Here is a 72,089-nt window from a genome sequence, read left to right as displayed (position 1 = left end):
CACTAGTGTTGATCTACAAAATGGAGGAAGGAAAACAAATTAGTGACCATCCTATATAAAAAGAGATTTAGGTATTATTCATTTATTATTTTCTTTCTTTGAGACATCTGGCAGTATCCTATACAAGTTTGACCATTCAGGATTTGACCTTTATTTTTTATTTGGGGGCCTTAAGCCACAATGTGATAAGGACCAAACAATGCCAATAGCAAGAACAATAATACTTCTGTGTTGTTGTAGAGGAATGGGACCTTGTTATTCTAGATACTATATAAAAAACGTGGGGGTTTTTGTTTTTCATATAAGTTCCTAAATCTAAGAAAACTTGTAAATTTGCTTGCACTGATTTTAGTTATCCTGTATATTTTCATCATATGTAGTGAAAAATGGCAGCAGTAGGACATTTCTGGTCTAGGGTAAGAACAGGATTACAAGAAACAATTCAGTTAGCTGCAGCTGAGACGTCCAGTGCAGAAAATGGGAACACAGAAAAGAGGGAGGCAGGATTGTTTCCCCTGGGTAGGAAGAAAGGAATTTACTTTGAGACCTTGGCATGCATTAACCATAATAATAATAATACAGGTGGTGCTGTATTACTTATGGTACATTTTTATGCTTGTCTTTTAATTTTTCATAATGTGTTAACCTATTTTATTTCAAAATGGAAACTGGGAAGTATAGACAACATCTGCCATGGTACAAAGAACGAATTCCTGGAGAAGCTCAGAATTTGGGAAATGTAGCAGCCAGGGTTCATAAGTGTGAGCAGCTGGAGTGCATGCAGGCAGAATTTTCGAGCATGTATGTGTGCCCAAGATACAGCTATACAAACCAGTTAGACATGGCTTAAATGCACAGTGCTTTTCCTGATGCTTTCATAGGGACTGATGTGCTTCTTTGTCAGTGAATCTATGTTATACATGGTGGATGTATAAAATGCCTTGATAATGAAACAAGAGCAAAGACAGAGCAGCCATTCTTCAAGACTAAGTTTAAATGCTTTCCATTTTTCTCTTGGAGTAACATACAATAAAAGTCCTCAGGATTACTTCTTTCAAAGGGTTTGTTTTTCAGAAAGCACAAGAGGAACATAAGCGGTTGGTTAAAGGAGGGCCTTTCAAGTTAAATCTATATCCCCAGGAGTATTTTGATACAAATCCCTATTTTAGTGACAAACCTTTACCACCTGTGAAGAAACCACCTCCAAGGAAGCCAATTGCACCACCTTTCAGACCAAGTTCTCCTGCTAAAAAGGTTAGTTTGTCTTACAGCTACTGGAGACAAAAGATAAATATTCAGGTATTTCCTGTTAAAAGCTTTCCTTACCGTGCATAAGACAGAAGTAAATGTTTGGTTTTGCTATTAAATTCTTATCTTTCTTAGAAGAGATATTATTCCATTTACTGTTTTCAGTTTACAAAGCAATAAAATCTAGTTTGACCCAGCAACAACTGCTAACCGGTTTCAAGTAACCGAAAAAGTGCTTCTCTTTAAAATCTGCATAGTGCTATAGTTTATACTATATTTATACTATAATTATACTGCATACAGCATAATTGACTGCATACAGCACAAAAAGGTACAAAGCAGAAGGTTATGCAGTAAATGACAGTAAGACTAGATTACTGTAGCAAAATGAAATGCTCTCCAATTTTGACTATATGAGTCAGTCACTCACAGTTTTTGAGCCTGCTAATTAGTCTCGGTCTAGACAATCAGCTGAAAGATATTTCCTGGAAGTCTCATGAGAATGGAGAGCTGGAAGGAGCAGAAAAACTCAGTTTAATCCCTCTGCTCAGGGAAAGGTTATAGAATAAACTCAGGAGTTACCTGTTGCTTGTTTATCAGCAGACAGAAATTTGGAATCTACTTTAGAATTTGCCAACTGAGCAGTAGTTGGGTGAAAAGGATGGCGATAAATAGATGTGAAAGATATTAGAGTGCATAGGAAATAAAGTCTGGAGTTAGTATGAAGGATATATAGGAACATAGTTCATTAGGTTCAGTTGCTTACTGTCATTATTTCTTAGAAGCTAAATGGGTATTTTTCCATTCCATCTTGATGTATTTTTTTGATATCAGATACTAAATTTATGCCATTCAATTCAGGCTAAACCTTAACTTTGAGGTGGGTTTAAGATGCATAAATCTCTCTCTCTTAAATGACTCCAGATACCTAATACAGTAACACCCCTTTGTCGCTTTTCAGCTCTTCATTTTGGAGTTCTATTATCAGTCATTTAATACTGTGCTCTCCTAACCACTGCTTTCCTATTATTATGTCCTTCACCTTTGAATTATTTGACAGACCTTGATTCATCTGAAGAAGATGATGATACCAAGGAAAACATAATCATTCTGAAGGAGAGAGCAAAAATGCTTATAGATAAACAATTGCATTGGGTGTTTGGTCTCATAGATGAAGCAGCTGAGATCTTTCAGAATGGAGATCTGTTCAACGTTAGCTGCTAAGAAAGTCAGCACTTCATCTAGCTGGCAGTGCTGGTGATCCTGCCCCAGGCTCCCCATCCTTCACACCATATATGCTTTCTCTCTATATATTACTTATGTGTACTTCCCTTTCTCTGCTGTATGAGCTCTTAGAGGAAAATTGCTTTGTTGTGGTTTGAATCACTTAGTGCTGCAGTTTTCAGAATGCAGCCTCAGCAGACTGTGAGGTTTAGCTGTACTAGGGGATTGCAGAGGAATAATTGTGTCTCTGTCCTTTAAATAATATTTGCCACTCTTGTAGTACTAGTGGACATGATGCTTCAGGAAAAGTCAGTGCTGTGTATCAGTGCCTGTGTTCAGCCCATATCCAGGGCTAAACTACATCAGTAGCTTTGTTACCCAGTGACCCCTCCCAGGCTGGGACGGGGCATTGGGAAAAGGAGAGGACACTCACAGACTGAAGTGAAAACAGATTTCATGAAAAGTCAAAACTAATACTACTTCTAATACCATTATAAAGCATACAAAATTATACTTACCCCAGTGAATGTACAGTGGTCACAATAAAAAGGACATCGGCCTGTGGGAGCAGAATGATGAACAAACCCTTCCAGAAATGGGGAAAAAAACCCATCCTTAGCAAAACTTACCCCTTTATAATGAGTTTGATGTTTATGGCATGGGATACACTTGTAGCTGACTCCTGTCAGCTGCCCTGGCTGACTCCAAACTGCTAATAGCCTGCAGGCTACTGCTGGGCTAGGATTCTGTCCCAGTGTAAGTAGGACAGTCAAAGCATAGTGATAATAGTGGCCAAGCCCTGCTGTACATAACAATCATTCCCTGCACAAGTACTGGACATGGAGGTGTACTAGTAAACTAATAATAACATAGGAATTTTTTTTTTTTTTTTTTTTTTCCCCACAATGTAGTTCATTTTAATGAGTTTTTGCTTTTTCTATAACATTTTTAAGACCCTTTCCTCAAAATTCAGACATAGGAAAGAACATTTAAAACTAAGAATTCATCAAAATAATTACTAAAATTTTCCTTAAAGTTTGCCTTTTTTTTTTTTAAATAATATGAAACAGTCTGCTATTTGATATTCTTACTTGCTTTTTTTGCATATAACATGCTAATTAAACCAATTACATTGTAGACTGGCACTTCAAAAGGTTCTTTTCTCTGTCAGGCAGGGGGCATGAAAGGAGGCACATTCGATCCTTACCCAAGCCATTCTGCTGACCCCTATGTAGTTAAAAAATCTAAGGCTGTCACAACTACTAAAGAACGACAGATTTTTCATCCTCCTCCTGGACCAAAAAGCAGACCTGTTACAAGCATAATAACTTTAAATGTCACAAGGTAAGGCTCTATAATCTGAGTTCACACTTCATGTATGCCGTCTACCAAAGTCATTAGCACAGCTGTTTATTACTGTCTAAAATAATTAAAGGAATAAGTTATTAATAAAATGATAGGAAATGTATAAGGAACTTGGCTTTCAAAATTTATTCCTACTCTCTTCTATAAATTCAGGTTATTTTATAAGGCTATATGTATCACAGAGACCTTCAAAATCATGCTATGCAGATGTGACTGGAAAATTAGTAATTTTTATTCTTTTCTGACTTGATAAATGTAAGAAGTCTGGGAGTGTTCCTGTTAACATCTGTTTTTAATTTTCCCGTATGTTTATGGAATAAAATTGGCTCCCTCTGCTGGCAAACAGAATATTAGGTAATGTAAGCCCATGAAGCTTTTAAAACAATGACACACAAACTGGATTCCTAACTACAAACATGTCACTGTGCAGAGTTAGAAGAGTTTTATGGTACACAGCATATGTATATATGTAGATATGCAAATAATTCTTGACACTTTATCTTACTAAGCTATAACCCTTATATTTAAACAAACTTATTTTCCAGTTTTGGCTCTGTTGTAATTCAAGCAGAAAATCAAGACTGATTTTTTTAGAGTTATTTAGAGAAATCACTTTCAAATACAGACTTCTAAGATCACATGCAGAACAGTTAAGCGTATTATTTTGCACACCCAATGAGTAACATGAAATATTTTAGAAATACTTGATTAAAATTTGAAAATCTGACTTTAAGGAAGTCTGCTTCATGTTTGTGATTTGTCTTTTACAAATCATATGTGAAGTCTGAGAAGTACATCTGCCCTACTCACCCATTGCTGTTCTGTTTATTTCATTGTGTTTTGGCATTTGAATAATTACTTTTTAGCTTGCAGGGGTAGTTTGAAGTTTTCATTTACACTGACAAGGCAAAAACAGAAGCTACATTTGCTAATGGACACTAATTGAAAGTAACTTTTTGGTACATGAAAAAGCATGGTAACTACAAACACTGATGTAGGAAAGTACAACCTTCCAAGAGGGGGAAAAGAATGTTACATTGGTTTGAGTAGCTGCCTTATTAGTGTGGTTGTTTGTATTACTGTTTTATTAACAGAATAAAATTCATGTTCCCAAACAAAATGTTTTTATTGGAAAAAAAGACCCTAGCTGTATGTGAAATAGGTTTCCAAACTGAAAAGAGAAGGCTGATTGTGAAAGTATTTGGACTGTAGCCCTATAGCTGGATTTCCTGGTGTAGATTCTTGCTCTCACACAGAGCTCTATTGAAATAAATTTGACTTCACAAGGATCCAAGTCTTTAAATCTAACTACAGGACTGAGTTACCAGTTTTTAATTTTTACAAAATCTCTTGTCATTTGTACAGTGATATTCTACAAGGATCTAAGTTTCTCTTCATTTGTATTTCAGATCATTAAATGTAAAGAACTACAAGACTGCATGACTGACATCTTACTAGGTATAAAAGGTGAAATGAATGGTACGCTTTTTAGGCTCTGGAAGGAGTTAACAAAGCAAATAAAAATGTGAAAAGTGGTGATTTTTGGTTTTGATAACATTCTCAAAATGATCAATATCAAGCATTGTTCAAACCCAGACCACAAGCAGTCTGTTAGGCTTCATCTCTATTTACCAGCATCTACTTACCTCTTCCTCAGTTTCTGGACAACCACAACTGCTGCCATATTCTCCAAGAGCAGCTTAATTTCACTTTGGGAAGGTTCCTAACAAATCGGATCTGTTTTGCAAACTAGCTTCTTAGATGGAAGGAACTGTGATCCTAAATGTGCACCTTACCTCCATCTTAATATTTCTTGTAAGGTTTTTATATGTGGTCCAAGAAATTTGTTCATGAAAATCAAAGGTAATTTATTTTAAAAATTTAAAAAACACTCATCATTTATTTATCCAGATTATTACATGGATACAAAATTTCATTATTAATTTTTATTAAAGATTTATTGTACCACAGTACAATATTCATGAAGTGGTATCCTTGGTGTTATTCACAGGATAGTATTTTTTAAAAGAAATTCCAGACTGGATCTCGTATTTCCTGACATCAAAGAAATGAAAATAAACCAACAAAGTGTTGGTCATGTCTTCCAGTACGTGTTGAAGATCAACAGGACCCGACAATATTTTAAAGTATTTATTCATACAAGAATTTTGATGTTTTCTCTATCGAAAGACCTTTAACAGAATTCCTTCTTTCTTTGTTCATGCCTTGTATTAGATAATGCTACTGCTGCCAGCCTTACATACCTTAGTGCCTTCTTTGTGCAGAGTGTGAGGAGCGTTTGCTGTGGTGTTCATTTGTGAAGTCTGCAGACCCAGCCTCTCTAGGTAGATGGCACTGTACTCCACTTCCTCCTAACTGCTGTTCTGATGTAGTACAGTTCATGAAGTTTTCTATCAAGTTTTTTTTAGGTCCTCCTGTCTCTTTTTGGAATTCTTTCTCTTCTGTACTCTTCTGTATTTCAAAAATATTTTCCTTCACCGACAAGATGGAAATACTGAAAGCTGATTAAAACCTAAGGAGCTTAATTAAGAAAAAAAAAATCAGTCCATCTTGTTTGAGAAGATGTTAGCATATGTGGACTAGCCTCATGGGGTCATCGTGGGAGCCAGTAACTTCTGATAAGTCCTCACGAGAAAATGTGTGGTCCCAAGGAGGGGACACTCAATTCTAGCTAAAGCCTCAGTATGCTGTTCTAGTACAAGTGATAATTGTGTCCCTTGGCTTCCTGGCAGTACCTTTGACTGTGATGGTGGAATCCAGAACTTAAATTTTGTTACCCAGTTATCTAAGGTAAAGAGGACGTTAGACATGACTTACTTTGTTTTCAGAACAGCTTCCATAAATCCTTACAGTATAGATATAGCCAGTCACCTTCATAAATGAATTTGACCACAATTTAATAGTTACAATTTGAAGCAACTTCATGTTTATGCAGGCCTTAAATACAATTAAACACCTATCTAGTCAATAGCCCAAGTATTTACCATGCTAATGTCCTTATTGACTTGGGGTGTGCAGTGCAGAATTGTGGCATAATACATTTTTACTCCAGGAAAAATCTACTCTATGATTCAGTCCTGATTAAAAAAAAATGCTCTATTACATTTATGGTCTTGTATTACAAACCAGATAAAGACTGATTGCTGCAAATTAACAATTATTTATGAATTATTGGAGAAACAGGAAGAAAATGGTTACTTTTATGTCTCTGAAGAGATCATGCCTTTTATTGGCCAGGAGCTTGTACACCTAATGTTGTACTAATAGGAAAGTGAAGATACATAATTTCCTCCAAGGCTGTTCTAGAAACACCAATAACTATTTTACATGGTTTCACTTTCATGGATTTATTTATTAATGAGTGAATAAAAAATGAAATTTCAAAAAAAATGGTCCTAATAGTGTTGTAGAGACACTGCATATAGGCAGCTTCAATTTCACAGAATATTATATGCAGTATTTCTGATAAATTCTTCATGGTCCCTTGGCTGAGAAAATCAGAGTATTTGTGCAGGGATTATATCCAAGGGGATAATTTTTGCACCTTTCATAGCTATGACCATGTTCTCCAAATATATTTAGACTGAAAATACTAAAATTCATGTTTTGAGTAATAAGCTTTCTAAGTGAGGATCTAGTATAAAGTGATAAAGGGTACTCTGTGTTGATTAAACGTAGACCAGAAATAAATGTAACCTAAAACATATGTAAGCCTAGGTTAAACATAATTTAGAACTTCTTGCAGAAACAGTAGTTAAAGTTTGTGGCAAGTACTAAACTGTTCAGTGAAAAGGTTAAGACTCCCTTCTGACTCTATAATCCTAGGGCCATAATTGTATCTTCTGTAAAATATCTCAGTTTCATTTCATGTCTTTCTACTACTTAAATTGTGTAAGGATCTGCTTTTGTGAACCTTTGAAATTCAGCCAAGTATCAAAAAAACCCAGACAGTTCTTTTTAGAACATAACCAAAACATGGAAATTACTGAACATCAGAATTGTAAAAGTTTTACAAAATATAAGAGTTTATTACAATTTATTTGAAGCATCAGATTCCTGTAGATTGTCAGGAATTGCCTAGAGAAGAAAACCAGCTAGTAAGATATTGCAGAGTAAAGCTCATACCTTGTGAATCGCATTCCATATTTCACTTGGCACAGAATTTTCTGTACAGGTTCTGGTGGAATATTCAGAGTAAAAGTTACATTGTGTGGTAGGAGCACCATGGTACCTGGTAACCAGGTTTCCTTTACCCACAGACTAGAGCTGTAGCTTGGCGTCAGAGATAAATATAATCCTTACGCAAATGGTGGAATGCAAACTGTAACATCTCTCTCTCCTTCTCAGTACTCCACAGATGCTTTTCTAACAGTGAAGTGTTCTTCAGTCAATTTTCCAATTGTACAAGTACAAGTCACTTTTGTACTTAGAAATGCCTTGTGTATATTCCAGTTCTTAAGTAACTGATTTTCCTCTGTGAGGTTTGTTACTGCCGTTGATAGCTTCTGGGACTCTGTTTGCACAGGTTAAGTTAGACTTTAAAAGATCAATATCTACTGTTGTATTTCTGAGTTCAGGTGTGAGTCTCTTTTCTTTATAAGCATTTTCTAATTGGAGTTTCTTAAAGTCCTTTTGTGGCTTCTGTTTAGTATCAGAATATTCCCACAGGGTCATTTTAAGGTTAAGATTTTTGGCTTCCAGTGTTTGCAATAACTGAAGATGAGTTTCCAGTTGAGATTTTGCTGTCATCTATTTTTCGTTGCATTTTATTCTGAGTTTTTTGATGCTCTTGCTCTGAGGAACTGTTTTCTTTGGTAAGTTGGGATATTTCCATCTTAAGTTTTCTATTTGTTTCTCTTAACTTGAGGCATTCCTTTTGCAAGAGCTTTAGGATTGTGTTGAGCCCCTTTCTTTCAGAGGCAATGGCAGCCATCTTCTGTTCTGCTTTATCTCATGGACTTTAGACTGTACCTGAAAAAGATTGAGGTTGTTTACAGAACACCTAAATGTAGAAATTTTTTGTTTTTAAAAAATATCCTATTACTCAAGAAGTTCTCTGTTAGGAGGGATGGACCATTTAGTGTGTTGTGAAACATGACAGTTTATAACAGTAGAAGAGGCTTTGCTGGCAGTGACATAATGTGGAATTAACTTCTTTGAAAACAACAGAGCTTCCTTGAGTTTTAACTCATAACTGTCATCAGGCTGTGCCCAGCACCTCCCCTGAGTGAGACATCTCTCAGGCACAAACTGTGTGGAGGGTCAGGACAAAGTTTGACTTCTCAAGACTCAGTTATTGTCTGTTGAGAATGCCAAATAATTGTGTTTACTCTAAACGTGAGAAGAGGGAAATTTTTACTATAGGCTATGCTGTCTTTCATCCACCTCTCTGCCTGTATATGTGTTTGAATATACACATCTGATTACATGAGTGTGGGTGTATATATATCCCACTGGATCCATGTAACTGTCTGTATGCTTGGTGGTTATAGCTATGCATATACGTGTATATATATATCTCTCTACACACTTTGATTTAGGATACCATGTAGTAAGCTATTGTGAATCTTCTCATTGTCAAATCTGAAAATCACTATTTTGTTTATAACACATTCTACTGAATCACCTTGTTAATTTTAAATTGGTTAATAATTAAGTGCTGCTACACTCCAACCTTTTAATCTACCTGTCACCATTACTAAATCTTGAATTGCTGCTAAATCATAACCATGTCTAACATTTCCCCTGTGACAGTATCCTGTTGTTTCCAAACAGATCTGACTTTTCAAACTCATCAGTGGCTATAGTTTTAAGTGAAACCCTGTGTAGAATATTTATATCACTGATGACATTTCCAGCATTGGATTTTGCTTCCTCATGCTCATCTGAACAGGGTTGTTGATCATTATGAGCTTTTCTCTTAGAAGGCAGTGATTCAGGATATTCCATAAAGCACCTCACGAAATTAAAAACATATAAGCAACTTTTGTTCTGGAAAAATTGTGAACATTGCAATACTGGAAGCATAAGACAATTAAATTGTTACTAAAGCTACTTAACAATCAAGACTCATCCCATTTATCTCTGCCAATGCCATTTGCCCAGTAGAAGAATGTAAGAAATTATTGTAGGCCCATTTCATTCAGTGTTGGGCTATGGAGCAGGCACAAAATACCAAGTTTCCTAAATGGACTAAGTGTATTTCTATCACAGAGGAGACGTGACTTAAGGAGGTTATAGCTTGCTTTTGATTGCTTTTGTCATGCCAGTCCCTGTGAAATATGGGCAAACTGGAGTTCACACTACATGTAGAAAAAAGAAAGGGACAAAATTTATTCCCTGTCCTCATTTCTCTCTCTTCTCTCATCTCTCTGCCCTGTATCGCTATATGCCTTGGATTGCATTCCATGCCTACTGATGATAATCCAAATTACTTTGGGGAAGATCAGGTTACGGTTTTACCTGTGCAGAAGAGAAACTTGAGTTTTAAAAATACTGTGTGGGAGGGAATAATTTATATAAGTATGACCAAAGTTCTGCTACCCAGAAAAGTCTCAGGGTGAAGATACTTCCCCCACCCCCAATCTACAATACCCTTTGGGTTATTTTTCCAAAAACCACATCACTCTCCAAACCCAAGGTCCAGTTGAAAAATAAGTTGTTTGTAAGTAAAAATTGTTCAACATACCGGAGATGTATCACTTGGTGTGCAAGTCATCAGAATCTTGTCTGAACTACATGGTGGAGATTGCCTTTAAAATGTATTTTTACTTAGTATCACATGGATTTTAGTTTGTACCTGAAAAAGATTGAGATTGTTTACAGAAAACCTAAATGTCAAAATATTTAATTTTCAAAAAATATCCTATTACTCAAGAAGTTCTCTCACAGAACTTATTTATTTGTACTTTGTATTTCTTATTGTATTTTAAGAGCATGTGTTCTACTTTTAACATGTTAATATTCTCCAGGGTCTGTTGCCGAAATGTCTGAAATGATTCCAGCTGTTGCTAAAGAATATAGAATGTAAAAACCAAATATCTGAATGTTGGTATGTAAGGGTTTTTTTTGTTTGTTTGTTTTCAATATTGAGACAAATTAGGATATTTTCTCCATTGAAATGACATTTCTTTTCCAGTCCCAACATTGTTTGCACCCAGCATGAGTCAACAGGAGTTCATCAAATGCTTCTTTCACCATTCAATAGCTATTTAGAAACTTACTTGCAGTATTGGATTTCAGCAGTTCTTCACAGACAGTTCCTTATGTTTCAGAAAACGCTGTCACATCGGGCATTACCTCAGATTTTTGTCCTTGCAGTAAGGCCAAACGTGCTTCTGTTAAAATTAATTCTTCAGTTCCAAAAATCATCTTTCTGGTGTAGGCTGTGGAGTACTGGTTGGACAATATAAGAAAGCTGGTCTGTCACAGGGGTTAGCAGAAGGGAACCCTGGTGTTCTGCATACACAGAAGTAGTGTTGGCTAAGCTGTAATGGCTTGGAACTGCTTTAAAATGAATTGTGCAAATTCTTCACATAGATCAAAGGATTTTTCTCTGAATGAATTGTGCTTGGGTCACAGGATTTGAGAGGCTCAGTGAGAATCTCAGCTAAAGAATGAGCAGAATTTATCTAACTTTCCATGCATTCTGCTTTGGAAGAAAATTCACCAACATAGAAAAGAAAAGAGGCAGGCAGAGAAGTACTATATACATCGTATACCCAAGTTAGGGAACTGTACTGACACTAAAACCAAAACCTAAACATACTTTGCTAGTCATTATTTAAGTGGAAATCGTAGTTTTCAAGTCAATGCTGTCAGTTTCAGAATACCTCAGCAAGTTATTTTGTTACTGAAAGACATCAGTAAAGAAGCCCAGCAGTGTACTGAAAAAGTCAGTCACTGTGTTTGTGTTCGTAGGAACCACTTTGCATGTGCTGGGCAGTGTAACAGTGACGAGCTTTAGGGAAGTCTCTGAATACCAAGAACTAACACTTTGCCTGAGCAGCTCCTGAAATCAGGCCCCTGTCATCAGTGGCCAGTCAGGGCTGCACTGATGGAGTCTGGTGTTAGCCAGTTTATCAGTCAGTGGTGTTCTGGCACTGGGCAGATCTGAATCATAGAATGGTTTTGGTCGGAAGGGACCTTTAAAGGTCATGAATGTTTCCAGGAATGGGGCATCTACAACCTCTCTGAGCAACCTGTTCCAGTATTTTGCCCCCCTCATTGTAAACAATTTTTCCTTATCTCTAGTCTATATTTCCTCTCTTTTAGTTTAAAACCATTGCCCTTTGTCTTATCATTATAGGCCCTGCTAAAATGGTTGTCCCCCTTTAAGAATTGTAAGGCTGCAGTAAGTTCTCCCATGAGTTTTCTTTTCTTCAGGCTGAACAACCCCAACTTTCTCAGCCTGTCTTCTTAGCAGAGGTGTTTGAGCCCTCTGATAATTTTTGAGGTCCTCCTCTGGACCTCTCCAACAGGTCCATGTCTTTCCTGTGCTGAGGACTCCAGAGCTGGATGCAGTACTCCAGGTGAGGTCTCACCAAGCAGAGCAGAGGGGCAAAATCACCTGCCCCAACCTGCTGGCCATGCTGCTTTGGATGCAGCCAAGGATACGGTTGGCTCTTGGGGCTGTGAGCTCACGTTGCTGGCTTGTATCCAGCCTTTCATCCACCAGCATCCCCAAGCCCTTCTCCACAGGGCTGCTCTCAATCCCTTCACACTCCAGCCTGTAGTGATACTGGGGATTGCCAAAAAATATACTTAAATAAGTACACCACATGGGCATTCTGCCCAGTAGGACTCTGTGGCAGTCCTCCTGCTCCTATCTGCAGCCAGCACCAGACCAGCTTATTCCCAGTGATGCCAGGTCCTACTCAGGCGGCTGCTCTGGCTGCGCCATCCCGGGCTCCCTGCAGAGCAGGAGAGGGGATGGCCCTGTGCCCCCGTCCCCTGCCCGCAGTGGCACGGCAAGTCACACCATTCTGCTCTGTGACAGACATGACATCACGGTTGGCAGTGACACCACCCCTCGTGATGCCTAGTGCTGGCCCAGGGAGCCCCTGGTGTGGTGGAGGAAGGCTGGCAGGGGTGTGGCGCGAGTGCCACAGGAAGCTCTCCTGCCATGCCAGCGAGGACCTGGCCCCAGAAACAGCCAAAATTTGCCCGGAATTTGCCCTGGCAAAAGTGCACCCATGTGCCAAGTGCCTCCTTTTTCCTTCTGGTGGTGGGATTGGTGTGGTTTGTAACTTCTGCTTGCACACACCTCCATGCGTTGTCACTGGGCGGGCTTGCTCTACAGCGCAGTCACATCTGTAACACGTTTTTGTCATGTACGTTGTAAAAGTAATATTCTACCATACACTGCTGAAATTTAAACAGATTGCATGAGTGTATTGTTACCCTGACGGGGAGGGAGAGCAAGAGAAAAGTTGCAACAAAATATTGCTCATAAAACGTGTGAACAATATTCATTGTTAGTGTTTTCTGTGCATGAAGTGAAAAAGCAGAATAACTATTACAATGAATAACTTGTATTTGCACGAGGAGACTCCCTGAAAGTCTCCTTAAGTAACTAGGGGGCTGAGCTGAAGAACAGCCTTCACATTGGGTAGAGGTTGTTAAGCCTGGTGGCTTCTCATAAAGCACCTGCAAGCCTGATGTACATGGGAAATGTTTGGTTCCAAAAGCAACTTCTCACGTACTTCATTGACATTATTTTGGAAAGCAGTACTACCAAAGGTAAAGCGTTTGTTTAAATCTTATTGAAATTTGGATCTCTACAATGCTTTTAAATTAAAGTTTATATAAGTTAATTGGTGTAAGTTATATGTTTTTAAAAACAATACTACAAAAAGCTAATGAACTGGTGGGATTTGTTGATGAGAGAACAAATTCAACCTCGACCTTTTTATTTCATGCTCAAATAGTGCCTAGTTATTTTTTTTAACAGGAAGAGAGAAAGTGGACAAAATCTGTAATGTAATTGGTTAACTACTGTAGAGGTGAGAGATGGAGAAATTAGAGTTCTTTAGTATTCAGTCATGGGACTTGCCATTCAGTGCTGCCATGGTTTAACCTCAGCTGACACTTAAACACTGCTGGATCGTGACTCTCAGTCCTTAAGAATGGCATAGCTGTAATATTCAGGGTTTTCAGGCTCTCCAAATGGCTGCTGCCCACTGTGCCTCCCCACCCTCTGCCACACATTAGCAGAGGAAAAGAGAACTAAACACCCATGAGTTGAGATAACGACAGTTTAATAGAACAACACAAAGAGAGGATAAAAACACTAATAGCGATAATATATGTGAAACAATATATAAATCAAGAGATAATAAACCCCTTTGAGACGCAGCTCTCCCTGCCCCGGCTGCACGCTAAACCCACCCACTGAAAACACATGGGAACTCCATGGGCCAGCCACTCTCCTTGTGTAGAGGGCGTGACATCAATGGTATCAAGTATCCCATTGGCTGGTCTGGTTGTTTATCCAGCCAGCTGCTTGTAAACATTGACCCTATCCTAGCTAACCCAGGACAAGTGCTTATGCCAAAAGTTTACAGATGTGCTTATGGCGTCGGGAGATGATAGTTCCACACACTGACAAAGACATTGATAATGGTACATTTGAATATGATTTTGAAAGGATAGTTGGCAATTATGTAGATGAGAGAGTTAAGTTGGGATCATGACTCTCAGTCCTCAAGACTGACATAGCTGTAATATTCAAGGTTTTCAGGCTCTCCAAATAGTTCTAATGTGTTTTTGCTGAAGCACAAAGTTAGCGAAACCGCTTTACACCTGTCAAAGGACAGCTGAAGAGCTTAAAGGCTGGAATTAGTCCAGCAGTATTACACAACACTAACAAACTTAAATCTCATATTTAGCAATTTTTTTTCCAACCCAGATTTTCTTTTTTTTTTTAAATTTTTGTGGCATCATAAGGGGAAACCCAAGTTTTGGCTTATATTTGCAATCCATAAGTAACAGAACATAAAATCTATCACTGTAATCTCTCACTCACTTGTACTTTTTGATCCTGTTCTGTCATTAATGGCAATGTTATGTACAGAGGTGTTTCTTCAGTACTCTTCTGTGGACTAGAATCAAAACATTTTACTGGGAGTCACTGATGGAAAAATTGGCTCTTCAATTTTTGGGCATGGATTTTAACAGTTAATGGTTTTGATTTTTGCATCAGGCACTTGAGCTTGTCCTAAGCTGTGCTGGCAAATCAAGTATGACTTTTTTTTACATTGAGCTGTTTTGTCGAAGTTAACTTATGAAACTTTTTTAATTTGTGAAAGACCATATGATACCATGAAAGATCTGGAAGATAGCAGGTAGTTTTTCTGCCAAGTAGTGCAAGAGGAAGAAGAATGAGCTAATGATGTACAAAAATATCACCATTTGAATAGATGTAAAAATACTTTCCAGGCTCAGCTCCTTGTGGTTCTGGTATAAGCCATCGAAATTGTGGAAATTTCTCATCTTCTTTGTCCATGAAGAGAGAACTATTAAGACCAGTGAGTTCTGACACTGATGGATGTAGGAATTGACATACACAACACATGCAGTTGGTATTACCTGGAGTCTGTGTGTGAATATCAGTTAGGGACAGAGTAATTCCTGTGGTGTACTACCAGTTCAAGGACCAAATAAGGGGTCTACATAATGAAACTTTAAATCTACCCTGAAAAAAAGCACATACTTGGAAGTTTCTTTGTGGTATTCTGCTGCCTGTTTACCCATCAGGGTTTGAGCTATGGAGACTGTTCTTAGTATATCTGCAGTATGATTTTCCTGGATTCCTGAAAAGCCAGTCAGAACAGTGTGGACAACAACAAACGCCTTCTGGATTTGTCAGCTACTGTTGGCAGTTAAATAAACAAGATCAGCTACTTGAAAAATGAAAATAAAACAGCTACCTAAATAGAGAGAAGTGTCTAGTCCCAGATTTGAGACAAACAGAGTATGGATATGGAAGCTTGAAATGTGCTGAAATGGGGGGGCAAAACAAAGTGAAATTTATAAAGAGGAGCTGATGGAAGCAGTTACACTGTGGGGAAGAGCTGAGCATGCTCTTAATGGAAGTAAATAAACAAATGCAGTAACCAGTTTATGTGTACAAGAGCAAAAACCATCTTAACAAAGCCAGCAGAGACAGTAAGGAACTATAAACAAACACTATACAGCACCTTGTGTGATGAAGAGTATTTCAGGGGTAACTTTCCGGGCCTGCCAACTGCCTGTGTTTTCCCATAACGTGGGACATGTTGACTCCTCAGAGAGCTTGCCAGGCCAGGAATTCTGTGGCCACCAAGGCAGGAACAGGGGAGAAATCTCTCAGCAGAACCCTTGTTGCACAGTCCCAATCTCTGTGTACAGGTGCTGATCATCTTTCTGCCCCAAAAGGTGGTTTTGACATTAGTTTCTGAACGGGACTATGTGGATGCTGTTGTGCTTGGTGGCACCTAGGGTGGCCCACTCACCTCGTTCCCTGCTGCTTGCCATAAAAGCTGAAAGCTGCTGACTGGATCCTTTTTAGCTGGGAATTGCTACAATAGGTGAATGTGAAACCTAGCATCACATTACAGGGTTTGTTGGAAAAGAAAAAAAAATTGCAGGATGCAATTGTGTAATTATTTGGTCACATCACCAGGTAATAATTTCTGCTTCGTGGATAGATGGATTAGATGTGGAGGTAAAACCCAATGCTGAAGAGAGAAAGTAACTCTTTTTTAATAGAGTACCTATCTGAGGTCTCAGGAAGGGTATATGAACTGTAGGACATGTTCTGGTAGATGAGGAAGGTCAATTTCAAAATGTCTTGTTCGGATAAATGTATGTATAAAGTCATCAGTTGTTTGTCATAAAGTTACTTCCTTGGAGGGTTTACCAGACAAGAGCAGATAGAAGGGATGGGAGAAGTCTTTAGGTTTCACCTCAAAGGAGTGGGATCCTTTACATGCCAATTTCTTGCCTCTTCCAACAGTAGTCATTCAGCAGTGAACATCTAAACCTCTTCGATACTTAGAAAAATGTGTACTTCTACTGTTTTAAAACGTTCTTCTTTGGGGGAAGGGTAAGTGATGATATTTAAGTGGATGCTTTGCCTTGGAAGAACACCGTTCTTGCTTGGCCTTTGTCATGAGCTGCTAAGCTGAGCAGGAAAAAGGAACGTTTGGAAGAAGTTGCTAATAATTGGTGATGTGGAGCAGTGCCTCATCTTATGACATAGGTGAAGTCTTTCTCATGAGTTAAGTCTGTCTCTAACTGCTCTTACAGGTAGTCATTTTAAGATGGAAGAAATATTCTCTGGGGATGAAGGTAAATTGTTTCTTCTTGAAGACCTAAAGAGAGAAAGAGTTCTGTCCTTCCTATTATTATTATTTTTAAATTCCAATAAACAGGTATGATCAGAGGCTAATCATTTGAATAAAATAAGAACTAGGATCTTTTAAAAAAATAATTCTAATACATTTCCCATCATTAAAAAGACTGAAAAAACCCTGAATTTATTTTACAAAACATCATCATCTACTGCAAAACTTCAGGAAAATGGGCAGGCACCACTATTTTAATATGAGGGTGCAAGAAGTGCCAGGGATTACTAGTATTTCCCTTAGCTGGTATTTCACATTGATTGTCTCTTCCTTAAAGAAACCTTTCACAAGAAGAGTAGTCAACAACATTCACTAAATGTTTTTAGTTAAAAAAACAAAAAGAGACATATCTGGAAACAGTCCACTGTTCTGACTTGCAATATCAGATGCCAGCTTGTCTTGAGACTGCCTGGCTCAGCTCTTTATAGCCCCATGAATCTTCTTAGGGAAGTGTGTGCTAACCGTGAACAGCTAATTAAATTTTTCCGTGTCTCTGTGATATAAATGTTAGAATCAGCTACAGAGACAGCTGTCATCTTTTGATTATTGTGAGACGAGTGGACCTGTTCTGCGAACTTTTGAACAGGTGCAATCTAGGCAGGTTTATTAAAACACCATAGCAGTAAGTACACAAGTATGTTAGGCATTGGGATCTGACAGGGTGATCACAGAACACATCAGATATTTGGAGATGTCAGTTTGGTTCTCTAACTTGAGAGGAAATGTGTAAGAGCTACTATCAGTTTACATAACTTGACATCTTTCAAGGAGGTCTAAAGTATCAAGGGCAGAGTAACTTAAGATATAAATTCAAAAGAGGATTCTTTTATTACCACTGTGGCAGACTTGCCCACCGTTATGTGTAGGAATCTGTATGCGTGTAACTGTTGTATTGCTCTACTCTGCTAATTCATTTTTACCATGTATCCAGTATACTCTGTTACTGGTACTTAAGATATAAGGTTAGACATTTAACATTTTTGTCTGACCCTGGAAACTGGGGAAAAAAGAGGTTGTCCTACTTTCAGATTACTATATTATCTTTTGTATTGTGGTGAGAACATGAGTTTGAGCCCTTTCAGTGTTTGGGAGGAGGGGTTGTTTTCAGGAAATTTAATTGCCGTGGAAATTTTTTGGCAAACAGCAATGAGATTTAGTGCAACACTGCAGTCTGAATGCCTCCGAGGTTTTGCCATTTTCCTTACATGCCACAGTAGAACCATGATTGATTTGACAGCTCATTACTTGCCAAAGTGCAAGCACTGTAAAGCAAATTTTACTCAATCCTTATTTCTGCCTAGAGCAGGGCAATAGCTGTTACAATTTTTGCAAACAGAAATTAAAAGCTACATCTGTGTTTATATGTGGCTTTTGAAAAAAAAGCCGTTATGTCCCAGGCTCATTAGTACTCCCCACTTAATAAAGGGGGTTAACACATTAGCTTTTTTTTTTTGTGGACCTGTATAGAAAGACAGCACTAAATCTCGGTGCATCATTTCTGAAAGGTTACACTTCCCTATACTCTGTCAAGGGTGAGTGTAGCTCTTGATTCAGGAAGGCTGGTGGTTAATAAGCAGTGAGCATGAATGGTGTAGGGGAGGCAATTCACAGAGCTGTGTGGTCTATGTATTCCTAGAGAAGAATCCCATAACAACTCATAGTGAGAGTGGAGAAAGATGAATTATGAGTCACAGGAGAAATAAGTGAACATTTTTATGATTATAATCCTGATTAGGATCAAAGAAACTTCTGAAATCCCTGAGATTGTGTAGTCATAATTTGTATTCAAGCAGAAGTGTAAAGACCTAGTCCTGTAAACGCAGTGCAGGGTCATTACCTGGTGTCTCATTTTTTTAGTCCATTTGAGTTTAGGGAAAAGAGAATTTGTTATAAGCCAGATATCAACTGGATCATCTGATAAAAGATCTTGCTTGTGTCTTGGTGCATCTCTAGTTTTTACACTTTTTACCCTCTGTGTTTTTTCTTTGTGTTGAATCATTATTTGTGCCTTTCTCTCTCATTTAACTCCTACAGCCTCCTTATTTCAACCTCAGCCCACCAACCTTAGGTGAAAAAAAGGAAAATAACAAAATGTTTATATATTATCATGCCATTTAATCATATTATGTCTTTTCCCTTCCGTGCTGTAACCTGCTTTGTTTGTTTAGTCTGAATTTTAAACTGTGGGCTATCAGTTATTTCTTATTCACCATACAGTGGCTGATACTGCTGGTCCATCTCTGCTGCTGAGTGTTCTTGTAAGATATGCTTTTCTTACAAATAATGAGTTAAGGTAGACAGTGGAAGACTATCACTTTGAAGCAATAAAACCTTTCACCTCATACATCCTACTTGTGTGTAGTTTTGAACTGGGTTTTGAACTGGTTTGGTCGAAGAGATACAAGAGATGTAGAGCAGTGAACAGGAGCATTCTGTAAAAGTGACTGTGGTTTGGAAGGTAGGAGTATTCTTGCAGTGAAAGTAAAGTGAAATTGGTAGGTAGAATGAGTTCAATACACAAAGTGAATACTCAGTGTGTGAAAATGACGTTCTACCTGTAACTAGACCAGAAGACTGATTGTAATTTGTGCCATCATAGATTGTCTTTGGGATTTACTGTTCCTCAGAGGAAACTCCCTATGTCTGTGCTTTATGTATCTGCCTAACCTGCAAGCACCTTGTAATTATACTGTCTGCAGATCTGGTTCTAGGAAACTTGGATTCCTTTCTGTATGTAAATGGTCTGAATATTTCTGTGCCTTGTGGCAAGAGTGTAAGGTCTTGTTACTGACACCCTGCAGGTTTTGCATAAAATCATCAGCAACATCGCCCTTTGTTGTAATATGGAAACTCGGTTTTGACCTCAATGTGCTGAGACGGTTTGGCTCCATGTATTACCATTTTTTCCCCCTTTTTCTTGTCATTGAACATAGTTTCATTCATATTTCTTTAATGTATCATTAATGATACATTAATATATACATTACATCATTAATGACTTAATATTTAACTTTTTTTTTAGGCTGATGGTTAACAGGATAATCAAAACTCTCTTAAATCAACTAAAAATATTTTTGTTTTAAAAAATATGTTGTACAGGGAATGAGACATCTAGAAAAATCTGGTTTTGAACAGTGGCTGGAAAAGAAAGGCTGTAAAAAGCTCACAAGGGATTTTTTCTTGTGATCAGAATCCTCTTGGTATTTACTGAATATTTAGTTTTCTGAGTAATAAATAATTATTTTAAACTACTCTACAGTTTCTGTGTTTCTGGATTTGTCACCACAGCTGTAACTTTGTCAGCACATGAACTATATGAAACAGTGCTTCTTTAAAGGTTTTTTTTTGGACAACTGTCCTACCCTGTGCCAAAGAGAGTCTTTTTTTTTTTTTTTTTTAGAGTAATATAATATACAACCTTTCAAGAATCTCCTAAAAGCTTTCTGGTCTTTGGCTCATGCTCTGGTGAGGGGAGAAGGAGGATTAGGTAGACTGAGTGTAACTAAAAACACTCAGTATGCTAAAACAAATGTGTCCTTTACCATATATAGAAACAAAATCCTTTGTGAACTTGGACAATGTGTAGATAATATTACTTGTCAAGCATATGCTGAGGCGACAAGGATCCTAACTGATGGTACTGAGCATATACTGAAGACTTGTTCTATGCTTTTTATTTTAAAACTTCATGTATGAAGAAAAAAGGAGTAATCTGCTTGTGGAAGTTTCTTGCTAATACTTTCAAAAGAAGTGATCTGAATAGTCTGGATGAGAGGAGCAAAAAAAAGAAACAAAAAAGGGCAAACCTGCCTTTAGAGACAAGATTTGCTTGGTGTATGCCAACAAATATGTTTTATTTCCCACTATTTTATTTATAAATGTATGAACCCACTAGGTAAATAATAATCTTGTCCTCGTGAAAAAGCCCTCCTAAAATAAAGTTTAAGTCAAGTGCATGTGTTTTACATGCAAGTCAGATCTATACTCAGCTGCACAGTTATTCTTTTACATGGCCTATAGAATTTTGCACCAAAATTCTTGATCAAACACCTCTGAGCTTGTGAACATGTGAATTCGAGTCCCAGTGCTGAAACTGGATATATTTGCAGTTTTAGACAGTTGTTAATTTAGTTTCTGTTAAGAGACTTTTCTCTATGAAAGTTGCAAGGAATTCTTCAAGCTACATCTGCATTAGCAGGCAGCAGATCAGTTGTTATTGAGGACTTGGCATCTACCTATGATGTGTTTCAAGGAGGGGTTATTTAGCTCCAGTTTCATTCTGTGGTTTTAATTCCCGTTAGTGGTCGGTGTGCATTAGCAGCACGCCCAGAGATCATCTTCTAGCTGAATTTCATTGTGAAGGAAACTACTTTGTGCATTCTGAAGCTGTTCTGTTGTGAACCAAAATGCCAGGAAATGGGTGTGTTGAGTGATTTACTTCAATAGCATATTTCTGATCCGAACAAAAGTGTTAGTCTAATTTTTTAAGTGATGAGATGTGGTTGAAGAACTGAAAAAAAGTTATTGAGCTGATGGAGACAACATAGTTTCTTTTAACTACTTTAGACAACTTTTTAGGTTTCAAATCGTTGGCAACACTTCAGTGTTACTTAAAAGATCAAAAGCATTTGTCTTGGAGCAATTCATAGAGAAGTACCATATAAATTAATCTTTGTATTTTCAGATGCAGTTCTTGGCTTGCTCATTTAAAGAATACAGTTTCATGTAAGCTTTTAAGATGAACAGCCCTGCTGTTTATGCAGCAGTAGCATAGCTGAGGAAAGCTTTCCACACCTGTTGATCAACATCTGAAGAGTCAAGATAACAAGCATGTGAAGTCACACTTCCTATCTTTCTCTCCATCTAAAAATAAATGCTATGGCTCTTCAGCTTGTAATATGTGTGTGTGTGTGTGTGTGTATATATATATATGTAAAAGTCTGCACACAGCCGAGAAGCGTAGTAGCATTAAGCTATCATGATTTACTAGCTGTGCCATTCTTAAGCCAGAAGATAAAGTGGATAGTTCTTTAGCTGGACACTTTGCAAAGGATTTGTGCCAGGAACCAGTGACACCTTACTGAGGTAAAGAATTGGTCCTTGAGCACACGATGGAGAGAATGGCTATATCTCCTCTCACATTTAAATCTCTGTATTCAGTTTCTCCAGACTGAAGTGACTGTAGGGTGAGAATTCCTGTTTTTTTTCTCTTCTATCAGGATTAAGGAGTTTAGAATCCGCATTAACTGGAGAGCTTTGTTTCCTTTATGTTATATTTGTGCTAGTGTTTTCATGTAGGTCGGTACTTGCAACTAGATAGGCTTACTTTCTAATTCTATCAAAGTCATGTCCAACTTCAAACCTCTCAAAATAGCAACGTGTGATGATGCAATACCACTGAACTTTCACAGAAGTTTTGGCATCAGGTCATGTTCTATGACTTTATTCTAACCTAACAGTTCTATCTAAATTTCTGAGAGTTTCCCCACATTTAAAATTGGTATCTTTGGCCCTTGAAACAGAGGGCAGTTTGGGGTCTTCAGTTTTGAAAGCACATGATCTCATTCAGTTTTAGAAAGCTTATTTTGCACAGATAATGTACTCAGGTGCCTAACAGAAAAATTGTTTCATTCTTGCCAGTGGTTTGATAAATCCAAAGCATACTCCTCTGTCAGGTTGAAAATGCCAAACTTCTATTATTATCAAGTCACTTGACACTCAAGCTCTCTCATTTTTCATGACAGTTGAAAAGAAATAAAGAATCTTTGTCATATGAAGTAGATTTATTTATGCCTTCAGTTACTTCACAAAGAAATTAACATTAAGTAAGTATTTTAAAACACTGATGACATTTTATGTTTGTAAAAATAGACATTATGTGCACTCTCACTTTCAATAGGATTTTCAGATTTACACATAGCCCCAATGATACATGAGGATCAGAATTATGTTTTGTGCCCCAGAATAATTCAGGAACTAACCTTTACAAGGGTGCAACACTTAAAATGTCTGTGTTTGATATATAAATGTAAATTACAGATGCAGTTGACACATTTTAAAAATATTTAAATTCTGAAATAATATCTTAAGAGATTTTGAAGAGTCTTTGGATACATGGATAGTATGTTTCAAGCTTTGGGACTCATCTGAATTTTAAAATTTTTAAAAATAAATTTGAAGAATGTACAGCTTCTTATTTTGATTCCATACTCTTCTTGCATCTTAACCTTTTATTGTAGAATGGGGGAAATATAAGGTTTCCCCTTAGGGTTTCACCAGGCTTTTTGTAAGCCATATTTCCTTTGAATATTTTAATTAACTTTTTTTTTAAGTTGTCCAAGTTTTAATTTACCAACAATAAAGATATTATGATGATATTTCCCCATTGTTTCTATTAGGGAAATGGAAAGATGTAGATTCAAAAAATCAGGACCATTTTCTGCAGAAGAGTTTTAAGATTTACTTTCAGTCTTGATTTACAATGAGTTCCTATTAGAGTGTGAGTTGTTTGGGTTTTTTTCAAAAAACAATGTATGTGTGTGTGTGCCTCAGAACAATTTTCTACTGAGTGATGTGAAAGGTGATTTCTTTGCAAATCATTAAAACAACATAGAACATCTTTTTCGCTTCTTACTGAACAGCCATTTTATTGTATGTCTTGATATTGATTCCTTACCACAGTTGCTGCATCAGAAAATTAAGTCAATATAACCCCAAATTCAAAGCGAAGGAAGCAAATCTATTTTTGGCATACATTAATGGTAGTTGAATAATAGATGGTGGAAGCAGATGTGAGCAACTGCTTGTTTTATACTAGCCATATAAAATAGCTGCTTTTCTAATGATCTGTCAAGTTTCTACATTTAGTAGGGTCCAGCCTGTAAAGTTTTGGTGGCTTTGGTGTTTGCAAAGATCCTTAATTTATGTTAATAATAATTTCTTAATCACAGCACTTATGTATATGCTGTAGAAATCATGTCATAACCTCAGTTGTTTCACTTTTCTGATTCCAGTACAGCTGTTTCAGTTCATACATTGAGTTACACTGGCAACTTCAAAGATAATATTTTAGCAGAATCTTACTGGTATAACATGCTACTGCTGGCTAATAGGGACTTCCACCTCCCTCAGAATCCCACAAGAGAAGGTTTAAAAGCTGCTACTTTGGAATCAGGCAGGAGTCCTGACACTGATACTGCAGTTCTAAGCTGTTAATGGCTTTTGGTGTGCATGCATGTATTGGTGTGTTAATGTCAGACTAGCATTTTGGGTAAACAGTAACTGCTTCGTATCCCTCTGGTGGCCTCATGCGAGCTCGTGCGTGGGCTTCACAGTATAGCTGGCCCTCCACAAAGAAGTAGCCCTTTTGTTTCAGGTTGAGATTGCAGTCAGAGCACACGAAACATTCTGGGTGCCGGTATTTGTCACGTGCCTTCACCACTGTTCCTCTATATGGAAAGAATGAGAAGAAAAAAAATATTAATTCATATGAATTTAAAGTAAGAAGCAGCTACAGTATGGCACAAGTGATTTCTAGGTATTTATTTTAAGGTTGTTTGTCTGATGGTTTTGCTAACTACTGTAATAATTTAAGGTTGGAAGCTGAGTTTGAGTAAGTGACATAAAATGCTGTAGAGCAGATTGCATAGTTCAGTAGTTCATTGGAGAACTAGGGTTTGGAGAAACATGTTAGTTTGCTTACAACACAGAAAGTACAGTTTAACCTATCAAAATGGTGACAAAAATAGTTTAAAAAACAGATTTCTATTCCCCCGTGACCATATTCTCTGAGCTCTCATTATCTGTGTTTTTGCTGAAGTTAGTAATGTCACTCAGAGAGAAATCTGGTCATTTTAAAACAGGCCCACATAGATTTCTGGCTACTCCCACTGGGTGGGGAGAAGGATGCTGTATACTATCACAAAACTTTTGAGAATTCACAGCCCAAGACAAGGCAGCACAGGTAACTGCTGGTTTCGTTATGCATGTGTTAATGATTGCAAAAGGTCTGGAGAAATCTTAATTAAACCCTTGGAGGTACATTGTCAAAACTGAAGCAATCTGTATTGAAAGTAACTAAGATACAGGTTAATAATTTGGGATTTAGAACAATATAGTTTTATATCTCTGTTTTCTAGAAGCATTTTACTACTAGTGCAGATGGAGACCGAGACCATCACTTGGGAAGCATTCCTGTAATCTGCGGTGGTGCTTGAGGACATGTGCTTGAACTAGAGATTTCTAGTACAAAAAAAAAGCAACTTACAGAATCCCATTCCCACACTTGTCACACAGTGGCACTTTCTGGACGCTGGGCATGGCAGCAGGTGTCTTCGTCACAGGTGCTTTCACACTTCTTGTACCTGCAGGGCGTCCATCTGAGAAACAAAGCAGTCCTGGTATGTACAGGCTAATGTAAAAGCATCTGATCCAGTTAAATAGTTCTCCTATAAATACACTTCTGGAGGTATTTATGGGATTTCATCTATATCAACAAACAATGAAGTTTCTCTAAACAATTTTAGTGGTATCAGGAATAATTTTGTGCAGCTGTAGCCAAAAAGCAAGTACAAAAGTGATTTTATACACACACACACATAGTGCTCTCTCTCTCATCAACACCACCTAATTCTCTGATAGTAGGTCTTGGATATAGAAAGGGAAGGAGAAGGATTTGGTTTTAACATAGCAATATAACATAAGCCTATTAGAAAGTTCTTATTTTTATAACAAATCATAGAACAGATTTGGAAAGATTAGCAACATGATATGAATACAAAATTATAGTGAAATACAAGAAAATGCCAAGCAGAATCCCACAATGAGGTATATATTTAGAGAGAGAGAATCAGGTGTATTTATTCCTTCTCTGGTAAATACTGAGATATAAAAATGAAAATTTTAAGTATTTACCTTTTATGTTATTTTTGGTTGTATCATATTCTTTAAACTTACTGAATATACAACAAACTTGCAGCCTTTAGTAATATTATTTTCAAAACTTTTTCATTTGAAGGGAATATGGCTGTAAGTTATATTGTCCAATTCAATTTTTATTTAGAATGAAGAGGGAATGGGTGAAACTTATTTTAGAAGTTGGTATAAATTTCTCTTTTCGTTGATTTGGAGGAGGGTGTTTTCTTTCTTGGTGTCAACAATATATGTATCTTGTCCCAAAAGGTTCTCTTGCACAGAATTTTTAATCATGCAGTTAATGTCAACTTTTGTACATTAACAATCTTAAAATCTAAGAAGATATTCAGAAAAATGTGATTAACACCCCCTTTTTATTCACACAGGATATTGCTAATTACAAAATGAAAATGTTAGGAGGCTGGTGTGCTATCTGTAAGATTCAGAATGACTTGAGCTTATCGGAAATTCTTACAGCTCTGATCTCTCATGTTTTCTTCTCAGATTCCCTTTTCCCACAAACATGTAAAATTACTTTGAATAGGTAAAATATGTCATTATTAACCACCTTCCTCGGAGACTAAATTCTGGAGCACCTTAAAGGAGCCAGACTGGCGAGGCTGACTGGACTCCTCCTGGTTGGCATGCAGCATCTTGTACACGTCAGACTGAGGCACTGAGTTGGGAGATGGGTCACTGTATCACAGGGAGGAAGAGCAGATAGAAGAGTTTAACAAACGTAACTTTAAAGTAATAGCTCTGTCAGGCATAGGATATGATCGAGGAGACAAATGAAGAGACAATATGTTTCTACAACTTCTGAAAGATTCTGTCTTCCAGGTAGCATTGCTTTATATAGCACCCACCTTGGTATAAAGTGTGCTGAAAAAAATGACAAAATCCCCCCTACAGACTCATTAAAATATTCCCATAATTACTGTTCTAGCTCTAAGGGCATTGGGAAATGGGCTGGTACCTGTGTTTAACCTCAAAGCTGTTGTATTCCTGAAATCAGCTGCTGTATTAACAGGTGCTCTTTGCTACAGTATCCGGAAGTTCCACTTTCACATGGAACTCAGCTGGCCTCAAGATTGTTGCTGAAAGTTACAGCTCATACCTTTACATAAGGTCAGCCAAAATCTAAGCAATTGGGAGAGTATCATGACATGAAGGTGTTCTTCTAAACTGGCTCGATCAATAGTTAACATGGTGATTATTTGGCTAAGATATTTGTTAATTGTTTCACTTATGGAGATGACAAAAGCGAAGTAGGTATTGCATAATAGGGAGCATTGTAAGGTGAACAGTGATGGATGGAAACTCTATTTCTTAATTTAATTAGAATGGGACATGGCTTTCTTTTTGTAATGCCAATTTTACAATAAAAATATAGAGTAAATTATTGTCCAAACAACAGTTAATGTTTGCATTTGCAATGACCCATGAGGTAAAGATTACTGAGAATATTTCATGGTATTTTAAACTGTGTCAAATGTTTTAAATAGATCATAATAACTGATAACTTAAGTAGTTGAGAGGAAGAGTAGATGACTCTGTGCACTGTCAGGAATTAGGCTGAATATATGCTATCTGTAAATTTCAAACTGTCACTGAAACTAATTAGAAAAGTCAAAATTTCCTGCAATGAGGTCTATTATCTCACTGATACATACATAAATGTCTCTTAAATTTCCTGTTACAATTGGCCTTACGCTGTTTATTGAACAGTAGATAAGCTTCCACTGGAAATAAGCAACTGATTCCATAAGGAATTAGATGGGAACTTGCTTTATATGGTTTGTTTTGTTTCCCAGGGTAGCACCTGAGCTGTCAAATGGCACAATAAGAGCATCAGCCTGTTGCTTATTTTAATTGTTTGCATCTTCATTAATCAATAGATTTCTCTGAACCATCTTTAAGCTGGTAAAGAAATTACCATTTTTTTCTCTTGTCACAAGCTTTTAATTAATAGAAGTAGCTTAGTTTTTACAGTTCTTACTAATAGCTCATTAAACCCTTCATTCTCTACTGTTTACTAAACATTTCTAAACATCAAACAAGTGATAATACAATTACATACAGAAGAGAAAAAAAAAACAGACACAAAGGTGTGAGATAAATTTCTAAATACATACATAGTGAAAAACAATCCCACAACAACAGAGACACTTCAATCCTGTATAGAGATTCAGTTCTCAGCCTTGGAATACCACAGGCATTTGTAAAATTGGGTTGCTCTGAGCTAAATCCATGATTTCAGAATGAAGGAAAAGCACATTTTTCATTTATTGCTCTCTCATTGTTGTGACTGAATATAAATATTCATGCAATAGAGTAACATTTTGCAAAGACTTCATGAACTATGGTTTTCATCAGACAGGGTGAATTTAAATACTTCTATATAAATATGATTTTATGGTTAGTAACAGCCCAATTCTGCAAGGTGCTGAAGAAGGCTCATTGGTGCCAGTGATTATTGCTTATTTAAAATATTAGTAATGAGCTTTAGTTTACACCATACATATTATGAATTTTTAACTTAAGTACTATTGAAAAACAGAATAATAAGTTACTATTATATGAAAGTAAAGATATAGCAACATGAATGATGAATTGTCCCTTGGAAAAAAGTGAATACTGCTTTAAACTTTTTAATTGTATAATCATTGTTGTTATCCAGATACATAAAGTTCCTGCCTGACTTTTAGTCATTGCAATGGATAAAATTCATAAGTCAGAGCTGGATTGGTAGGCCTACAAAGTCAGTTCTGGCTCTTTTTGGAGAAGAGCTAGTTGTACTGAATGAGTTACCCTGAATGGGAATTAAATATCTAGAACACTATGAAAATTTACAAGATCTCCTAAGCTTCACAACCTGAATTTCAACAGTTGAAATAAATGTGTTAATATTATTAATTATTAACAATGTTATTAAATATTTAATAAATAATTATTATAGCAATAGTAAATAGTTTTGAATTTGGGAGGGAATCATAATCTTGATTTGGAGTGCTCAGTCAGCTAGTAATCCAGGTAGTGTCGTCAGTTCTTATTTATTAGCTACAAAAAAAGATTATTTCCTATGAAGTATTCATCTGTAAATTCTGAAAGACTCCTCTAATACTTTGGCTTAAAAAAGGTAATTTATTAATATTGTAATGAAAATATGTAATGGCTTTAAAAGGCTTAGCTTGTCTCTAACCCTTTTATCCATTTTTGTGGAAACGGTGTGGTTTTATCGAAGCTCATGATTTTTGGTATATTCTAAATTTGTATGTTCATAAATATGAAAGATTCTTCTGATTACCTTATTACAGGTGTTTCCCCCAGAGCTGTAGAAACTTGGCCTTGCAGCGTTTCCATGATATTGTCATCTGAGTACAGCTGCATAGGTGTGTTAAACTGGGCGTGTACGATCTTGACCCCGGGCAGCTCCATTTCCAAGGGGATGTTTGGGGCCATCTTAGAGACTGCTTTCAGCTCGGTGGGGCAGATGGAGCTGACCGTGCTAACTGAGGAGGGGGTGCTGCGCCCGCTGCCGCAGTCAATCCCCGAAGGAGTGCTGCACCCGCTGCGTTAGTAGCCGCGGGACAGAAGGGTGCGCGGCGCGTGCCGCCGTACAGGGAGTAAAGACAAAAGTACAGGAATACGTGATGTTAACAGGGCTGGAAAAGCATAAAGAGAACAGACAGTACAGGCAAGCAATCGTGTCTAAAGCAGAGAAAAGCAAAAGTATGTGTAGTCATCGAAAAGCATTTCCCTGTGAAAAGTATCTGTGCCAGCTTTTCACATTTTTAATGCTAGATTTTACAGAGGATTAATTAAGCCTGCCTAAAACTGTTGTAGATATGTCGTTCCTAACGTTTACCGAATGGCAGCACACAAAGGTTAGGTGAGCTGTCCGTGTTGGTGACAGAATAAACACCTGCAGTCCTGGAATCCTAGACACAGACATCCCAGTCCTGCACCTCACAGCCATCCCTGTCCACAGTTGAAAAGACTGCTTTAAAATCGTGTAAAATAATGGATGCCACGTTTCCAAGATCTCCTTGAATTCTACAAGAAGATATTTATGAATCTTTTAGAATCAGTTTAACAATATGTTTAGTTTTTTATAACATCTGTTGAACATTTCGAAGAGGAAAAGGTGCTTAAATGGCCTGACTTACTTTTGCATTTCCTAATTATAGTGTTTCTGGTAGAATGTAAAGTGGTCCTTCACAAGAGCAATGTCTGTGTTTTCAGAGAATTATTTTTACTGCTTTTGAAGTAGATTTTACATATAATTTATATATAATTAAAAGGATGTACATTTTAAAAGAACTATCAGTGTTGCTTGACATTACCGAAGTCACTGCACACCAATTTGACATCTCTGGAAAAGGGTTAGTAAAATAATGTGAACATTAGGGTCAAAGCCTTTTTCAGTATCAGTATTCTGAACTCTTAGGTCTTTTCTCCATTGCATGTCAGAGCTTTTCTTTGTTATGGGATATTTCTTTGCTGTTGCTGTGTAACAGCACATAACCCAGGCTTTCCACAGGCCTTGGTTACCATTTATGTGACATGCAGAGCTCTGAGATGATAAGCACTTAATCTCTTTCCTCCAACCTTCATGTCAGGGTAGTGTTTAGTTCTTTCCAAGCTGAATGATTCTGTGTAAACCTGGGAAAACACTCTGTTTCCCAGTTTGGTAGTAGAGTACTCTGCCCAGTAGCTACTCTTGGGTGGAGGAGACAACGCAGAATTCTCCCTTTGATTCGGAAGGGAATTTGTGTAGGACCACTTTCTCAAAAAATGTAAAGGGAAATATATGCTCTAACATCAAACACATATCAAAAGAAAGCTAATTCCAGAAATGGTAGGTAAGCCTTAAAGCAAAAGTACAGTTCTGCAACATTGCCTAGCAGGAGCCAGCCAAAAACTTCACACAGCGGCAACTTAAAAATTCAGTCTTTTCTTTTAGAAGCATCAAGAGGACCTTTAGATCCTGCAGTAAAATGTCTTGTCAGTGCTAATAGTGTTAGTAGATGGAAAGTAGTGGGAAAAGACTAGAAAAAGCACAACCCTTGATGTGAACAGCCAAAGGAATGTTAAAACAGAATAAATTATAAGTATAAATAAAATATAATGATATAGTAAATATAATTTCCAGTTAGTTTTGTCAGAGTAAAGTCCAAAACTGAGGCTAATGTCCAATCTCTGCACTCAAACCCACTGTCCAGAATCCACTCTTCTTTTACTCAAGGTCCTATTTAGCCTCAGCTGTCTGCCCTAAAGGGATATTTACAGTCAAGGTGGTGGTTTGGTTTTTACTGTATTTAGCAGAGGATATATATCAAGCCAAACTGATGAAAAAGTATCAGGCAAATAGTGTGACAGCCAAGGTTTTGTAGATGTAACATCCTGTGTCAGAGGTGCTGCAGTTTATAAACACAGACTTCCCCAGAGCTAGAACACCTGACAGACCTTGCCCAGCTGAAGTTCTGAAATTTGTTGCATCACTGCCAGGTTAATTTTTGCAGGTTTCCCCCCCTCTAACATGATGTAAAATGGCCGTTTACGTCAATGTTTTCACAGAAAAGATAATGCAGTCGATGTTTCTGACTTAGAAGGTTAGGCTCTTGATACACTCATTTGAATTTCCATAAAGACAATTAGGTACCTATAAATGGTACCTACTGGTCCAAAAGTCAGTTTGGGTACGGTATGCAATTGCTGCCTGCAGTTAGAGGCCATGCATGTTTGCTAAGCTCTGTTTTGTCATTTGTCCTGTATCAGCAGCAGACTGCAAGGACAGATGGGGACCTTTTCTGCCCTGTGGCAGTGTTCTACATTGATAGTTCTTGTTCACAGAAGGGTGGGACTCTATCCATCTTCTATGGTCTCCTCTTTATCACTCACACGCTTGAAAAATTTAACACATCTCACAAAACTGATAATCCATATGAAACTGTCCTTGGGACACAGCAATCAGTTATGGCTTTTTTCTTGGTCTCGTTTGTCAGACTTAAATTAGTATAATTGCAATGCAGACACTTTAAGCTTTAAGAATGAAATGCAGAACCCTAAGTCCACTGGTAAAAACTGCTACTGCTAGGGAGGATAAAGCGTAGCATCACAACATACCGCATCACTCAGGCACTTTTGAGCTTCTTTGCATTTTTAGTCACCAAGTTTGCATTGTTTTTTTCCTCCCTGCATTTAATAATAATAATAATAATAATAAATGAGGCACTTCATCCTCAGTTACGATAAAGGAATATTACAACAAAGTGATGCATGTAAATACGCAAGCTCTTCTGCATTTTAGAGCTTTGCATGTCTGTGGCATCAGATCTCTTTTGGTTCTGCATTAGTTTGCCTTCCGAACAGAGGTCTGCTAAAAAGCAAATTGTAAATCTCTGAATGACCTAGATGATAATTTATGTTCTGCCTAGAAGATAATTTGTTACCTGTCAAGTTAACAAATTACATGTATTTGCATTTGGACAGAAGAATTTCAGGTTGCCATAGGTTTTTAAGTATACGATAGCTGATGTTATGCTGTAAACTGAATCAGGTTCATGAATACAGTTTCTTCAGGCTTTTATCAGTATAACTGAGATGGGAATGTGGACCTGCTTTCTTTCGGAAACAGAAATCTGAATTTCAAGCCTGATCTGTGCAAGTCAACCATTTTGGTGTGGGTGGTTTGTTTGTTTTTTTTTTTTTTCAATTTCGGTGTTAGGCTGTATACTACTATAAGTAAATTCCAAACGCATCACTATGCTTTATTAATGTGAATGGTGAGTATCCGTCAAAAAATAACACCATGCATCCCAATCCAGCACAGCACTCAGAGTTTATAACCTGCTTCGGCCTGAGACTATGAAAGGTTTGGGACGAATATTATGCTTGTGTTCAAAGTAGTTCATATCCTGTAAAGAAAGGAGGGTTTAGATAACTTTCTTTGGCCTCCGAATGCTCACTTCCACTTAAAAAGCAAGTAACAAAGTTTTAAAATTGTAACCACAAAGTAACCATGTTTAGTTTGTACATTCCTGGTACTCAGAATGCAATCCCTTCAGTGTTGAGAGTGAAGTACAGTTGTAAGAGAGAAGGATGGTAGGTAGTGTTGTAGCCCAACACAGAGGGCAAGCTTTATCTACCTGCAGTGTTGCTATGACAGAGCCGAATGGATAGCTTTCTGTGTTGGAAAAAAATAGGACTCTTTTATCACCCTTTTTTTAGATAATAAATTCCTGATTATCAGAAAAAAAGAAACAGCAAGAGCTGGACTTTTTAATTGAAAACAGAACAGAGAGCAATATATCACAAATGGCCATGTATTACAAGTCAATACCAGTACTCACTTTTGTGAAGAGTTAGGAATGAGCCCCCTCAGCTGTCCATGGAGCGCGTCTTGAATATTGCCAGATGAATACAGCCCAATTGGAGAATTATAGGAGGAGCTCACTACCTGTCTTTTGTCATCAATGTTTGCTGCTGCAACAAAAGGCTGGGCCCTTCTGTTGTGAGCTGTACCAATAGGCTTGAATTCCTGTACATGATAGGCAGACAAAATACACAAAGCTACAATGCACACCAAAGCTAGTGATGAGTAAAACTGACGACATCAGTATTGTTAATCTCTGCGTTTTTCACTTTTGCAACTTTGTTATTTTTTTAACTGGTGCAAGCATACTATATTTTTCCATGAATTTTCCATATACTACTTAATACATACAGATTCATAATTCAGAGACTATTTTCCTGCCCCAGGGCAAACAGAAAACATTCCATGTTTGTAAATAATGCACAACTTTAAGAAGCAATAGGAGGGATTACTATTATAACAACCTGTTGTACTGTTCTCTAGACTTTGCACTCCTTTTATTATCTCCTTTTAAAAACATTTCATGTATGGTTATCTTATTTGCTTTGTTTTAGAGCTAATCCTTGGCTTCTGCATTTTTTCCACATGCTGGTGGAGAGACTCAGAAGAGTCTGGAGATTTTATTTTAAATGAGTTGCCAAGAAAAGACATAATTCCTAACACTTCTTTTAAATAAAATAGTATTGAATGCACACCAGATTGAGGACATTCTTCTGAACTTATTCCATACTTTGAAGCACACCTGTGCATCAAAAATTGTGATGCTGTATAAGTTAAAGATAATGAGAAATCATCATAAGTAAGTAAAACCCAGAAATGGGTAAACTGGAAATCATTCTGCCTGTATTTGTTTATTTCTGGAATATAACTTTGTTTATTGTTGGCCCAGATAATTTCCTCCAGTTGTGGAATTCACAGGGATAAGATCTGAAAACAAAATCTCTTGTGACCTTTCAGCTTACTTACAGTGTTCTTCTGTAGTAATTAGCCAGCGTAGACTGACAATACTTCAGTTGTCACAGAAATCTTTGTTGGTTGTCTGATTTAGCTTTGCTTATGACTGTGATTGGTGTCCTAGGAATACATCTACAATACTATAGACCGTGTCTGTATTTGTGTTGTTACCCCACTGTGTCATGTGATTTATAGGCAGTTGAAATTCTGCTCCTGTTGAATGAGATTTATTTGAAATTATTGAAGCTTGTTTTTTAGGTACCAAAACTTGTGGCTTAATCATGGTGTACAGTTTATGGTCAGGTATTTACTATCACATATTTTTAATGGTGACACCCCCAACATCTTCAGCTTTAAAATTATTCGGGTGCAATTGTGGTCTTTCATTTATATCCTTCAAGCTGTACAAACTAGTCTCTTTGTTCTGCTAAATAAAACTCTAAACAGAGTGGATTTTTTAATGCACAAGTGCCTTTTTAAGCTTACGTTAGCCTTTAGGAATACTAGAAAAATTTCCAGTTAGAACAAATACAACCTATTACCAAAAACCAAAATAGATCTTTGAATACTCAAATCTACAGAATAAATGAACATAACAAGTGCTGATTAGATAAGCATGGACTCATTTTTGACATCTGCAAATCTTTTTTAATTCTTCAGAGCATTATTTCCTTTCTCAGTATCAAGTCTCTGTTTACAGTTTTGGTGAATAATTTATAAAAATTATGAAAACCTGAATGTGAATTTGCCCTTTTTTTTTCATTTAAAACAACAATTTCAGAAATATATTTGGGAACAGACCTAAAGAAAAGTCATGGATATATAGAATGTGCAACCAGAAATGCAAACAGTAAAAAGCAGTTTTATTAAATGAAAATGTTTAGCAGCATTGCACTGTAAGAGGCTACTGAAAGCAGCAATCAAATCAATGAGCACAGAGATTTTACTTGCAATTCCTTGTTTCCATCAGATAGAACTGGGTTGCAGTTAACAAAATGTATTAGTAAATGGAAATAATCTTCTAGTGTTTAGGACTGTGTCTACTTAATGAAAGATATTAATGTCAAAGTATTTTAAAAAATTATTTAAATTCATATATGATACAAACCAAACAAAACCAATTGTGAACATTGTAATTTCATCCCTCTTTTTAATTTCTTGACAAATGAACAGCACAGAGACATGTGGCACCATGAAAGCATGTTTACAATGTAACAGTTGTGAAACAAATATTTGCAGTTAGTGAGACTTAAATTTTACTTTCTTTTTTAACTCATCTATTCATATAGAATGTCAGTTACAGAACACACAGCAGCAAAAATAGTCCAGCTCTTGTGTTTATTTGATCTCATTGGATCTATGAAAAGTCCTCCTTTAGTTCAAAAGCTAAATGAGAACTGGAAGTAATCAGGTTTTACATTTGAAGTAACACTATACTACTTTTGGAGTTCTCTCCATTCGTCTGGGCTTCAATGCCTTTGTTCATTGTGGGACTTCAGCAAATTCTAATATGACATAAACAGCACAGGTTATAGTTGTGCCATAATTTGTCATCTGAGCTTAAAGGAACTTTAATGTTACACTGTTTTCACTACTGCTATACACACAGCTGGGACTCATGTTTTAACTAAATAAGTGGTAAAATTTAATTTAAAATGTCAGCAACTGCAGAAGAAAAGGCTATATTGTTTTTCTATAAGGAGATCAGTGTGATGGATATTCTTAGACAGAAGAATTTAACCTAAAATGTAAATCACTCCTAGATTTTTTTTATATTTACAAGCATTGCTACTTTTCTGGGGCCTGGTATTTATTAAATATACTCGCTACTCCTGATCCTCCTGGGAAGGAAAGAGAGAGAGATGCTAAAATGAAGAGGCTGGCTATTTAATCTAGGAGAAACAGTTTTTCTGGTTGCCCAATGGAGACTGCTTTACAACAGTCTGCAAAGCAAGATAGCACTTTGTGAAATCTTGTGGTGTATTTTTAAGTAACTAACTTTTTTAGGAATACAGCTTTCATGCAAAAGGATTACCCTCCTGTCATATATGCCTATGTGGTTTTCTCTATAGCTTTTTTAGTGAACTTGTTCCATTGCTATTTATTTTATGTATATCCTAACTATTTCACAAAAATAGGCATGGAAAGTAATTTTTTTTCTTCACTATACCATCTCCTACTGCTAAAGAGGTGATGTTATTTCTGATTAAGTTTGCTGTATCACTTAATGCAAATTTATAGATTGAAAAGAGGAAAGAGAACCAGAACACTGAAATGCCATATTCATGTTTGGAAGTGTCTCTGTGAAAATGGAATTGATCGAACTATTTATTGCATAGGATTTATTGAAATGGAATCTGCACTTACATTTGTTCCAGGGTAGCACAAAGTAAATACTTTGACATACTTGCTGTGATCCTGGCCTTCCAGGATCAGCCAAATGCTCTTTCCTCCCCACTCTTGAGAGAACAACAAATGTTCGTGTAGGAATGACATGGGAATAAAGCACTCATTATAGACAGTAGCTTCCTAATTTACTATTAACAATACAGAGACTTGGCTCATAGTTTTGCACAAGGGGCTGGGTTTGAATTTGAAGACAGAGGAGGATTTCAAACAGCTGGGTTTTCCTTGGTTGTGTACAAGGATCAAGACTTTGCCTGTCTGAAGTGGTGAGTGGTTTGCTTATTGGTCAGTACATGGGTTTTGTACAAACTTGTCTTTCAGTTCTGTGGTGTAATGTAAAAACGTGTGGAAGTAAAGAGACCCAGCATTAATGTACCTCTCTTTTTAACTGTTACATCAAAATTACGTTTGTGATGTAATGAGTTCATGGCTTTGGTACTTGACATTTATTCCTGATTGAAGAACTTCCTCATATGGTGAAGAATCTCTAAAAGAGTTAAAGAGACTTAAACTGTATCGTAATAGAAGGAGAAATTTTCTTTCCATAATGAAACTATGGTGGTATGTACAGATTTAAAGAAGAAAAAAGAGAATGTGTTGTAACTTGCTAAAATTTTGTTTCAGATATAGCTGAAAAATCAAAAACATCCAGTCAGATAAAATCATATTAATACATGTCATAATTGTGATGGTTCACATTGGCTTAAGCTGGCAGGCAGTGGATAAAGTCCTATTCAAAGTATTTCGTGAGCACAAGGGAGATATTTTAGAGTGTAAAAAGGCAAATGGAAATTGTTAGGTAACTTTTAACAATTCGTACCTGTGGTTCAGCTTCCAAGTTTATCTTGAAGGGATGTGCTTTGCCATCTTCTGAAACTTGTGGGGACCATAATTTAGTTCCTGTCCTAAAAAGAAAGAGAGGCAGAATTTAAATAACTTGAATTCCTATACAGTTATGTGTGTCCCTGTAAACTATAATGCAGCTTGAAAATCTGCACTCTGTTCTATAGGATTTTTTAATGTTTTGACACATATATATTCAATAATATATAATGTGTACTGTATGTAAACAATCTATAAGAACTGTATTTACTTAAAAAAATTATATATACTATGAAAAATGCAAAATAATTTGTTAGTAATTACCAAATCCAAAGTGAAAGGGAAATTATTGCCTTTCTGGCCTGAGCTGACCAAACTTTTTACAGTTTTGGTTTTTAATGGTTGATAAAATGAATGTTAGGTCCTCAGAATATTTTGAACAAAGAAGTGAATATATTGATATATATAATCCTAAACTAGGACAACATAATTTTTTTTTAATGACCACAATATCCATGCAAAACCCACCTTTCAACGTAGGACGTGTGCAATCTTGGTATGCAAAATATGTGTGTAATTGGGTATTGAAGTTGCACAGATGATTCTTTCAATCATTTAGGCAGAGATAAGCAACATTTAATATCAGCTACAATTCTGTTTTCATTGACAAAGTAAAATTTGGCAGATAATTTTAAATTAAAAAAAATAATTTTTAAATAATTACAATAGTGTAATATTGTTAAATATTAATCCATTATTTTTTTATATAAATACAAATATTTAGCATTTAAAATATGAGTATATGTCATTACACATATTTTGCAAATCAGTCACTAAAAAGCTTTGCTAAATGGCATATATCGATCTGTAACAGAAACCAGAATTAACTGTAGGAATTTTTAACTGTGGGGTGTGCCCTAGTAATTACACAATGTTCCTTTCAGAAACAAAACAACAAAAAAAACCCCCACCTTCTGTGTTTGGAAATAAATATTGTGGTCAGCTGTAATAAAATGCTGTGCCTCCTTGAGGGCCTCAGGTCAGTCAGAGCTATCTGATTCTTGGAGACAGCTGAAAGGGTCCACTGGGTGGTTCTGATTAAAGGCTGAGCAAACTGGGGAAATGTGAAGATGCAGGCTGATTCTTTGGCTGGCTTTGGTTGAGAGAAACGAATGCAGAATTTCTGGACTCCTGAAGTTTAGGTAAGTGAGTTTTTTTTTTTTTTTTTTTCTTAGTTTTGTTTTGTTTTTAACACTGCTTTAAGAATTCTGTGTTTGGTTTAGTACATTGTGATCAAAACAGTTGGATTTAAACCCCCTCCTTTGTCACCCCTTATGAAAGTCTGACGTGGTGTTGCTCTCCTTAGCTGGGAGGATGCACCAGCAGTGTTGTCTGTGATTTGGAGCAGGAGGCACTGATAACCACTTGTTGATGAGGGAGTGTTAGAGCACAGAGGTGACTGAACAAGTGGCAGCCAGATGTGGGTTTTATTCTTTTCCTCCCAAATTAGGAAGAACTGTTTGTTTACTGACAGCAAATATAGAAGTTTCAGGCTGAGGCATTTAGGCGGTTGCAGATGGAAGAGGCAGTAGGTGGCATGGTTCAAAGCTCAATAAATGTGGTGAGTAGGCTCAGAGAACCTATTCTTGTGCTCACAAAGGCATGTTCTTGGGAGTCTGACCTGGTCTAGAGTTGGTGAGGTAGGTCTTTGTGCTTGTAGCTTTTAAGGTTTTGTGCAATGCTTAAAATATATTAAATAGTTACACTGTACATTATTTGTATGGTGTATTCAGTTGGTTGGGTAGTATCTTCTTTCAGAAGTAAGCATACATGTACACGTACCTCTCTATTTTCAAACAAAGTTGATGTGCAGCTGCTTTAATTCTCTCTTGGGCATCATTATGTGTCATGTTCTCTGTGCTTAGTCCATCTATAGCTACAATAACATCACCAGGGCATAGATTTGCAGCTGAAGCCTTGCTTCCAGGGGTAATCTGGAAAAAACAAAATTTGACTGCTTAAGCACCACACATACCTGAAAACTGGTAGAGAAAATAGACTTCACTATGCTTCCGTGTTGGAGGGGAAGGAGGCGTGTAAACAGCTATATGATTGCTTAAAAAAAAAAGTGAGTTCTTAATTCTGTCAGACCCCTTCATTTCTATTGTCAGATGACTACATAAATGCTTTGTTCATCATAACGTCGAAGCTGATGAAAATTATCTTCACATTTCTGCTTTAAATAGTTTCCATTCTAATTTCTGTAGTTACTGTAGCTTGTCTTTGAATTTTCCATCTCAACTGCCACTGTGTAATTTGCTTGGGAAAAAAAAAAAAAGTTAAATTTTTCCCTTACAAGTCCAAGCCATAGCAGAAGAATAAAACTGTCAAGAAATTGTGCTACTTAATATTCATGTACATGATATGCCATTGGCTGGATAATGTAAAAAGCCACTTGTGACCTTACTGCATTTAAGGACAAATACAGCTGTTAGTGTTTTCTGCTAGCCTGGCCTCTCATGTTGTATTGCTAAGTAATTAGAAACATGCAAATATTGAAATTACATTTTTCCATTTATTTCTTAATTCCTTAGGGTGCTTAGCTTCTAAGTCCCATTGCATCTGAGTAGCAGGAGCCCTGATCCATCAAGGTGATCTGTGTGGTGAAGTTCTTACCTCTTGGAAGTGTACCACTGTTGGTGACAATCATAGAAACAGCCCTAAACTTATATTCCTGTGTTTGCTCTTGTTGTTTTTGTCTTGTTGGTAATAATTGAAATAATTTAAATGCAACATAAATCTGTTTTAAAATAACTCTGGTAGAGAGGCTGTGATCTTAGATTCTAGTAAAGCTTCTTCTAGCATTGCAGACCTTTATTTGCAAACAGGTGACTTCTCATACCACCACACTACTTAAACAAGTCTTTGGTCACTGAGTGGGATTTAGCTCCTTTAGTGTCTACTGCCATTTTAGGTTAGCTTTGATAACCAAGACAGCAACATGAAATTGATGGATGTAACACATAATTTTCTGGAATTCAGCTCTTCTGGAATAGCAGCACAAAGGGGAGATGTTGATTCATCTAAAATAACATTAACTGCTTATGTTTGAGTAAGTGAATACCAGTGTGAAGGACAAAAATGTAAATATAGTCTTACAAGAGCAGTTCTCTAATCTGTGCCATGTATGAAGTAAAAAAGCTATTAGAGATAACTTTTCTTGCCATAAGCCAAAGTATTATCTCAATTATTAAAAGTGTCATGGAAGACTGGAAAACATGATCTTTCAGGTCCCTTCCAACCCTGACAATTCTGTGATTCTGTGCTATGGAGATGTCCTTCAGTTCTGGTGTTTCCCAGTTTTTCAGCAGAGGAAGAGAGTAAGCTGTCCAGTATACTTCCATGTTGTTCTGAACCCCAGCTATGGTGATCCTGGCAGACTTGTTGCCTCTGAAGATGACAGTACTGTCAGCATAAAAGCCAACTAGAAATATTCTTTTTGGTAGGTGTTGCACTGTATTTGTATTGAAACAATGGCAAAAATCAGCCAAATGGAGTAATTCTCTCTTCTTTCCAGCTGTGCATCTCCTTTAGGTGAGTCTGAATGCTCAAAGAACTCTGAGTTTGTTTTGTGGGCTTTTTCCTAGATTCCAGCATGTAGGCTTGGTTTTTATTTCACTGTAATAAAACACAGTGCGTGTGCTATTATTATTAAATCAGGCAGACTTTCCAAATGGCTACTTGTGGCCAGCTAGAGGCTTTTACCCCCTCACACTCCAAAAGAGCGGCTCGTGTATTGGGTGCCTAACAAAGTGTTAAGGTGCTCAAATAATTTGAGTACGAATTCAGTAAGTTACTCCTAAATTCTAAGTCTGAAGTCTCCAGAATTGTCTATTTCTAAAAATTCCACAGCTGTTAAGTGTAAACTATGTAGAGACTGCTTACATTATTGAAATGAGACAGGCTTTTCCCCTTAGCCTGGAGTGGCTCCTGACATCACTTAGCATGTTGTGGACATGCACAGAATGACAAGCCGCTGCAGGGTTCTTAGAGTTCGAGTGTGACTGATGCTCTAATACCTGAAATGGGCAAAACCAGCCTCTCTCCGTTGCCTCTTAAGGGTAAGCTTGCTGGAATAACCCTTATATAGGTTACTTGGTAGATTATGCTTTTTGCATGTCACAACAAATCATCTGCTGTATCTGTGGCATACTGCAGCAATACACTGAGATGATCCTGCCTTATAAAGTAGTGTATCTTCTCACTCGGTGCATTTCCTGCTAGCTGTGATGCTATGAGGACCTAGCCCACTCTGTGTTGCTGGTAATAATAAGCACAATCCCTTGGATTTTTTTTTTAGCAAATTCATAGAATGGTTTGGGTTGGAAGGGATCTCAAAGATCATCTGGTTCCAAACCCCTTGCTGTGGACAGGGACACCTCCCACTAAAACAGGTTCCTTAAAGCCCCATCCAGCCTGGTCTTGAACACGTGTGGTGGCGGACCACCCACAGCTTTCCCTGTACAATCTGTTCCTCTGTCTCATCACCCTCATAGTGAAGAACGTCTTCCTAATTTCTAATCTAAATCTGTCCTCTTCCAGTTTGAACCTATTATCCTTCATCCTGTCACTACAAACCCTTGTAAAACATCCCAGCTTTCTTGTAGGCCCCCTTCAGATAATGGAAGGCTGCTTCCCTTGAAGCCTTCTCTTTTCCAGTCTGAACAACCCCAATTCTTTCAGCCTGTCCTCGTAGGAGAGGTGTTCCAGCCCTCTGATCATCTTTGCGGTCCTCCTCTGGACCACTGCTCCAACAGGTCACCAGCTGCAGTGGTATCACTGTATGGTTGAATGGGATTACCCTTCTTTGGTGGGAGCAAGGAAGGAAAAAGCCAGGAGTCAGTGTTTCCTCCTCCCTAGCTGAACTGATCATTGCCAGGCTTCTAGGACATGTCTGTGGGGCCATTACTACCTTGCTGGAGGTGCTGAGCCCTACTTACCCGGCTCCTCTGGGGTACAGAACTACCTGTCCCCATATAATCCTTTCCCTCATGTGAGCTTCCTGGGTTTGATGGAAAGAGCTGGAGATCTGCTGCTAGGACGAGGTAGGAGGACAATGGCCAGGTGACAGCTCTTCTCTCCCCTCAATATTCCAGGGGGCATACCTTGACTGTTGCTTATGGGGAAGAGGGGCAGACAAAAGTCCTGCAGGCTACAATTTATAGAAAGGGACAGAGTTCTGCATTGCAAGATCACAACATATTGTAGATGTAATACTGATATTGTGGATACACAAATAATGTGATACTGTTTCTTAAGGAACTCATTAGTGACACATGAAATGCGGACTGTGAATACTCGAAATCATATCATGACTGTAGTGTTTGTTGCTTGCTAACCCTGGCTTCATGAGGTAGCATCTACTGGTTCTTTGGAAGAACTTTTATCTTGTTGTGGACCTGTCTGTATGGCAGGCCTGTTGCTCCTGTGTCCTAGGTATCTCAGATTTGGATAAATAAAATGATATGTGTTGAGCATTCAGATGTCAGAGACTAGATAGCTGCTTAACTGTATGTGGGGCAATATCTCCTACGAAACTTTGAAGAAGACCTCTCTGCATCTGTTAATAGGCTTGTGAAGCTCATTATGGCACACCTCATGAATAGTTCAGGCTCTGTGTTTTCTGGAGAGAGTTATGAATGTCTACAGATCAGAGTGGCTAAATATAAAATTGAGGTAATGTAAATACTTGTACTATGATCCATAAAGGTTTGTATTAAAATAGAACTTAAATCTAGAGTTGATAATATTCTGCCATTCCCTCCAACCTCTACAAGTTTCAGTTGTTCCTGTAATGACTTGTTCACTATGACTTAAATTCTAGGGTTACATTCCTCTAAATGCTTAACCCAAGATGTTATCTTCTGGTCAGAATAAACTGAAGTTACTCAGTTTCGTTAAGACTAGAGTTTGAACCAGTTTGATTGATGTAATTTCTTTGCATCTATGTAAAGTTCCAAGGATTGCAACAAATGTTTTCATTGTTTCTATTGAATTAATTGTTTCTGACCCTAATAGATTCTGTGTGTCTATTTTTAGTCTCCTTCTGTTCTTCCTACTCCCCCAGTGATCATGATCTGTGTTTTTTGCACTTGTTTGAAACAGTCAAAACAAGAGAACAAATCTCAGATGGGTTTTTGAGGTGACATCTGTTCTTTAGACAGGTGGATGATGATCTGTTATGTTGTCTGTCTCTATCAGCAAGTCCTAGTAAAAGCTTTCTCTTGTCAGAATAGTTAAGCCAAATGTGAATGGGCTGCTGCTGCTACCTTTTACAAAAGGAACACCTAGGCCACCAAAAGTAAGGCATATGGATCTTGCAAAATATTCACTGCTTCTTAAGGGGTACTACATTCATACGTATTCAGGGACTCTTCTAAATGCATACTGTGGCAATGAAAATATTAATGTTAAACAAATCTACCATTAATGTTCTTGAACTTGAGCTAAGCAAACTTAAATGTAATTTTTCCCTCTGTGTGTTTTATTTCATGTTTCTACTTGAAAGGTGATTTTGAGCATTTCTGTACTATACTAGAAACTGATGCCTTATGTCTTGTGAGGCGTTCGGTAGGTATGAGGCAATTGCAAAATAATTTATTCTTTAGAAAGTTACATTTATAGTAACATCCTTTGTTATTGCAGTTTTAAACTTCGTTGCACTTAATCTAAACACAAAGAAAATACAAACCAGACACCACTAAAATATTTTTCATTAGAGATAATGGAAACTTTTTCTTTTGGAGGCCCATAAAAGGCAATGAAGGCCCCAAAACACACAGAGATTTTTTTTTTTTTTTTTTTAATTCAATGCTTTTCTCTTCTGTTTCTCCAAAGGCTTTCCTATGTTCTGTAAGTATTTGTTATGAAGGTACATACTCTCAAATAATAACATTCGGGTTTACTTCTTGTTTAAAATTAGTAAAATCTTTTATGCTTGTATAAAAGTGGAATATGTCATTAAAGAAATTAATTTTTGCTTGTATAATATGTAAAAATTAGTTCTTAAACTTTCTACAGACTCTTGTTTAGCAGCATATTTACTGCAAGTAGTGGTATCCATCCTTCAGGGCTGGGGGATGTTTGTTTAATACCAGGCATAGTGTATATATTGAGTCATAGTGCAGAGCTTTTAAAAAAAAAAAAAAAGCTCTGGTGATTTGGAGGCTCATGGAACACACACTTAGTGTGTTTGAGTTTCTGAGAAGCAGAAAAAAATATAGGGAGAACTAATTCTGGTCTGATGTGCACTGAACACAATCTTCAAAATACACAAATTATCAAAATTTATGTCTGTAGATAGAAGGCAACTGACAGGGTTTTATATGCTGCATTCACTGAACAAATGGTTTCTCAAATAAATTGAAATTAATAGCTCAAAATCCATGAAAAAAAATGAATACTTGGATTCTTGCCCTTTAAATAAGGCAGGAAAACACCAAAGAACTATCTCCTTCATATTCAGCACTGAATAACTTTCTAGTACTTCACTGATACAACATCCACGAAAGTGAAAACCTTTACATATGTAAAAACAGGTGCTGTTGCCTTTTCTGGCAATAATCAGAAATTGATTGAATTAAATGAGTCAGATTAATCTTGTAAAGTTGACACGAAGTCTGCAAAGCACAAACTTCCACACAGGAGGAACTGCTGCCAAGCAGTCTTCTCCCCCAGTGATCACAGAGACTAGTGTTGTGAAGAAGATAAAAGTGGGGTCTGGCCTTTAGTAGTCTCAAAACTCATTTTCTCATCTGAATGCCTGGGTAAATCATGGTAGAGTTTTTCTGCTGCCAAGGCACTTGGATTTAATTTTTGAAGCATAAATAGAAATGCAGTTAAAATCTCTTAGACTAATAAAGCAATCCTAGAAACATGTCACACAAAACTTGCAAAAACTGTTAGCATTCAGATGGCTCTCCTCAGAACTAGCAGCTACTTGCTAATCTGCTCACAGTTTTATCTGCATCTCTCAGCTCTAGACAAGTAAAGGGCAAAAATCTGCAACAACCAAAAAATGTAGTAAATAGAAAGGAAAAGAAAGGTTACATACCCTGGTTATGATTAAGGGCTGGTTAAAATCTATTCCTCCCGAGAGCCTGAACCCCCAGGGTGCTGGTCCTTGGAGAGTAACGTTTTGTGGCATTGTGAACAGTTCTTTTTCTCAGTTACAGTTCTTCTTTCCTTAGGTCTGTGTGAGGAGCCAAGCTGCAGGAGAAGGGTGCTGTCAGCAGAGCACCTACCAGACACGGCAGCCGGTCTTATCTACCTCCTAGGAAGTTTTACTCATCCCACAGCTGCACTGCACTTTATCCCTGCTCTTTGGGTGACGTCAGCCAGTCCCTCGGCTTCTCCACCCACAGAGGGGAGTATCAAACGCAGACAAATAAAGCCTGGACGCTGGAAAGTTTACAACAAATCCTTCAGCTTTATCTGCTGCCCCAGCGTCCCCTCAGCTGACAATGAGTGCGCTTCAGGATGCAGCATCCTGACTTCTTAAAGCAGCCCTCTTGCTTGTGTGGTGTCGTGATGATTACACTGCTGGGGCTTGTTTCAGCTCTGACTTTGCACACGATTCCGTTTCATGTAAATGGGATCAGAAATGCTGATAAGGAGATTTCCCTCTAGGGCTCTTGTTTTACATCTTGTCTTATTTGTAATGTAATAGTTTGTTACTCTAAAAAGTCCTTCCAGACCTTCAGCTGAGTTTTTTGGCTATAGTCACTTGAGACCATGGCATGTACCAACTCTAATGGCCTGAAAAATCTGCACTGATGTCATGCATATTTTTCATACTGAGGAAGAGAATACTGCAGTACTAGCTGATGGTGTCTCTTCTCTTTGTAGAAATCTTAGGGGTTTTTAATGGTAGTTACAGATACCTTCTGCTGGTCGTTTGTGTTACTGAATAAACACTGGACATTCCTTTTGGTTTTCTTACACCAGCTGTATCCTCACTTCTGTATCCTTTATATTTTGTTCAAAAAGAGATGGAGAATTTTTCAGTGATGATGTAAGTGTTCATTCACTCGCTTATCATGGTGTTAGAGATTTCTCTTGATATGTGGTATCAGCAAAGTTAGTCTGTGCATGGGTAATGTTCTTTAAGCATCTCTGTGCCCAAAATGTGGCCTGTTCTAGGATGCTGTCTACAGCTCTCATCAGGCAGTGGCAGTGTGGTGTCGTTTGTTTTTTGGTGGAAGTGTTTTTTGTTTTTTTTTTCCTATTTGTTCGTTTTGTTTGTTTTTATCTCCTCTCCCTAAATGAGTCAACAGCAAGTCAGTGAGAGCTTGGAAAGAATAAAAACTAGTGAAGATACATAATTTGGTGTAATAACAGTTGACACAATTTTTCTGCCTTTGAGGAAAGTTTCTGGTTGGTATTTTTGTGTGTTTTGAGGTTTTGCTGGTGATATTTTGTGTGCTGTTTTGGTGCGTGTGTTTTCTTTTAATGTTTTTTTTTTTTTTGTTCCTTATGGCAGAGGATGTACCCACTTTTGTTCAGTCCGTGCACTTTCCTTTCTTACTGGTTGTAGCCTGGTTAGAGAGCCTCTGACAAGAAAGAGCATAAGAGAGATGTAAGCATAAATTCAGGTTCCTATCATTCAAATAATCTCTGGTATAGGTCATTTGTTTAGCTGTAAATTTCAATATAAGATTAATTTCCACCTCTTATTCTGACTTACTGAATGTCCTTATCTGTGCCTGCTGCTAATGTCTATATAGTTCCTCAGTAAGACATCCTCAGTTTTGGTGTTGTTTGGTTGGTTTACTTGGGCTGAATTTTTGTTGTTGTTTATTTTTGGCACTGTGAAGGTTAGCCTCAGAGTTTTTTTCTTGTGTTTGGCCTTTACTTGTAGCTTGCTCGTAGACTGTAGTTTTCATCATGGGGTTTTTGTATTTCTGTTCTTGTCCAGAATATTTCAAAGACCTCTACCATTACAATATATTTCACACCCTGTTTTGAATAAGATAAATAGTAGTAACCTGTTCAAAGTAAACTATCAGAAAACATATCTGTATTACAAAGAGCTTGCAGTGTGGCAGTTATCCTGAACTTGTGGGTGCACAGCTTATATTAGGGATGTGAAGGAAGACAGGCAGATTTAAAGAAATAAAGCAAGGTGTTTAGGCTAGGGGTCTATCAGCCTTGGTAGTGCAGATGTTTTGCATGTTTTGAAGTGGAGGAGAAAAATTGTCTTGTTGTTTGTGAGTTGCGTATATACTCTGATGTGTTCTGACGTGTTTTGAGATTGATTCAATATATGCTTTCAATATATTGACACTCTATGTGGTTTATACTGCCAGACTACATTGTGTTCAAGGTCAGAGTGTATTTCAGTTTGTTACCTTTTCTTTTCCTCCCTGATACCTATTTTGAGTGAAAAGACTCATGTTTGGTACCCTTTTTTATCCGTCTTTTCCTAGTGAATCCTGTAATGTTTTTTGATCTGTTGCTGGGAATATATAGCATATTAGATGTAAATTGCACACGAAGGAATTCTTTAAATGTATACAATTTATTTTTCATGGAGTATTGGCAAGCTCAAATAGTCAAACCTTTGGTGTGCTTTGGTAGAAAAGGACACAGAAATATAAGAATTTCAGTATCAGATCATACCCCTGAGTTTCCAGTTTCAAAAATTATACTTATATAATTACTTGTTAAATTGAGAGGTTTCCAGTAAATTCCTGTTAGTGAGTTATTGATTTATAGAATCATAGAATGGTTTGGGTTGGAAGGGATCTTAAAGAATATCTAGTTCAAATCGTCCTGACACTACATATTAATATAGAATACATAGGCTTCATAGGCTTACTTCTTTGCTTTATTTTTTTTTTTAGAAATCCTAATTGGTGAAAATAATTTGGAATTGCTTAAGTGTCTGTAAAATTTGTTCATGTCTCTGTACTATACTGAGGTATGCTCGTATGTCCCTCTTCATCTTGTTAGATACATAGAAGGGGAGAGTAGGCTTAACCTTTTTCTAGGCGGGTGATGGCTCTTAATTTCAGTGGATACCATATGCTTATAGGAGACTGAGCTCTGGATCAAAGATTTCATTTTTATTTCTGCCTAGCTTACTGGAAGAGTGACTTGCTCTCCAAGGTGCTGTTGTTCCAGACAGCAATTGCTAGATCCTGTTTTATTGATGTATTACCGGTTGAGCTTTCAGTTTATGCTGTGTTAGTTCTATGTTTATTCTATGTTAGTTTAGGCTATGAAAGTGGATTTTTGTCAATATATAGCAGTGTGACATTGTTTTCTTTTTTCTTGTGTCATTGGAGGTTCCATATAAGAAAACAATTAACTTCAACAGATTTTCTTGCTTTGTTGCAACACCGATAATCTTATAGTACAACTTTTCTTACCTGTAAATATAAATCCTCTGAATTTAATGACTATGCTATGAATTTATGTATGAAGTAGCCTCCTTAAAATCAGTCTTCTAGTTCATGGCATGACTAACCATAATGTTTAAAGCAGGCTCTTTCTCTCTAGATTGGTATTTAATTTAAATTTGTGTGCCAGATGTTGCTTTTCTACCCAATGCAGAGTAGTAGCATGATTCAAAACTTCATCACTGCATACCATGCCACCTCACTAGCTCTGGACAATCAAACTCCCTTGCCCGCAGCATGGCAACACATTCCCTTGCTGTTAGCGAAAAGCACACTTCCTAACTCATATCAGAAGAATTTTGGTTGTGTTTCTCTCTCAGTATGTCCCTGCCTCGGAACAAAGTGTTGTTTTCCTGACAATTTAGCAGAAAAATAAGTTACAAGTAGAAAATACTTAAAACCAATTCATCCTTCTGTAAACTAAGGAATGCTCTGCTGCAGGCTGCAGCTTTACCCTTAGAGGCAGAAACAAAAAAAAAAAAACCCAACTCTTCTTCACAGTATGCATTTTCAGCCATTCAGAACTTAGCTTCTGTCATGATAAACTGTACTGGACTAGGCCACTGTTTGTGAAGTTTAGACAGCAACAGCCTAGGATACCAAATGGAGTATGAAAATCGCTTGCACATGTGGAACAGCATGTTCTTAAACTGGCTCTCCAGAGGTGAAAGGCCAGAGCGTGCCCTACTGCAGAGTCTGTTTTCTATTTCAAAACACATGGGTGTATGGGAAATCTTAAGCTAATTTTAAAACAGTTTCCCAAAGCAGTAAGATATGGCTGTTAGGTACAGTTTGAAGCTTTTCCTAATTGCACAGTCAGGGAGCTGGAATGGTTAATAACTGGGATCCTAGTGAACTTTTCACCTCAGCTTTTGATTGGTGGATATCTGATAAATTAGCACCTGGCAAGGAGGGGAGGAGTGGGCCTTTGGTACTGTGTCCCTTTCCCAGGTGTTATAAATTTTCCAGGTTGGAAATACCTGGCAGGTGAATAAGGACATTCCTACAGTTCCTCCTCACCTGCTTCAGCTTCGTAGTTGTTTTGAAATAGTGATTTCGTTCAACTGTCCACTCATTTTAAGCTTTCAGTTAAGATATTCATATAGCTCTGGTACTTCTCCCTGCTGTTTAGGTTCTGAGGAGCAAGCTACAACTGATAGGCCTCTTCTTAAATTTTCTGTCTGCAGGCTCAGGAATCCAGGAATGTCCTGCCTTTTTTTTTTTTTTTTTCCTCATTAATCTTTCAAGAGTAATAAATTCGTTCTGAAAACACTGCAGAAATTGAAGACAAACCGTCTCATGTTCTCAAAAAACTCTCTACTTAGCAAATGGAGAATAGATGTCTTAGAGCCTTTTAAAGCCTATGTTGAGCATCTGATCTAAATTAATGGGCATGTAAGCGGTGAGTAAAAATTTTTACTGAAATGTATTTCAGAACTGTTTCATACCTTCTATGTAGAAGTAAAAAATAGAAAGTACAAATTTAAATCTTACATTTTCAAGTAAAACTTGTTTAGTTACAGATGTACTTGTTTTTATCTTATCTGAAATCTTTGCACCGATGTTTTGGGTTTGTTTTCTTATCAGTTGTCAAACAATGTGAAGGAGGAGTTGAGGCCTATATAAAGTAGTGACTAGCGTTTCAGCAAAGAATCTAAAGAGCATATTGAATGGAAGGAGGCACTTAAGTCACAGTAAGGCTTGAAGTATTATTCACCTTCATTTTGAAAACTCATGTCTGTAGCTTGTTTGCCAATTAACATGCGCATATTGACTTTCTATCTGTGTTGCTAAGATTCTGATTAGTGCATTGGTTACCTGAAGTGTTGCTTCTGTCATGGCACTTCTGCTGTGCCTTTGCCTATTTTACTGAAGTTATTGTGAGTAGGGAAGAAGTTTGTTGTCCTTGGGTTCTTTGTGAGCCTGATGCAATGTCAGCTCAGATTTTAATCATGGTTCCTAGCCAGGAAGTTAAGTTGCAAAGTACTTCTCAAATTTTGTACTTAATTGCTGTGCTTCTCAAATTTCATGCTTAATTACTTCTATGAGAGTTGAATTTTTTTATGAGAGGATGTGTTTTCCTATTGTTTATGGAAAAGGGTTTGCCCTTCTGACAGCCTGTAGAAGTTCTGATGGAGGATCTTAAAGCTGTAAGGAAGGAGTTGGGTTTATTTAAGGAGCTGCTTTTTTTAATTTTCTTTAGCCCATTCACTCATCAGTGGTTCTGTTCCCTTTAATAGTTACACTCAAAAATCACCTCCAAATTTTGCAAGCTGATACCTTATTTATTCGAAAACCCATTTTGTTACTGGCTACTGAAAAAGCTCATTCCAAAAGAGAAAAGTTGGAATGAAGTTAGCAGGGCTCTGCGCCAGCAGTTAAGAGCAGTATTAACATGCTGACATAATTTTAAAAACAAAACAAGGTAGCTGTTAACTCTCTGATGTGCTTGCCATTCAAAATTACCTGAACAAATATTGTGTACAAATTGTTAGAGTTAGGAAATCTTTTATGATGTGTTTTATAGAGCAGCATTCAGGAAACAGTTAAAATACTTCATTAGGTGTTCAATTGTATGTGTCTTCAAAAACTGTAACATAACTCATCAGACATTCAGCATTGCCTCTAATAAAAGCATATGTATTTCTACAACAATTAGTCCTGTCCTATTTCTTGATTTCATCTGGGATTGTGTGCATTTAGTTATCATTTAATCTTTTGTTACATGGAAACTTTAACCTCCTTGTATTTTCTCCAGAAAGCTTATCATATTTATTAAAGGGATGGTGAAGAGATTGAGTGGGATCAAGAGACTTATCTCCTGTTCTTTCCAAACCATTGGGGTAAAATGTGAACATTACCACTAGATTATCTGGATTGGCTGGTGATGATTCTTACAAATGAGCTTTTTTCTAGTAGTGGCTGTAACCAGGCACAAATGTGTGTTCTGACAGCTTATCACCCCATATACTATTAACAAGTAGAGGTTGCTGCCTCTCCCGTGGGCCCCGGTATAAGCAAAAGGGAGTGCTTTTTGGTGGCTTTGTTACTGTTTGTCTGAGACACCTTGCAGTAGTTGGGGTAATTCTCCACACCAGACATCTTGGCAGGACAGAGACTGTGGAGCATCAACAAACATACATTTCCTGGGTACGTGGTCTGAAAACAGTGAAGTGATGAGGATTAGGGAAGCATGCAGTGGAAGTGATGGAGCCAACATCAGGTCTTCTGAGGGGGTGTGTTAACTTTCATTTCAGAAAATAGCAGTAATTTTTGATCCTTAGAAGATGTTGGCTGACCGTTTCTCACGTGACCCAGTCAGCTTTTGCTGTGTACGTCTTGCTTAGACATTGCATCCTTTTTTTTTTTTTTCTTTGACATGCATTTTGTCATTACTATCCAAGTCTCAGTCATGGATTGCTAATTACTGTGTCCACAATATTCAGAGACCAAAACTGTTACAGAATGCTGTGATATGTCCCTGCTATCTTAGTTTATAAGAATATATGCTGTAATTGTAAAAGTGTGATGTTTAATTTGTGTGACTAGAGAAATCTGTCAGGCAGGAGGTAGCAGCAGTGCTACTTTAGGAAAAACTGCTTTTTGAAGAGACTTATATTTCTTGTAGTCATTATTGGATGATAAGTGAAAGCTTGTTCTTCTTGGAGTGGTAAAACTGTCCTCTTAAGATCCTCTACACAGTCCAAATATGTCTCTCTCCATGGAAACGCTTGTGTGTGTTTTCTCCTTCTATTTTTTTTATCAGTGAAAGTTTATATCTGGAAAAAGCTCTGAAATGAAGTGTCAAGAAAAGAACTGTGAATTTTATTTATTTATTTATTTATAAAGAAGAAAATGCTTATGCTTGTACAGTATTATGTGTACTTTATTCCTGATCAAAGCTTTAGCCTTCTGCTGGATAATATTTAAAGCAGTGCTTTTTTTTTTTTTTTCTTCTCCTGTATGTAATTAAAAAACTATTGTCCTACTTTTGGCTTATTGAGAATAACTTCCATTGTAAATAACAGATAATAAAAAATCTGGTGATGCTACTACTATCTACAAAGTACCTTTATGTAAGACAAAAGTAAAGTAGGAGGCAAAGCTGTTCATCCTGTCTGGGGCCTCTTCTGAATTTTTCCCCCATTTTCATTTTTAGCAGTTCTTTTTAGTCCATTTCTTTATCTGCAGCTGTAAAATAGTGGTCTTTTACAGAGCATCTTCAGGCTTAGCTGAGCAAAGTGCTTATATACAACTGTACTCCAACAGCGTGAGTGCCGTTGAGAGTGTGTCACTGGTGTTTCTCTTGGGCTTACTGCAGGTTTTATGAGGCATTTAAGTGAGAGGAGACCACACGGACTTGGAGCATGGTCCATGGTGGCTTATTCTGTATTGCTGGAGTTGACAGGTTGTCCCATCTACTGCTTTCTGTGTATTTGTGCACATTTGTGTATATGAGAGAAAGATGCCTTTAGTAATAGGTGTTTAGAGTTAGTCTGCTGACCCAAAACTTCTACCTGGGAAGTTTAGAAGGAAAGGGAAAAAAAAAAGTTTATTCTTCCTTAAGACTGAAAGAATACATGGATTTTTTTGAAGTACTGAGCGGTCCAGGGTTTCTCCAAAGCATGTGTCAAACTCCTAGATCAATACTTTGATCTATTTTGTGGTTTCCCAAGAGATAAGACTTCATACACAAACAAAGGATGAGATCACATGTGAGGCCACCGTCATTTGTAGTCCAAATGCCAAACCTTCTGAGTATTTTTCTCTAAGAAACAGGCTTCAGACTTTCTTTAACTATACAATCACCATCCTACATTTCATAAAGTATTGTATTAAATATCTATTTTTCTTTCACCTTGTGGCTTGCGTTTAGCATTTTAACAGCAGTTGCTATGGAAGAGTTAGTCATGTTTATTGGGTCATGACAAATGGCAACAGCTGAAAGACAAATATGGTGTGCTGTTTTAAGTAGAAGGTGGGCCCTGAGCCAGAGATCAGCAGCTTCAGAATGTAGCTAGCCACAAAGCTGGGTCCTAAGGTTCTGACGCACACTGTAGTTACTCAGGCGTAATGCTTAAATTTAGCTTATACTTTAAGTATTTTCTTCATTACAATTTTGATTTCTTTCTGCTTGTTAAAAGGGGACTGTCAGCTTGCCCACACCCCTGAATTAGTTTCTTAACAGAAAAATAAAATACTGAATGGAAGTAAATAATTATGCCTTTCACACCTTTCTCTGATCGGACTTTTGGCTTGCTTTTGCTCAGTAAGTGTAGGAGAAAGCACACAGGTTTGAGAAAACAACATTTACAAAAGCTGGCTGCGTTGTAAGAACGAATAAAACTGCAACAGGGACAAAACCAATAGAAACTTAACTAGGACAACTGTCTCAGTTTTATGGACATGTAGTTACTGGATCTGAAATGGTCAATGTGAAAACTGTCAGATATGTGTATACACAGTTGTAAAACTGGTATTCACACATCCACTATTGCTGTACTCCAGCACGTGAGGAGTTAACAGAATTCATACCATAGCTGGGAACTTCTGCCCTTGAAGTTTTCTAGTACTGTGAAAGTCCAGGCCAGAATTTGAGCGTAATCCCTCCAACAGCTTTTCAAAGGATAATCCTCTCTGCAATGTGAAGACAGGTGTGTACACCTGCACGCACAGGTGACAGGTACCATGGTGTGTACAGCTAGTGCTTTGAAATGTGAGTAAACCTCTCCTAACAAAAATCTGTCTGGAAATAAAGATCTGGGGACTGTCTTGCTTACAGTCCTTACCATGCTCCACTGCCTGAAAAAAACAACCACCAAAAAACCACAAAAACAACGAAACATTCAGAAATGAAAAAAACATCTCCCTGAAGGCTGATTTTTTTTCCTGTCCAATGTGTTGTTACCTGTTTCTATTTGCTTAGCGTAACTTTCCCAAGTCTTCTCAGGTGAGGGAATCTCAGGATGTTTGAAGTCAGGACCTGCTAGCCAACGCCAGTCATGTGCTGTGAGAGCCTCCAGCCAGCATATATTTTATGGTCTGATGCAGGAGAGATCATCCATCTTTAGAAGTTCTGGATTTTCAGTAATGGTGACCAAGGTGCTGCAGATAATGCTTTTGGTGGACCATTGGATAATGTCAGGACCTTGAATGGGATAAAACGGAATTGCAGTATTTTTCAATTGTAAAATGTTTCATACTTCCAAGGCTGGATGCTTTTCCTTCCATAGTCCTCTGGTGTGCTAGGAAGAGGAGCGGTAGAACAGGATGGAGAAGTAGGAGAGGTTGCCCTTCTGGGTGGGCAGTAAGAGACTCAGAGAGCCTGGAGAATTTCAGAAATGGCTTGACTTCTGCTGATCTTGCCTTAGCATTTTGTGTCTTCCCCTGCTGATCTTGTTCTTACACCTTCCTAGCCTGGTCTGACTTGAACAGTTGCCTTCCTAAGGCTTTCCTGGGGGCACTGTCATCCATGGAAGCACAGGGTGGTGTGGTGAAGGAATAAGGCTGACAAAGGTGTCTTCATGAGATAGGCCCAGTATTCCATTTCCAGGGCCTGAAACACCTCTCCCTAGACTCGTCAGCCTCTGATGTCTTAAATGGACTTTCTCCACCAGTAATCACCCTGCCCTGCCTGTCTGCCTCTCTGGTTTTTTTTTTTTAACTTGTATTTTGGAAACATCTGCTGTTTCTGCATCTGAGGTACAGGATGTGCCTGTGAATATATGTATATAAGTGACACAACCTATTTTAATCTACTGATTTTTTTTTTTCTCTATATTAAAGCAATGTTTAGGACTTTAAAAGACCAAAGACCTCTTAGCACGAGTACTGTACAAATAAGCTGCAGAAGGCTGATTCCTGTCTTGAAGCTTGCACTGTTTATAGCCACACACTGAAACAGACAAAGGAAGAGTGTGTTGAAAAAAATGAAGAGGGTTTGGAAAGTAAGCAGTAGTTTCAGGATGTTACCATTTATCAGTGATGTGTGCCAATGAAAAGTCAGTATCCATAACAGCTTAAACCCAGCATTTTTGTAATTAAAACTGTGATAACTGGAAATTATCTGATGCTAACATAGGTTTGGACCTATTTCTTTCTCTGCTGTTTTGACTTAAATGGTAGGTACAAAACCTTCGCACCCCTCAGTAGCCATCTGCTTGTTTGAGAACAAGCAGACTGCTTGTCCATACAAGCAGGTATGGATTGGTGGCTATCAAGAGAGTTCTTTTTTGGGGGGTGAGATGGGGACGAGGGGAAGGGTCCTAGGTGTTTCCCTGTGGTTTTTATGGCATATAGCTTTCATACTTTCTGCTTTGGATTGTGTGGTACTGCTTTGTACCTTGGAGTTGGCTACAGGAGCTGATGAAGTCAATCTATAAATAGTTCTTAGAACTCTTACATGGAATATAAGTATTGCCCTCTACTATCTCACATGTACTGTACACATTCATTTGTCCCCTTTTATGGTTTAAGGAGGCGGTTGTTCATTCTCACCTGTTCAAATATTTCCAGTTACATGTGAAAAAACACCCTATCTATAACAGATGAATCTGTGGTAGTGTAAGGAAAGCCTTTAGTAGGTCTTAAGCCAGTCAGTATTTGTACATGTTTCACATTACAGTTTGGAGCGTTAACCCGGAGAAGCATGAGTTGAGTCATTGCATGCTTGGGGTTTATCTGGCAAATCACAGCGACAGAAGCAGAGCGGTGACCCACTTAGAACGACATGTTCAGGCTCTTCGGTGTTCCCTGTCCGCAGTGCAGGTTTCAGTTGTGTGCTTAACTCTGTGCTGAAGAGAAAAAAATCTTGATGTGAACAACTGAAGGTTTGATTGTTACTTTAAAATGACAGCCCATTTCCTTGGTTCTCAAGAGGCACTTGTAGAAAGTCTGGAAATAAAATGCCTCCATTTTATTTTAAGAGAAACAAAAGTCTTGAAGGACCAGATCCTTCAGGATACTTAAATAGCAAATTACCATTCAAATCATTTGGAGTCGGAGCTAGGCACCTGAAGTGGACCCACGTGAACACAGGGCCCTATCTTGCAAAGAGAAACAGTGGCTTGTGACAGAAATGTTATCTCTTCCTTTTTGGAGGGAATTATGAAGAGTCACTGTGTGAAACTGGTAATTATTCACTGTTAGAAGTAACTGCATTACTCTTGGGGTATTTTCTAAAGTGGTTTACCAGTTTCTTTGATGAATGGAAAATGCTGGAGGATTAATTTGCCACGCATGTATGTGGGTGATGAAACAATGGCTTCCAAGTTTATTATTTGTGTTGGCAGCAAGAAACATAAATTTTTGAGAGGTGAGTATCTGTACTGGGGCTAAACCTAGCAAGGCATTTCTGGTTGTCAGTCAACACTCCCCCTGCCCCGTGTCACTTGTGATGTAATGCTGTGCTACTGAAGTGGAAACCCTCCGTGCACCTGATCTGTAATTAGCTGTGATGTCACCGTGCAAAGGCTGCTCCAAAAATTGCTATGGGACAGTTATTATAGGCTTTAGAGGTATTTTAGTAAGAATGCTTTCTATTTTCTGGTAATATTAAATAATATGTTAACAGAGAACATTGTTCCTTCTCTACGACTCTTGGAGAAACAGAAGCTGCATACTAGAAGTCATAATTCTCTAATGCTTTATAAATGGGATTCACATTGATGCAAATGAAACAGGAGCTGGGAGTTTTCAGTGCAGGTGCACAGTGTAACCAGCCTGCAGGATTACACTAAGAGTTGTACTTGCAGGATTGTTCAGGTTCTTCCCTGGTTTCACCACCACATTAACCTAGAAACTTCTGTTATTCTATTTACGTTTCAGAGGTGACAAAAAATACACTAATGAGCCTGTATGTCACCAGTATCTGACTTAAGGTAGTGCAAGCAGGAATTCACTCCTTCTTTTGTTTCCCTTTCAGTGGATTTCTGTCATAGTCCGCATAGATATATGTAAAAATATTTTTGATTTTCAAGGAAATGTGACTTCACTAGATTCATGAGGATAACAGATTCTATGAGGCAGTTTTTACCTAGGATTTAGGAACTTAACTATCTGGCTTTTGGGGGAAGAGGGAGATGGGAGCATAAAAGTAAAATGTCATTTTTTGCATCTAGTCAAATAAATAGCATGATGTTGATTGATTACAGTAGAGTTGCAGAAGAAAGCCTTATTAAATTCATCTTCCCTGCTGACTGTATATGGTCAAGGTAACAATTTCTACACATTGGTTTGGCAAGTTCTCCACTTTGTAAAATGAGCAGACTCGAGTCTCAATCTGATTGATATTTTCTGGATCTATCGACATCCAGCAAGTATTCTGCTGTATGAACTTGTTTAAAAGTTGAATTATTGGTCATTTCAATATACATTTGCAACTTTGGAGCCACACAGGATTTGGCTTCAAGTCAATCTGCCAGGTAGGTGCTAGAGAGGAGAAGTATCTGCTCTGCTGTATGGTGGGAGCAGTTAAAACAGTGGTTTCTGGTCCGTGCCTGCACTTACACTTTTCAGTATAATAAAACTAACCTAAATTAGGCATTGAGTTGTTTCAGTCTTTTTCTCTTGTGCAATTTTCTTTTCAAGCTAACACAGAAACTATTACCACTGCTGGGGGATGTGTTGACTTCAATGGAGTTTGCTGTTAACTGGAGCAAAGGCAGTGTTTTACCATGTAACTATAAATGCTGTAAGGGAATATACTTAGCGATGACCTAAGGTCCTTCTAGAGCTACTGACCTCATGTTTAGCTTCCCATCGGCTCGTGCGCTGCTTTTGCACATGCACAGGAAGCACTTCATGTTCCTGCCCGCGTTCTGTACCTCAGCATCCAACAGGCAGCTAGTCAGTAGCAGGCACTGCGGAACCACAGCGTGCCTTGCCCTGGCACGGGTGGCAGAACCTGAAACCTGCTGCCGTGACCCTTCGCCTACTTTGGGTACAGATCGTTTCCCTGAACTGCTCGTGCATCAGTCTCCCTCTTGGTGCCTTGTGGGTTTTCTTGTTCTAGGAGGCCTTTGCTTCAACAGCAAAAAGCTCGCCGCGGGGTGCGTAGGCAGTGGAATCTACTGGGGTTTTTAGGGCTGCTCTGGTTATGTTACCTATTGATCTGTCAATCAATCAGAGCACAACTCTGCAGCAAATGTGATTTCATGGGGACTGACACAGATTTTTCTTACTCCGCTAACACAGCTGCCATGTCATAGCATTAAAACAAAAATCCTAATAGAAATCAAGATGCATTCTCCATATCCTGACAAGAGGAAATTGGTTTGATACATCATTTTCTAGCAAAGTCCTTTAATATCTGATGCTTTCAATTGATTTGTTCTGGTCTCTGCCTAGATATTAAACTGGCTGGCCTCTAATTCTTCAGCTCTCTTTTCCTCTGGCCTTAAGGACAAAGCCCTTCCTAGTCCTGTGGGATTTCCTTCATGAATTTAGAGGGTTCCAAAACATCTTTCAGTCTGTTCCTTACATAGTGTGTGTGGGATTTCAGCAGTCTTGGCCCATTTGTATATATTTGGTTTACCTGTATGTAACTATAGGATTTCTCTCCTTTTTTTTTTTTTTTTTACTAGAACTTTAACACTGCATTTTTTTTCTGAAGCATCATGGTCTTCGTATTCTTATTATGAAGGCCCATCTTTTCCCTTTTTTCATTTTTCATGCTGTTTCACTCCTTAACCATGCAGACATTTAACCGTGCAGAAATTCTTTGTATTAGTGAGATTACACCACCCAGATGGTGTTACCAGGTTAGCTTTTATAGAAAAGGACTATGAAAGCATAGTACTTCCTACTTCTTACAGTACTTGCCCCTCCATGGCACAAAGCAATGCTTCCGTGATGTCCCAGATCCCACACTGGGTCACCGAGTAAACTGCAAGGGCAAACCACACAGTGTTGGATTGTACAGTCCAGTATTTGGTTATAGGGCTGTAAGAAGAGATCCATGCGGTGGCTTTGGGCTAACTTAGGATAGGAAGGGCACAATACTGACTAACTTGGGCCTTGCCAAATTGAAAGAGTTCCCTGCACCAACAATGGACTTTATCTGCTGGAGTTCTAACGGCAGTCCCTGTTTTTAACCTTCCTGTAGGCAAAGTTAACGGTTTAAGCTACGTACTTGTGTATTTGTCCAGAGATGCTGGTGGGTTCGCATCTTCCAGCCCAGCTTTTGTCAGGGCAAAACCGAGTATGAATCAGGCTCGTCTTTGTTGGGAGGTTTAGCCAGGTATAAAGGGTTTACCCTGGTGTGTTTTCCCTTTGTGCTCCTGGAGGGAAGGGTGGCTGTGACAGACAATGCAGGAAGTCCACAGCATTGCTTTTGGATCCATGTGTTTTAGGGATGACACTGAAGTGGGCCAGCTGAGAGCTGTGTGGGCAATGCCAGTTGCTCATATATGTGTGTGTGTATTGTATATAAATGTGTGTGTATTGTATATGTAAATGGTGTATGCCTGGTGGTGGAAAAATATCTTTGTACAAGGCAAATCTATTTGCATGTAAGCTTGAAGAGTTAAGCTCTTTGCAATGCTTAAGTAAGAGGCTATGTGTATTTTCAGAAACGATGGGAGAGACAGCTGTGTACTCCAAGCAAAATTTATTAGAAGTCTATTCAAGAAAAAAAACACAGAGACCTTTTGCTTGTAGGAATTCAAAGTCAGTTACCTGAAAGCCAGGTATGAAAAACCTGTATTTTTGTAAAATCAGATACAGAGTAGAAACAGTACTTTTTAAATATAACAGGCAACAGATATTTAAGTCTTCAATCATAAATGGCATCAAAGATAGGTATTAATCTCACAGCAAAGCTGCATGCAGTTCTAGTTTAAAATTGAAAGCCTTTGAATATAAAGCTTTTGCCATGAAATCTGCAATAATAAAGGTATGCTGCACAAAGATGTTTCTTTACCTATGTCTTAATGACATTTCTCAGTAATAAAGACATATGTACATTTAGATTTGGCCGGTAAACCATATTTTAATTAATAAAATTTTGCATAAAATGCTATCTTACAGAATTGCACTATCCAGATGTGCTTATGGTAAATAGAGCAAGAAAAGAAAAATGCATGATGTTCTGTATGTGAAGAGGGCAAAGATCAAATAAGGAACTTCTTTGTTTTTTTAAAAATCAACAACCAAATGGCTCTGTACAAAAAAGCAAACCTATGTACAAAATGCTACAGAGACTACATACATTTGATAATTTCAATCCTTTATCCATGAGAAATGCAGTAGAAGCTTTTGCCATCTATAAGGTGCTGAAGAAACCAAATCTCAATTTTTATTTTTATAAAGCCATTGTCATTATCATCCTGTGCCTTAATTTCATTTACTATTTATGCTTACCTTTGCTTATGGAAAATGTATGTTTTCAAATACTTGTTTAATTCAGGAAAAAAAGAAAAACCCACCTCTAAAATGCATCAGTTTTAATACTTGTGACTTTTTTTCCCATACTAAATTCCTAAAAAGGAGGTGTAATTCAGGTTTCATTAACATACATATACATATATAGTGAAGTAAATCAGTACATGATACTTGTGAATATTTTTCAGGTGGCTATGTTAGGAGAAAAAAAAACCCCAAACAAACAACCAAACAACCAAGAACCCTTTGCACTAACACTGTTTACTGCCTGCTTCTTAAAATTCCTGACACGTAAAAACACTAACTTCCAAATTTCATGTTGCTTACTATTACATTTTGATTACAACCATTTAACGTCAGACGTCGGTAGCAGGTTATTATTGTCTATGCTTATATCATTGTCTCTTCACTAAATCCTCTTTCCTGAGGTTTTATGACTCTTGCACTTCTTGCCTTTTAACAGAAAATACTACAGCTTTATCAGGGAAAAAGTAAAAAGGTTTAGCCAATACCATTGCACCTGTTCAGAACACTTGCAGCTCATCTGTTTTTCACTGTGCTTGCTTGAGATTTTACAATCACTGTGCACACAACATACAAGTGCAGGCAAAAAATCTATATTTGTCATACATTGTAAACCAGTACAATAGGCAAACCTGTGATATACAGCAAAGTGAAAGCAACAAATGCTGCCAAGCTAGTAAGAATGTGGGAACTCAAACAATTAAAAAAAAAAAATAAACAGCAACTTCCTCCTGTATTACATACATGCTGAAAAAATTCCATCAGACTTCATGATAGTACCACAAATGTCCAAACCAAGAAGTTTCTTCCCCTCCCCAACCCCCTACGGCAACTCATCTGTGTACCTGTCCACAGGCTTTTCCTTTTGTGTTTCAAATGAAAAGACATTAAAGCAGGGGGTATTTAAGTGTTGAAAAGATTCCTCTTGCTTCAGAAAAACTTAGTAATTCACACGGTGGTCGTTGCTGTAATTTGGCAGGTGGGATGGGATGAGGATGAACTAGACGGCCTCTATTTGAGACTGCAAGCAAGAAAACAGAAGGCCAGCATAGCATGTTTTCTAGCAGCTTTATGCAGATGTGTTGCAGAGATGCAGCATAAATAAGTAGAAAAAAAGAAATTCACAGCCTCTTGACATAGTTTCCAGGGAAAGTACCAAAGAATTTGGTTCTTCTTGAGGTTCCTGAAATTAGAAGCAATAGATGAAAGATGAAAATAACAACAGGAAATCACTATGTAAGCATGGCCTTTAAATTCTGATGTTTAATGTGGCACAAACACCAGTATCTCCGGTTCTCTACATTATAACTTCAAAAAGTTTTTTTGAATTTTTTGTGAAAGTTTCTTAAGTGCAGGAAGGAAAAAGCAAATAAAGAAGCATATTTGATTAAATTGTAAGGCCTGATTAAATGCTGTGCTAAGATTTTGACTTGGTACATAGAAACAACTTAATTTCAACAATATAAATTCTATTTAAATAATTCAGACTTTTGGAATGCTGAGGACTATTTAGATGATCTTATTAGTCACTGTATGCATGAGGGTTTGCGAAATGATTAAGCCAACTTATCTAGGCCTAGTTATAAAGCCTCTGTTCAGTAATACTTGGTTCTTACAAGCAGCCAATTCTGTAGATGTCCTCATGGGAGCAAGTGTTATGTTACCTTGTCTTTATGAAGAGAGCAGTAATACATAGTCCATTTTGTGTCACATGAGAATGACAGTGCTGTACAAAAAAATGGAGGCACATGGCAATCTGTGTCCATCAATTTCAAAAGACACAAGTGAAAAATTGCACATTAATTTAAGTGGATTTTGGTTGGGATTTCTCCTGATAAAGCCATGTTTGGGTTTATTACACTGAATACCAAAAATTACTTTATTTAAAAGACACCAAGCAAAGAGGGCAGCAAAGGTCAGAATAAATAAAAATAGAAAGGCAACTGAATTAAAACATACCCACAAACCATCCATCATCACACTTTTCCATCACATCAATGACATCTCCCTCTCTGAGCTCCAGTTCATCTTCGTTCCTAGGAGTATAGTTATATAGAGCCTGAAACCTTAAATAGGACAGATGATGCATTTTAAAAAGAAGTAAGAGTCCTTTGCACCTTTGCTGAAGTAAAGGAGCTGGCTTAAACATTAGTAAGTAACAGTGGTAGATATAGGGGGAAAGGTTTTATTTTGCCTGGTAGACTTCAGAGCTGGGTACTTATTATAGTTAATAAATAAAACCTTATCAGAAAGGTAACTCATCAGACACCAAAGACTGGGGACTCCTGGCAAGCCTGACAGCTTCTCAAGCAGTTACTTTGAATTCTAGTACTTATCTTTTTGGTTAGCATTATTTTATAGTTGTCACCAAAACAAAAGACTTCTAGATAGGAGTCTGTAGATGTGCTAGCCCCTTAACCCCCCCAGTCAGTAGCTAAAACTCTGGCTCTGCCTTTAAGCTCTGGAAAGCTGAACCTTGAATAGATTTCTTGAATAAACCACACTTATTTTTCACACTGCTGGTTTGGAGAGGGGAAAAAAAAAAAAAAGAAAAAAAAAAAAAAAAAAAAAGACACTGTTCAAAGAAAAAAACATATCTTCACTTAATTTCTTGTGACTGGCAGGTATCTCCCCAAATCTGAAAAGTCTCTGTTTTAATCACACTAACAAAAATGAAAGGGACTGGTTATTTAAGCAATTACTTCTGGTAATTTGTGTAGCAAAAGAAAGAACAACCTATGCAAAAAATTAAATGGCAATAACATCTCATGCTTATCATAATTCCAGGAAAGCAGAGCTAAGATGATATTTCAAAACTGATTAAATGCAGCTTCCAGAGGTGCAGGAGTTGCAGATGTAATGTGTCAGGAACAGGACTCAGGCCAATTACTTAGATAAAGTAAGAAGAACTTCCCAGTTAGCACAGTTTGTACTTTAGAAATCTAATATTAGTAATTTCTACATAATGCATTTTAATAATTCTTTTGTAGTCATTAAATTCTCTCTTTGCTATTCTAAGAATTTCTTAAATATAAAACTCTATGACCATTTACAAGACTAACAATACATATTCAGGACAAAGAATGTTTGATTGGCAATTTAAATATATTTCTATTTTTAATTTCAGGAATAAATAACTTTAGTTATGAACTACATAAAGTATATTGAACAGTTAGGTAATTATTGCTTACTAAACAGAGTTAGGTGCTTCAGTATGCTCAACAGAACCAGCAGGAGCCTGTGGTTTTAGTGAGACTGAAACCAAAATGTCCTATTTGTGGTACAGTTATCTGGTAACCTTTTGCCACTCTCTCCTGCCATTTCTTCAAGTGACTAACAGATAAACTTTTAAATATTCTTATGCTAAGCCTTAGCTATGTTTAGGAGAAATAATCTGTTAGAACATACTCCAAAGTGCTCTGATGCTAGCAGAGGTATGGCTGCTGGTTTCAAAGACCACTGAAGGAGGACCTGAGTACAAGGCTTGAGGAGTAGAAGATGAAAGTTTGGTGCAAGATTGGTTTAATTTTTTATTTTAACAGTTAGCACTGAAATAGCTTTACAGGTTTTATCCCAACTGCTTACATTGTGAAAATAAGACTTGAGATCTAGGTTCTTATCCAGTTTTCAGAAAAGCTTCCTTGTATCCAATTTTTAAATTGCATATATAAATTACAGCAAAAAAATATGAGCCTGTGTTCCTGTGATCATCATTATCAAGTGATTTTTTTTTTTCCCCTCTCTATTCACATCCAGAACTGTTTCTGAATAATTTGCATCAAGTCAGTAAAGCAGATGAGTTGAAGTTAAATCTTTAATTGCCATTCTTTTGAGATGTAAAAATGGAGAGAATAAAAAAAGTCAAACTTTATTTTTACAAAATTATTATCCATTCTAAGTCTAAATGATGGAAAATTTTAAGTTGGCACGTTTGTCTGAGTTTGATGTAAATTAAACAACTAAAGTTTTGCCTTCTGGGACTTTCCTGGATATCTTCCCACATCATGTGGTTATCTGTAAATTTGTGAAATCTCTGTGTAATTGTACTTGGCAGGTTGACAAATTATTTGACTATGTGCTGGCTATTGCTTAAATGTTAGGTTTTGGTTTAGTAGACAAGAAGTATACTTACGGTTCCCCCCCACCGTGTATATTTTCATGCGCAAGCACAGGGCGCTGTGGCTGAAATGAAATTATTTGAAATGTGATAAAGATTTATGGTCTCAGGTCCCAAATGGTTGGATAGGAGCATGATACATAGTTGCTTGAGAGTTCATATTCTACCTTCTGTAAAACGACACCCCTCCCCCCAACTCACAATGAAGTCTTAAGAGACATCACAAGCAACAGAATCTTGGCAGGTTTAAAGATCTGATTTTTAGAGGACATAACAAAAACTGAAACAAAACGGAACTTTATCAACAGTCCATTCTATTTACAGTGTAGTAGAAAATTAGAATTAGAACCCTGCTGTCTCTTCACTAGGAAACAGAAATTGCATTAGAAAAATCAGATGCAACTGATGAACGTTATACATTCCTTGGGTGAAGAACATTTTTAGATAAACAGAAATAAAATCTGCTATATATAAGGGCAGAACGTAGAATATTCATAGACATACAACATACCAATTTACATTACACACGCACAGAGTACTAACTTGGCAAGCATAACATGCTATGCTTTTATTTATTCTGTTTCATCTCAAGGGGAAGCTCAAAGCCATGCAGGCTGTTGGGAGGCAAAGAGCAGAAAGAATTGTTGATAGAATACATGTAATTCTGTGAAAATAACAAGACTTTTACTTTGGAGGAAAAAGTAGCTTGTATTTCCAGTGCAAAGGTTTACAAAAGGAACTACTTTCCTTAACAGAGTATTACCCACCACTAATATCCAATAAATCTGGACACAATGGAAATAAAAAAATTAACCTCCTACAGCAATCCTATCCTACTTGGAAAGACATTGACATATACTGATTAGAATCTGGCTGGGGCCAGAAACAGTGCAGGAGCAGCAGCTTGGGAGAGCCCTTAGTGTGAGGAGCGATCGTATTCTCTGCTGAGTGAGGATGCCCTGCGGTCACACTGTGGAGACTCACAGTCTGATACAAGTCTGGGAACTGCATCTGTTTGGGGAGTGTCAGTATCAAACACAGCTCATAGCATTTTCTTTCAAGAATTGAGTAAGCTGCAACCTGATCGCGAAGCCATGGGATTTCTCTTACTGCTTCATGGTTCTCTTACTGCTTCATGGTTCTCTTCCCTAAGTTTGACTATTTCAGTTCATCTTGCTTGGGTTTACTCTTGAGCTTGATGCAGCCTTCCACAAGAGAAGGCTGTGATAAAGAACCCCAGCAGGATAATAATAACTGAATGTTAAAATGCACTGTGTGTTGGTTTTTTTCCCTCCCTAATGTCTCCAGATGAAACTCAAGTAGTTCAATTTATTTTCATCATGTTTATATGTATACATGAAGAAAATATCGTGAGCATTCTTCACTTAATTTTTATGGTTTGTAGAGTATACATTGTAAATATAAACAAATTATAAACTGTACATAAAAATAAAGGTGCCTAGAGATGCAGGTAGGCAGATTGCAGAACTTTTATTCATATTAATGATAGCTATGTGGGACAGAAGTTTTCAAAGCCAAAAAGAATTTGTTTATACTCTTTGACACCCCTCTCTCCCTCATTTAACTCTCTTCTGCCTGTGTACACGAAAGATAATTTATACTGATGCATCCAACAGAACAGATTGTAGACTAGTCATTTCGCTTTTCAGTAAATCCTCCTCAACAGTGGCCTTGTCAAGTAAGAAGAGAATATTCCACTGGACAGATTGCTTGGTATTTGGATAGGAATCTGACCTTATTCTCTGATAATCTTACATCGGGTCTGTAACTGAGCTGAATGCCAAAGACTGTCAGAGATGCAAGAGAACTCAACCAAGGTTAGGGATTTGTCTTGCAAACAATGAAAGTCAATGTCCTAAACAATGCTACAAGTCATTTAATGCTTTGAACATATACTAAGTCTGGAAGAAATTAGGTAGGTCAGTTCTGTGACTTCTTCTCTGCATATACCTCCATGCTTTAAAATGTTTTATTGCTAGATAACTGCTGTAGAATCAGATGATAGAAAATAAAGGTGAGTGAAGATTTTCAATTCTATGCTACTGCTACAGAGAAAACTTTGATAGAATTAGAATCTGGGAAAATTAGGGTGAAGTAATCTGTGCTGTCTCTGAACAGGGGGCCCTTGGAGGTCTCTCTCTGTCTGAATGCATTCCTCAGTAGGGCCCAAGCTGACATCAAGAAGCATTCTCCCTGTTGTGTTTTTTTTTTTTTTCCCCCTAAGCTCTCATTCTCATATACAGTGATGTTGGCTAGAATGAAGACTGTTGCAAGGTCTGGCTAATTGTGCTCAAAAGATACAATGAAATGCATCACTTCAGGGGCAGCTCTTCAAGCTTAGAATTTCTAGTTTCCCCCTGTGGCTCAGTTCCCAACACTGTCCTGTTTCCTGGGAGAAACTGTAGGGCCTAACCCATAAAACATCGGAAAGTGCGCAGCACGGCCCGTGGTGCCAGCTGTAGGCCTGCCTTTCAGGCACGACTGATATGCGTCTGCATACGACAGTTCTGCACAGTCCTGAACGTGGAAACTAGGTGCACAATTTGTGCTCCTGTGGATTTGGAATTGAAGACATAAGTGCACTAAACATCAACCAGTACAGTCCTCTCAATGTATTGATTACATGGCATTCATTTGGAGTAACATGCAAAATTAAAATAGTGCTTAATCCCTTTTTTATGGACCTTACTCCCATTTGGCCTTTCTTTGGGATGGTGCTGATCTGCTACTATGGGAAACCTAGCCTTCCTATGCTTGAATTGTCTCTCTTCAGTAATGAAGAACGCACTATCCTCTCATATCTGGTAGCAAACAGAGGCCTGCCAAAAAGCCAAGACTTCGAAGAGTTAAACAAATATATTAAATTAGAATTCAAATTTTAAAATGGTAACCACGAGAAAGATGATAACCTAAAATTGGAAGTAACAGCCTGGAAAACAGTTCATCCTGTTACCAGTTTTAAGAAGCAAGCATTAAGAAACCAATGCAAAGAATAATTTAGTCCTAAACTGAAAGTGAAACATAGCCCATCAATTATTATTCTCATATAGTTTAGGCTAAGGTGTTTTTTTTTTTTTTTTTTTTTCCCCCCATAATTTAGATCACCTTTTTGAGGGAAACATGCAAACACTAAACAATCTGACTTTCTAGCTAGGTAAAATTGTTACAGTTATGCTACTGTTATACTACAGATATGAAAGGAAAGGCTAAAGAGCATGACAGTCTGGAATAACAGCGCTTGGATAAAGATGACATTATTGAGGGAACATAATATAGCAGCAACAAAATACTTTGAAAAGAAGGATGTGGATTCAAACCCAATAATTTGGCCTGTATACATGAAGTGAAGTATAAATTTCTGACTCTTAGAACCTGTAATTTTAATATTATAGAAATGTTTTGAAACAGATGAGTAATTTAGGAAAAAACAGGCTAAATAGAAAGAGCTTTGATCTATTACATTTTGTAGCACTGGAAATACTATGTGGTACTGGAGAGATACAATACACTAATGGATTTATAAAATAAGTTTTGGGACACAAAGACCTGTTGGCTTTACTTGGACATAGCACAGAAGCACAACAGGAAGAAAACACGGCATACTGATAGTATTGAGACACTTGGGCAAAGACTAGACACTGAGCTTCTCTGCTATGGAAATGCTATTATTGCACACTGGGCATCCAGTACCATACCCTGTGTGAATAGCTGGGACCTCTGACAGGTGAGCTGCAGGATCTCTTAGTCATCACTGGGCTACGAGGAGGTTTACCCACAACAAATACCTCTCTCTTTAAATTAGCCTAGAAAAACCACAAAAACTATGTCAAGTGACAGTTTAAGAATGAAGCATCATGGTATTTTTGCTGCTTCAGTCATACATGCAAACTGGACATGCTTTTCTTGCTAACAAAAAACAAGTGTGTTACAGGTACAAATAATGGTACTGCTAGTATATGGTATTTTCATTGTTGCCTGTTTGACTGTACCTTTTTTCCAAGGGTTTGCTGCTCTGGCACATGCTCCTACACATTGCAGTTATAAGATTAATAACAAGCAGTGCATGCAGTTGAAGTAAGAACAGTTACTGCAAGTGTACCCACTGAAGTAGCTCAGTTAATAACACAGAAAAGTTCAACAGCACAGAGCAGAAATGCTATTTTAGAAATACCAATGACAATTGTAATTCCTTGCTGTTAAACAGAGCATGGACCTTAAATTTGTGTTTAGAAAGCAAGTAAACACTTGATAGAAGGTACTTCAAGAAGGAATCCTCCTTTTGTTAATATCAGTATAAACCAGCTAAGTATTTGTAAGAATCCAGCTCTTAAGTGCAGCTATGCAGCAAATGTGAATTTTCAGGGGCAAGAGTGAGTTGGATGGAATGTGAGAGAAGTGGAGTGCTGACTCTGGAAACCTTTTCTTTGGTACTTGTGACTGTTTGCCACTACAATATGGCAAGACAGAAGAAAAACCTTTTAGGAACTAAGAGGGTGACCAACAAATAGGGATATCAAGGGAGGTGCAGGAGACAGGAAAACATCAGCATTTCTCCTTGGGAAGTATCTTCAGGGTTCCTCCTTTAGAAGACTTATCCCTCCCATCAACATGGAGCTAACCCATAGCTCCTTGTATTCTACTGCCCAAACCCCTGGTCATACTTTGGATTTGAGCTACATTCCAAATACATGGATACACACATACAGATGTATTTTTACATAAAAAAAATAAAAATTACCAAGTATCAGTGTATAGTTTCAAGAGCTCTCTGACAAACTTCTCTTCACTTGTGATATTTGAGTACTGGAAATGTCTCATGTTCATTCTGCTGTAGCAGTTGAGAGCAGACTTTAATCATTGACAACAAGCACAAAGAGGAGAGCATGGGAACTGTCCTTCCTTATCAAATCCAGCCTGTAGACTAAGTAGCAAGAAATTATGACAGCCAAAGCCTGGCTACACTTGTTTTAACCCAACTCTCTATCCTGGCAATGTAGCTAGTGCTGACTGATGGAAATAAAGCTTGTTTACCCTTGGGAGGAAATAAATCTTTATCTCATTTTGGAAATGCTGTACAAAAAAAAATCTGTTGTCAGTAAGAGCGTATCTAATAATTTCAACCATTTTCAAATAATATGTCTATCCTGACTAAGTTTATAAAGCTATCTGTTCCCTAGATTTAAAAAAAATAATCCAGCTTTCAAACCAGGTATTGGTTTGAAAACAATAATTAAGAGCTAGAACTCTGTAACAACCCCCAAGACCTCTAGTTCTTCTCAGTACTCAGGCTCTTGTGTCTGCAAGATGGGGACTGGAACGCCTGCCGTATGAGGAGAGGCTGAGAGACCTGGGGCTTTTTAGTCTGGAGAAGAGAAGACTTAGGGGGGATCTAATTAATGTGTATAAATATATTCAGGCTGGGTGTCAGGAAGGAAAGGGCAACCTCTTCTCACATACGCCCTGTGATAGGACATGGGGCAATGGTCACAGGCTGGAGCACAGAAGTTCCACCTCAACATGAGGAAGAACTTCCTTACTGTAAGGGTTCCAGAGCACTGGAACAGGCTCCCTAGGGAGGCTGTGGAGTCTCCTTCCTTGGAGACTTTTAAGACCCGTCTGGATACATTCCTGTGTGACCTGCTCTAGACCAGATGGTCCTGCTCAGGCAGGGGAGTTGGACTCGATGATCTCTGGAGGTCCTTTCCAACCCCTAACACTCTGTGATTCTGTGATGTTTCTTGGTGTCTTGCTTCACATGCCCAATGAAGAACAGTACACTGTCTAGGAGGTTCCCAGGAGCAGATCTTTTCATTCTCAAAACAGATATTTCTTCTATTTATTTTCACCTTGGATTAACACATCTTGCTTAAACATGAGCAAGTAATATTAGGGTGACCTAAAAAGGATTTCAATGTAGATGAGGAATTTGTGGATTAGGCTAAGCAAAAAGTATCAAAAGTGCTGCCAAACCGATAAATTATTCAAGGTTGCAGAAACAAATATAATACTATGTTTTAGACCTTCTTTGAAGTTAAACATACCTAAGCCTATGACAGATTCATGCCCTGAATAGAACTCGTGTTTCTTCTCTACTTCAGAATAAAACTCTCCAGATATGGTGGACCTTAAAACTTCTTTAAGTCCATTATACCAGGGTTTTCTAGGAATGCACATTGAAAGATGAGGTAAATTTAAAAATAAAAAATAATAATTTTTTTTCCCATAGATATAATGATCACTTTCTAGGATAGTTACTCAAAATTTTTACATGACTTTTTCTCCTTTTCATGACCAATTGGACTCTCTGGATGTCAGCACTGGAAATTGGTTTTGTCTATCCAGAGCAGTTTTCCAGACTTCATTTT

At 37.5% G+C, this 72,089-nt stretch overlaps 3 protein-coding genes across 12 annotated transcripts in view; 1 reads left to right on the top strand and 2 right to left on the bottom strand.

The window, feature by feature from the left end:
- Positions 1-5,280, top strand: part of LOC103782062 (chromosome unknown open reading frame, human C4orf47) — a 7,344-nt gene extending 2,064 nt beyond the window's left edge. Inside the window, exons 5-7 of the mRNA XM_008949804.1 lie at positions 1,075-1,254; positions 3,644-3,816; positions 5,247-5,280. Coding sequence (XP_008948052.1) covers positions 1,075-1,254; positions 3,644-3,816; positions 5,247-5,280 — 387 coding nt within the window. The remainder of the gene's footprint in view (positions 1-1,074; positions 1,255-3,643; positions 3,817-5,246) is intronic.
- An 18,972-nt stretch (positions 5,281-24,252) lies between these two features.
- PDLIM3 (PDZ and LIM domain 3) lies at positions 24,253-46,037 on the bottom strand. 6 transcript variants are annotated; one of them, XM_008949798.1, is made up of 8 exons: positions 45,833-46,031; positions 39,562-39,713; positions 37,718-37,802; positions 33,012-33,079; positions 29,467-29,730; positions 26,725-26,855; positions 25,513-25,624; positions 24,253-24,694 (listed from the first exon to the last, which is right to left on the bottom strand). In XM_008949798.1, the coding sequence occupies exons 1-8, from the start codon at positions 45,923-45,925 to the stop codon at positions 24,505-24,507; spliced, it is 1,095 nt and encodes a 364-aa protein (XP_008948046.1). In that variant the 5' UTR covers positions 45,926-46,031; the 3' UTR covers positions 24,253-24,504. The 6 variants fall into 6 exon arrangements, with proteins under 6 accessions (XP_008948046.1, XP_008948047.1, XP_008948048.1 ...); XM_008949799.1 differs by having other exon boundaries at positions 26,728-26,855; XM_008949800.1 differs by lacking the exons at positions 29,467-29,730; positions 33,012-33,079 and adding an exon at positions 33,515-33,702 and having other exon boundaries at positions 45,833-46,037.
- A 16,362-nt stretch (positions 46,038-62,399) lies between these two features.
- SORBS2 (sorbin and SH3 domain containing 2) overlaps positions 62,400-72,089 on the bottom strand; it is an 82,505-nt gene continuing 72,815 nt past the window's right edge. For all 5 annotated transcript variants that reach the window (XM_008949792.1, XM_008949795.1, XM_008949796.1 and 2 more), the window contains 3 exons: positions 65,719-65,768; positions 63,546-63,652; positions 62,400-62,769 (listed from right to left, as the gene is read on the bottom strand). In XM_008949792.1, the coding sequence (XP_008948040.1) occupies positions 62,708-62,769; positions 63,546-63,652; positions 65,719-65,768 (219 nt within the window). In that variant the 3' untranslated portion in view covers positions 62,400-62,707. The remainder of the gene's footprint in view (positions 62,770-63,545; positions 63,653-65,718; positions 65,769-72,089) is intronic.

This window comes from Merops nubicus, unplaced genomic scaffold, assembly GCF_000691845.1.
Source record: "Merops nubicus isolate BGI_N331 unplaced genomic scaffold, ASM69184v1 scaffold4071, whole genome shotgun sequence".
Lineage (NCBI taxonomy): Eukaryota > Metazoa > Chordata > Aves > Coraciiformes > Meropidae > Merops > Merops nubicus.
The sequence above is the reverse complement of the archived record's forward strand: the minus strand, read 5'-3'. Positions and strand labels throughout refer to the sequence as shown.

Coding starts and splice junctions, on each gene's coding strand:
- PDLIM3 (XM_008949798.1), bottom strand. CDS start 45,925: ATGCCACAAAACGTTACTCTCCAAGGACCAGCACCCTGGGGGTTCAGG. Junction 37,803..39,561: donor CTTTGTTTGAAAATAGAGAG/GTACGTGTACAT, acceptor CTTTCTTTTTAG/GACAGGAACTAAATTATGGT. Junction 29,731..33,011: donor ATAGTCTCAGGCCGAAGCAG/GTTATAAACTCT, acceptor CTACTAACGCAG/CGGGTGCAGCACTCCTTCGG.